General features: G+C 39.4%; 5 protein-coding genes across 7 annotated transcripts in view; 4 read left to right on the top strand and 1 right to left on the bottom strand.

The window, feature by feature from the left end:
• pag1 (phosphoprotein membrane anchor with glycosphingolipid microdomains 1) overlaps positions 1 to 13,063 on the bottom strand; it is a 58,953-nt gene extending 45,890 nt beyond the window's left edge. For both annotated transcript variants that reach the window (XM_061059138.1, XM_061059137.1), the window contains exon 1: positions 12,824 to 13,063. The gene's annotated coding sequence lies outside the window, so the exon portion shown is untranslated. The remainder of the gene's footprint in view (positions 1 to 12,823) is intronic.
• A 3,717-nt stretch (positions 13,064 to 16,780) lies between these two features.
• mrpl53 (mitochondrial ribosomal protein L53) lies at positions 16,781 to 20,084 on the top strand. Its single transcript, XM_061059155.1, has 3 exons — positions 16,781 to 16,922; positions 18,778 to 18,890; positions 19,874 to 20,084. The coding sequence occupies exons 1-3, from the start codon at positions 16,828 to 16,830 to the stop codon at positions 19,990 to 19,992; spliced, it is 327 nt and encodes a 108-aa protein (XP_060915138.1). The 5' UTR covers positions 16,781 to 16,827; the 3' UTR covers positions 19,993 to 20,084.
• Positions 20,085 to 21,512: 1,428 nt separating this feature from the next.
• fabp4a (fatty acid binding protein 4a) lies at positions 21,513 to 23,163 on the top strand. The gene is made up of 4 exons (XM_061059154.1): positions 21,513 to 21,671; positions 21,901 to 22,076; positions 22,195 to 22,296; positions 22,872 to 23,163. The coding sequence occupies exons 1-4, from the start codon at positions 21,599 to 21,601 to the stop codon at positions 22,923 to 22,925; spliced, it is 405 nt and encodes a 134-aa protein (XP_060915137.1). The 5' UTR covers positions 21,513 to 21,598; the 3' UTR covers positions 22,926 to 23,163.
• Positions 23,164 to 39,161: 15,998 nt separating this feature from the next.
• fam8a1a (family with sequence similarity 8 member A1a) lies at positions 39,162 to 43,487 on the top strand. Its single transcript, XM_061059143.1, has 5 exons — positions 39,162 to 39,752; positions 40,330 to 40,450; positions 40,637 to 40,760; positions 41,769 to 41,908; positions 42,050 to 43,487. Exons 1-5 carry the CDS (start codon positions 39,344 to 39,346, stop codon positions 42,192 to 42,194), a joined length of 939 nt encoding a protein of 312 aa, XP_060915126.1. The 5' UTR covers positions 39,162 to 39,343; the 3' UTR covers positions 42,195 to 43,487.
• Positions 43,488 to 61,920: 18,433 nt separating this feature from the next.
• Positions 61,921 to 72,089, top strand: part of atxn1a (ataxin 1a) — a 92,306-nt gene continuing 82,137 nt past the window's right edge. For both annotated transcript variants that reach the window (XM_061059128.1, XM_061059129.1), the window contains exon 1: positions 61,921 to 62,152. The gene's annotated coding sequence lies outside the window, so the exon portion shown is untranslated. The remainder of the gene's footprint in view (positions 62,153 to 72,089) is intronic.

A 72,089-nucleotide genomic window follows, 5' to 3' on the forward strand; every position in this document is an offset into this window, starting at 1 on the left:
TGATAAATACCAGTATCCAGGTTTCTTATTACTGCATATCGCAAAGGCGCATGTGATGTTTATTTTTTACAACAAAAAACGCAGCAATTTTGAAATCTGAGAAATGAGATAACTGTGGCTTATAGTGGGCTTAGCATTATTAAATGCCAACATCACATGTGGATACCACATATTGCACAGTCACCTCATTTCCAGCAACGGGAGAAGAGAGCAACCGCACATTTTGGCGTTGTGCAGCTAAGAGAATATTGAACATGTCCTCACTTCTAAATGCCTTTGGTAACATGCTTGTTTTGCTGATGAGTCACTTGGCTGAGGCGGCGCCTGCGCAGGTAGTCCGTATCTGTCAGAAACAAGGGTAAGGCGAATAAATGCCACTCTATCCCGTTTTCTTTCGGAATTCTCCAGGTAGCAAAATCTGGTTTCTCAAAATCGGGGTAAGTGCTTAGCCCAGTTTCTGAAATCATATCTGATGATGCACAACACAAAAATGAGATGCTCTAAAACCAAATCAAAACCAGGATACCAAAGTCCATGTAAACACTACTTCTGGTATAGCCAGGCTGTGCTTTAACATTATTATTAAGCATTTAAAATGTAATGCATTGAAAATATAAAGCAATCCTACACAGCCTTAAAAACATGTTTTTTTAAACATGTATATCTTTACTTATAAAGAATAATAAAACATTTACAAACCATCAATAAAGCCATTGGTTACAACATATAAACCCTTTAAATATTGTTAACCAATAACATATACATACTTCAAGGCAATATGCAGCATATCTGTACTTGATGCAACAGATGCTTGTTGCTAAAATCAGATCTCTGTTTGACAATTTCAATACTTATCAAAAGAAATAAAACTCAACATTTCCTCCTTTTCTTAACAGGCAGCATTTAGTGAATGTTCCAGCACAGTGAACCGAACTATTTACTTTTCATGAGCGAATCTTAAAAAAACATCAGCGACCAACTGTCCAGGGACTGAAAGGCCCATAACTTCAACTTCAACAATCCCCTCTTTGTTCTCCCACTTGGCTCAAACATCTTTTCTCTGATTCTATTTACTCTTTCATTCAGACCTCTCTCTGCCCAATTCCCAGCCCGTGTCACTCTCTCCGTCTCCACATCTCTCTCTCTCTCTCTTTTATTTCCCCTTCCCTCCTTTACGTTTTCACATTGCCTTTGTTGTCCCTCGGTCTGGATGGTGAAGCATATTTAACCACAGCTAGTGAAGCAAACAAGACGCCTATTCAGAGACGGAGATGAGGAAGGAGGAGGAGGATGAAGAATCAGAGAGAAACAGAGCGAGACAGAGAGTAAACTGCCTGGATGACTCGCAGATATCAGTTAATAATCTCCTTAAAAAAAAAAGGCAAACACTGCTAATGGCTATAATTACATCCTAATAAAGATTTCCCACAATTCTCGTGTTTTTAAATTGTTTCATGCAGGCACAACAACACACACTCATCTCACTCTCATAGTCCATTAACAAATCTGTCCCTGCAGTAAACAGTCATTTGCAAACAGGCTGAAGGCGACTTCTCTCTGCGGAGAAAATTTTATATAACCAGTGGCTCATTTCCTCTAAAAGCAGTCACATAATGGCTTCAAACAATCACACACACACACACAGATAAAAATCTGAAACTTCTCACTTCCTGCATTGCTAATGTCTATATGAGGGCAGAGTCATGGTTGTTGGCAGAATTGTTCATTCCTTATCAAAGAAAAAAACAGCACAACAAATCATCCAAATCGCAACTATTAGCTACTTCCTGTTTCAAAACTGTGGGGATTGAAGATTTGTTTTTAGCTAATTGGGCACAAAAACAAACAAATTAAGGATATTACCTTGGCCTCTAGGCTGAATTGTTTTTTCCATTTTCTTACAATTTATGGACTACAATTATCAAAGAAAAACTAAAACATGCTACTTTGTTGAGGTCTGATTGGCTTACAGCTGAAACAACAACTCGTCCATATGCATTCTTAGCTGGCTGTTGCTGTGTGTTGCAACTTAATAATCTAAATTAGACTCAGAACTGTGTCAGAAAATCGTGATTAAGCCGTTTGTTCCTGTCAGTGCCACACTAGTGCCTGTCTTTATCAGCCTAAATGTTGGTAGGATTTCCAGTTTTGCCTGCAGCTGCTGATGCTACATTCAAATTACTTCAAGTAGACTATACTTTCCCAGCTTCTCCCATTATGTCACGGTTGTTTTCAACAATGATTCAGCTGGATGAAGGATTTCCACTTAAGTAAGCGGCAGCTCAGCTTGCAGCCCAAAAAGCCTTCCAAAACAGCATGCAGGACAAACCTCCATCTTGAATGTGCAACTACTTAGTTGAGTGTTTGTCCCAGTTTCAATGTTTTGAAGAGGAAGAGACCTCTACAGATACATACACCTCATAAAAAATGAACACTGAAGCAGGGGCATTACCACACTTTATGACGGGGGAACTGACTGATGCAAGGATGAGCAAATACACACAAACAAACACACACACACACCGAACGAATGAGTGGCTTTCATTTACCCTTTCTATCACCACTAACCATACCAAATAACTACAAGAATTATGGTATCAAAAATATATTCAGGTGGATACTTGTTTAAATGTTTTAAGTAACAAAGTGGCCAACATAAATGTTTTAATTCTTTAAGGACTCAGAAAGAAAATTTAAAGCACAGGAAAGAGTAAATGTCCCAACAAGACAGATAGCCAATCAAAGGTTGTGATTTTGTGATAGCATCTGGGTTGGCAAAACAGATTTCAAAGAGGGACCCAGGCGACCACCTCGATCTGCCCCCAAACTGATGGAAGTTTCACCTAAAAAGAAGCTAGCAGAAGCTCAGCTAGCAGACCCCAACTGAAGTCCTGTTGCCAAGAGTAACAGAGAGGAACAGATTTTTCTCTTGCTACTAATTGATTCACTGTTTGTTTGTTTTTTTGGCATCAGTGACAACCTTCTGAACGACACTGAAGGGTCGTTTTGTTGGCTGGTTTAGCAATACTTGTGCCCTTCCTTCATTGCTTTGGTTTCAGAGACGCAGCTTAAAAAAACAAACAAATATTCAGATATTCAACTTACAAAATGCGATACAACTCATGTTCTTTTTGACCCATAATTGTGGACTTTTGGGGGGGCACTTCTACTCAAAACCGACCCTCGAAAGCTTCTTTTTTCACATAATTTCATAAAGCTTTTTTCTGTTCTTTTTTCTGTTCTCTCACTGCAATACTCTATTTAAGAGCAAATCACTAAAAGGAAAAATAGTTTGAGAGACTGGCCATGTCATTTCTTTGTCATTACTATTCACTCTGTTGCATTTTATCAGAGTGCACACACAGCAGAGCACGTACCCACACCTTGTTTGTCTACGGCTTATATTAATAAGTCGGTGCCCGTACAGATAACGGGGCCATTTCCTATTATGAGCCTGCTTGGGAAAAGGGAAGAGGGAGTATACGCTTTACTTGTAAGCAGAACAGACTGTCTTTGTGTGTGCGTGTGTTAGTGTGTATGTGCCTGCTCAAAATCGATGCTAGAGGCAAAGATTCAGGTTTTTAAAGACGGAAAACGAAAAAGAAAGGACAGCAAAAGGGTGGCAAAGGGTGCAAAAGGGAAGGAGCAGAGGAGAGATGTGAGATAAATATAAAAAAGAGGAATGGAAAGGAGACACACAAAAGGGAAATGTGAATAAGCAGAAACATAGTGGCAGGAGGTTGGAGAGGAGGAGAGTTGGAATGCCAGAGCAGATGAAGAGGAGGGACAGGTGGATACAGGAGAGCAAAGTGAACTGGTGAGAAGGTGGAGTAGCCTGAAAATGAGGAGAGAAACGGAAGCTGGGAATGGCAGTTGAGTGAAAGAGAGAAAGAGAGAAAGAGTAAAATGGTGCCAGACAGCCTGAGGTCCTTAGTGATGGATGGAAACCAATCTACGGCCCGTCGCATCCTTCATCAGCTGAGGCGAGCAAACAACCGCCCTGCAGAGCTCCAAATCTCCCCATAGTGTCACCTGATGTGTGTGTGTGTGTGTGCTGTTCAAATACAGGAAAACATGGAAAACACAGACACGCTTATTATCGGCATGCATGTTAACAAATGCTAAGTATATTCACACACACGGACGTCACAAAAGCAAAGCAACAGTCGTGTCTTTGTCTGGTCGTCGCGTCCTCAATGACCCTCATTCAGACACAGTTATAAACTCAACTGATTTTTTTTCCCCTCTCTCCAAACACATGATGTCAAACCCCTGACCCCATGAACACATGGGGACTTTACACACATGGGAAGAACACTACTTCACTCTATTGTGCATTTAAAAAAAGAAAAAATATATATACAAGAATGAACTTGTTCCTTGCTCTGTTTTTTAAAGAAAAGGTGTTGAAGAGAAATACTCGAAAAAAGTGCAAACAAAGACAAAGGTTGATCATATATCATATAGAGTCACACAGGTGAGTGAAACAGCGTGCCTGTGAGTGTGTGTGTCCGCACGCTTCACTGCTTTGCCCAGCAGAGTGTGAGATGAGGATCCTCCCCTTGGGTGACATTATAGCACCCCACCCTTGCAGTGTGTGACTGTGTGCGAACGTCTGCTGCATCAGCAGCACTTTACAGCGAGCAGAGGGAACAGTCTGCACACGCTCAGTTCACTCACCTGTGTCTATACTGCCCATCACCTCACCTCTGCCTTCCTTGCACTCTGTGTGTGTGTGCTGCTGATCATTTGGCTACCGGAGGTCGAAGATAGCTAACCATGAAACAATTGAATAACTTGTCCAACACGACTTACATGGAATTTGAATGAGCTGAACTTGATCAGATATTTCTGGACCTGGTTTTTATGATAAATCTAACCTGATAGTTCTCAATATACGGTTTAAAAAAAAAGTGAGGTGTGCAAAAAAAAAGGACGGCCCTGTGCTCAGAAATACTTTTTGGAAATGAAAATGAATACGCCATTTTTTGTTTAAGCGTTTTTCAAATCAGAAATCACAGAGACAGCTCTTACAAAACGAAACGTTAAACCCCTATAAAGGTCGTCAGCTAGCTGGTTAGCCCTTAGCAGTTGTCAAACATGCAGGGATATTTATGCGCTTGTTACACCTTGTCTGTCTCTGTGCATGCCTGTGTGTGTATGTCTAGCTTACCACGGTTTCTATACATGTCTGCTCTTACTAGCTTTATACATCATTCTATACCCATCTTCCACAGCTGAGTACTGTTTTTACTGCTGAAGAGGACCAGGTGATGAGCCGATGTGTTGGATAGAGCTGTAGTCGTTTCCATGTAAAAGGATGCAAGTTATTTCAAATTCTTCTAACGTCTCTCTTTCTCCCTCTCCCACCAAGTTACCGTGTTACCCACAATCCTTTGGAAAAGGGACTCTGATTTCCCATTAGAGCTTCCCCTGGGCAATCTTAGTTAATCGCATCCGCAGTGTTTACTTGCCTTGAACAAGCCACACTGCCTCAAAACCTCTCTCTCTCTCTCTCTCTCTCTCTCTGAGCTGAGATCTGTTCCTGCACTGGAGCAGAAAGTGAGTGAGAGAGAGAGAGAGAGAGAGAGAGAGAACACGGCATAAACACAGAGCTACAGAGGAGTCGAACAGAAAGTGAAGCACCAAGTTATCCTCGAGAAAATTGCTGAGGGCCACCCTGAGTTGTTAACAGTGTGTTAGCCTGTGTACTGTATGTATAAAAGAGGTCAACGACTGTGCAATGTGTGTGAGTGTTGGACATTGTGTATGAGTTATGAGTATGTCCATATCATAGGACTTATATTTGTAGATGTGTGGGAATAACATGTGGGTGCATGTTTGCCGCATGTCTGTTAGCAGTTTTGAGTGTGTGTGTGTGTGTGTGTGTGTGTATGTGTGTATGTGTATGTGTATGTGCGTGTGTGTGTGCGTGTGTGTGTGTGTGTGTGTGTGTGTGTGTATGTGTTTCAGGGCAGGATGCCAGCTACTGTATGTCAGGACAAACAAGTCTGACTTCAACAATGAGAGACATGTTGCTCGTAAAGACACAAACACAAACAAACACGCGCAGACAGGCACATGCACGCACGCACACACACACACACACACACACACACACACACACACACACAAGTAGAGGTTTGGCATTCCTGAGTTTGGTATGCTTACATAAACCTTCGACTCTGTTTATTATCTCAAAGGTGTTGTTTATTGCATTTATAAAGGAAGAATAAACATATACAAAGAAACTTAAACGAGCACAAACATGGTTAAAATGACACAAATAAAAACTTGTTTTAAACTGTAACTTTCTTATGAACAACGGATATGAACTCATAGGTTGATGCAACACCAGTCCCTAACCCGGAGCCTGGAATGAAATGTATTTAAAGCTCCTGTGAGGAATTTGAAGCTGGTTATGAAACAGCAGGAAATTAAAACTAATGCATGTGTATGACCCCCAAAAGCAAACAAGAGCTTCAGAGAGCAATTCAATTACTTTTATTTAGTTAATTTCACATCTGTCACCAGTACCGAGGGGCAATGTGTCAGATGAGACCATTAACAAATAGGGATGTGTGAGCGTTCTGTGCATTTGTTTTGACTGTTTTAACTTATTTTAACTGTATAGCTCTTTGTTTTTGTTTTTAAAGTGCTGAATAATTACAGTTATTAAAAGTAGTAGTACTTTTAGGGATGGGTAATGATTTGCAAATACTTGAATAGTCAATCATTTATAGTGTTCATACAACTTATAACTCATCTTAAAAATATTGTTTTCTATTATTTTACCTGTGCCAGATGTTGGCTGCAGTGTATCTGAAAGCCGTTTGCTAACCACCATGATACAACAAAAGAAGAAGAAGAAAGCATTAAACTGACTGAGCATTTCCTAACTTCAAGAGCAATCTGATTTACTTAAACATTGTTAAATTCAATAGATCATTTTAGATGAAAAAAATGGCCATGACTGGGATGCTAAATCAAATGCTAAATCAGCTTAAATGTTTTTTTTATCTATATCTGTATGGTAGAACTCATTCCGAGTTGCACGATAACATTTTAAAAAAAGGGAGGGTGAGACTTTTTTTTCAGAGATGAATCATCCCTCTTTGTCCAGAGGAGGCGCCAAAATCCACAAAAGCCACAAAAGCCACAGCTTCCTGGAGCTCTGCATAGCATGAGAAGGAAAAAGCTATAAAAATGAAGAACTACATTTTTTCCCCCCTTGATGTTAATGTTTACAACATTAACGACGCAGGTCAGTAGACGTGTCATGCCTCAATGATTGTATCTGTCATTGCCTAACTCGTTTTAATATTCAACATGTAGGTAGTTTCCCCGCACGGAATAAGCTGCCTCTTCATTTCCTGTTCTTACTAATGTGTGAAAGAAAAAGAAATCAAACTGAGTATTTCTCATCTATCTTTCCTGACATGTGCTGTTTTCACTGTGGGCATTTGGCATTCCTGAGCAGACCTCTCCTCTACAACTGGTGAAGCGCCATACGCTTGTCAATTGCACCATTATGTGGATGGTGTATGTGTATCCTTTCAGAAGAAGATGCACTTATTGTGGCCTACTAACTAGCACAAATTGGGATATCAAAAAGCCTTTGTGTCCTCTACACCATACGGGACAAATGAAAAATCTATTCTGCAGAGGTCAATAGTGTTAAGGAGAATGAGAGGAGCTACAGCTCTAACCTAAGTGATCGATATCCTCTATTTATGATTAGAATAGATGTCTCATTTTTTATTATCTGCTTCTGTCATAACCTCCATCTAATTGCTTTTTTTTTTTCATTTTCAATTCTGCAGCTTCACTTTCTCCGTCTGCTTCTCTGAACACTCTGATCTTTACAAGCTGAGGAGACGTGGCATTTTCATCAAACCCCCCAGGGTGAATAAGTGCAAAGTCAATGATCGTTTTCTCCACCAGCAGCGAGCTCCTCTGCTTCCTAAAATATCAGACCTTATAGAGTGAATTACAGTTGAAAGATAAAAGGAATCAATGGAACGAAGTGCTGAATCTAAACGATGCAAAACCCCAATAATCGCCCAAAAATATTTAATATAGAGACTTGTTGCTTTGCAGTTTGGTGAATCCTGAAAGTAACCCATTTTGAATACACAGTACAGGCTTTATGTGATGGCAGGAATTGGTTCTTAAACCATGTTGGTTCAGCCCATAAAGCTGCATATATCTAATGCTACTACTGTACATGCTACAAATACAAACATACTTGGGTGTTTCCTTGACAGTTTGCAGCAAACAGCCCTGCATGCACCATAATTTGTCAACCGCTAAATGGTGATTTCCTCTTTCTTAAAGTAGTGAACCCACATGAACATGAGAATGTGCCTTTTCTCACAGTTGACAAGTTCAAGATGAGTAATGCGCAAAGAAAGCGGAAATCAGCCCAGGCGTTTCATTTGTTCTGAATACCTTTTATCAATTTGTAGCCTATTGACATGCACCTGATAACAAAAAAAACACATCATGATGTTATAAAGCAGGTCGAGATCGTACTCTTTGTAGTCCCCAACATTAATAAAGCACATGGCAACAAAGGCAAGTGAAAACTTCCTTTTAACGGGCAGAAGCCGGCTCATTTGTAACTGCCGTCTTCCTTGACCAGTCTACAAAAAAGAGTGCATAAAGCAGGGCTTCTTCTTGTTTTGCTTCACACTTAAGACAATAATGAGCAACATAAAAACCCAGAAATGAAATCTATAAAAAAAATCCTCTCCTGGCCAACGTGGCAAGAACAGCCTCCAATAATTACATTTAGCTCCTCTGTTTTGTTCCAGATCAATGAAAGAGAAAATACTCTTCCCAAAAAAACGCACACACTGTTGCAGTATTTTCATCTCATATCAGAATCCTGCTCATTACAAAAGCAAGTTTGACATTTAACCAACATTTACAGCATCGTTCATTTCCTCCATACTCAACCCTCGGTGTGACACCCTGAGGTGTGTGTCTCAGATGGACAGGGGTGTCAAACAGGGCGTGAGGGTAATTGTAAAACCTGGGGTGCAGAGCCAAAACGCAGGGCTGTTTGCCTACCAATGATAGGACTGTGATTCCTGCTTGTTGAAGCCTAAGTGAGTGTGAAATGTGTGTAGTCTGCTAAACGACATCTTGACAGCCTATGATGACAGCCTCACTTCCACAGCAGTCGGACGAGAGTGGGATTTATACTGTAGTATCCTTTCTGCTGCAGCACCTCCAGGCCCGTTTGAGCTGCATCACCGTGTCCTGCATCAGTCCGGACCCATTATGAGCACTTTTAATGAGTGCTGAATTACAAACAGCTGTTCAGCCTCTCTCCGCCCTGAATAGAGAACAGCTCGGGTCATACTAATGATTTCTACAAAGTTATTTTACCGCAAGGTGCTACGAGTCAAAAGCCTCCGGCTCAAACTGATGAGTTGGATAGTTCTGCTGGCTAATACTGACAGGAGTGTTTTGATACTGTTGGATGAAAAACACTTTGTATCTTCTTGAGAGTTAGATGACAGGATTGAAACAAATGTCAATCAGCTACAATACAAAGCTGGAGCCAGAATGATTGTTACTAGCTTAGCATAAAGACTGGAAAACGGAGGGGAAAAGCTAGCTTGTCTTTGTCCAAGGAAATAACATAACACTCACCAGCACCTCTGAAACTGACATGGCAAATCCCCTCTGTTTATTTCTAACAAATACTTAAGTGTAAAAATGTGAAATGTGCTTTAAAGGAGGTATGTTTTGCTGGACTTTTGACCTGGAACACATGACATCTTGGCATCTCCGCTGCATGGTTTCTTAGAAAACTAGGTGAAAATTTCAAAAAGCAATTTGAGGTTTTTTATGATATATGTTGTATACGTATCAAACAAACAACATAAGTGTGGTAGAGCTCCTTAAAAGCAGATCTTTTTAACCTCTCGACCTAACCTTGCTGTTTCCTATTATCACCAGTCTTCATGCTAAAATAAGCTAGGCTAAGCTAACCAGACGCTTGCTCTGGCTTAAGCATTGTAGTAGAAAGATATAACCCTCAGTACACTAACTTCCCAGTCCTGTCATGGCTCTTTAAAATTATTATTATAATCAGTTCACTCTTAAAGAGCCCATATTCTGCCCTTTTTGGGGTTCGTATATTTAATCTATGTTCCTACTTTTGTACGTTCACAATAGATAAAGTTTGAAAAAAGTGTCTGTTTTCATGTAGTGCTCCTCCTTGCTCCCTCTACGCTCTGAGTCCGTCAGCTACGCTCTGCTGAGCCCACACTGTTAGACCCCACGTGGGTCAAGTCTGCTCTGATTGGTCTGCCGATCCGCTCTGTCGTTATTGGTCAGTTGCTCAGCACGCGTCTAGGAAATTTCAACATGAGCTGCAGGGCTTGCCACAACGAGCCAATGGACTTAGATCAGTGATCTCACACTGACAATGACGTCGGACTGACAATTTTTATCGAGGGGGGCTAGAACCGAGCGTTACATGCGGCTAATGCTACAGCTAACAGGAGGACGTAGGAGAAGCCGCGTTTCCGCGGACTTTGAATTTTTGCACATAGATGTGACTAAACATGCACAGGACACTTGGAAAACTCACTAAAGGGCATATAAAACCAGAAAAAGCAGAATATGGGACCTTTAAGAAAGAAAGGCTAAGTGCTGTTTGCTGAATAATCTGTCTCTTTTAGTAATGTGTCTACATGTAATACCTTCAGCGATAAGGCGCCCCTTGGCCCAACAAGTATGTTTTAAATCACAATATCATTTTATCAAGATTTTTTCCATTTAGCTGGATGTTGTCAGAGGCTATACTCTCCTAGCCGAGCTGGATGGTTAAATGTTTGGACGGCTTGAATGCAGTCCTTTCAATGAAGGTGTGAGTGAACAAAAGGTCAAATCAAACTCCTTCCTTGGACTTGTTGATGCAGTTTGGTAGAAACTGCTTTGTGGACTTCCTTGACCCTCTTTGCTCTTCACTCACTCGTCTCTGTTCTACATGCAACAGCTGCATGTACTAAACCTTGTCTGCATCCAAATACCGGAGTTGGCTGCATGCTATGAATACTAGTCTGATGTTAAAATTGTCACAAAGCATCTGCCATCGTTCCGTCCCTGCTGCCACATACTTACAGTGCAGTCCAACAGAGACAAAGATTTACATCCAGATCTGACCCCTTGACTCGTGAGTATTATAAGCTGCAAGACCACCCCCCCCCCCCCCCCCCTCTTCCACTTTCTTATATAACCACATAAGACAACAAAGAAGATTCAGGGATGTGTTCGCCTTGTTTACATGCTTGACTCAAGCTTGCATGCTTGATGTCAATAAATGAACACTACACTCATTACTGGTTCAGGTTTACAGATTTTGGAGCTGGTGGTTACTTATTTACTTTATTACAATTTAAAAATGTCAGGGGGAAACAGCTATTTCATTAATGTTTAGCCAAAACACGAGGAAGTGCAGTGAAAGCAAAAGGGAAGCTATAACAAAGTTCAAATTGTGTTTGCTGGATTGAATGTCAACTTCTGTGGAAGCTGCAGGGTAGATGAGGCTGCCAACAGCTCCTATTCAATAACCGAACACATCAACACAGACTGAGGGAGGGAGGGGGTCTCTATTGGTGACATTTAGCTTTGTGTGTCTGTGTGTGTGTGTGACAGAGAGAGAGAGAGAGAGAGAGAGAGAGTTTGGGGGGGAAAAGAGAAGTCTAAAAGAGCTGACAGAGTGTTAAAAAGTAGTGTTTATTTTAGTCATGTCACCAGATTTGAACTTCTCTTTACATGTACAGAGTAAGATGATTGTATCAGTGTGTGTCTACTTCACCATACAACAACATGAGTGTATTCATGGGTGAATGATTGCTGTAAGGGGGGGAAAAAAGGCCATGTACTTGTCAGAATGAATGAGGGGGACATTTCTGCTAATGCATGTGCAAGGATATCCAGAGGGCTCTGCAATATCCACAACACGACCGTCCATGCAGTCTAGTGTAATATGTGTGTGTGTGTGTGTGTGTGTGTGTGTGTGTGTGTGGCACGCGTGTGCAAGTTAAACCAGTCTATCTGTCACTGTCCCTATGGGGGAAGTTGATTTGCATCTTCAACAAGTGCAGGCCTATCTGATTGGATGTCAAGTAGATCAAATATTTTCTCATGAATGTTTTTGGTGTACCTTTAAAAAAAAAATGTTTGAGAAGAAATATAGGCTACCAAATGTTACTTTTGTTTTTGGTTTAAATAGCCTAAGTACACACTTAACAACAGAGGGCTGTATAGTCAAGAGGGAGGAGATGATACAGAAAATGAAGACTCAGTGGTCCTGGTAGCCTATGAGGTTGTTGCCATAGAAAATTGAAGGTAAGACTCAAGTTCAACAGCTGTATTTTATACACCTGGATAATATTGAGTTTCCCCCTCAATAAAAAAATAAAAAAATCAAATGCAGCAGGCTTAATGACTGAAATGCACAACAGATAACAAGTTAACGGCCATGCAAAAAGACAGACACTGTTTAATAAGCTTATTAACCGGAAACGTGAAATATATAAGTAGAAGGCAACAAGTCCCTGTTTCGGCTCCTCTGACACCGCTACTCAAATTTGGCTTCCCTGCGACCACTAAAACTGCCGCAGTCCCAAATACACACATATCTCCGTCACTGAAGTTTCCCACTGCCTCGTTACACACACACAAACAAACACACAAACACACACACACTCTCAGCCCGCTGCAGCAGTGTAACCAGAACAATAACACACATTGTACAACAAATAGGATAATTCACAGGAGGTATAAAATTAGCGCTTACCGGAGAAAGAGGACTACCCAGAAGCCAGCATTCAGTCAGTGGCTGTTTTCACTCAAACTGTTTGGGATTAGTTCAGTTTATCCTTCGTCTGCAGCTGTTAGCATGAAGCGGTGAAAGTGTCTCTAAAGGTGACTTCTTCTTCTCCAGCCTGCGCACATTTGTGGACAGCAGAGACTCGGAGCTGTTCATCTCAGTCTGCTCCTCTCTGAGCTTCTCGGCTCGGCTCAGCCAGGACGCTGCTGAAAGGAGGAGGAGGAGGAGTGCCGGAGAGCTGCTGCTGCTGCGCAATGCTTCCTGGGAAATGAAGTTCATGGTAACAAAAAAAAAAGCTTGACAGGTACTCACTGTAGTAAGTGGAGAGAAACAGCAAACCCTGCTTTGACTGGTTTATAAATGATTTCAAATATTTTTTCTTATCTCTGAAAAAAATTAAATCTAGCAGGATTGCTAGAAAGATTAGTGCTGACTTATCGAAATTCTTGTTGTTTTGATTTCTGGCCCTTGTTGATTTTTTTTGTCCTTGCTCCAGTTTGTTGTCTGCTTACATTTGCCTGATGATTTATTTTGGAAAAGTTAGATTTTTATTTATTTATTTTTTACATATAATCTCCCCTAGTCTTGAATTATGTTTGAATTGACTTGTTCCTGTGTATTTTGCTGTTGTATGTTCATCCTCTTCAAGAGTTTGTATAAAAAAATTTTGTATATGTTAAATTTGTCAATAAAGACGGTTTAAAAAAAAAAAAAGCTTGGCAGGTGCCCTTCTTGGATCAAAATAAGCAGGATTTTATTGCCTGACGAACTGAAATCGATACATTTTGCGATACCAAAGGTAAAGGGAATTGTTTTTTTGTTTTTTTTGATTATTACACAAATACAGAAAAGAAATGAGAATGTGTGTGTGAGGCTTATTCTTTGACCCTTTAAGGGAGAAGTTAGACACTTGAAGATAAAAAAAATCTACAGAATAAAATAAAAATATAATAATGAGCTCAAACCAATATAGTGATTTTATATAGGCCTATGGACTCATAATAATGTGAAATATATGAATGTGTTTTTCAGTTTTTGAACAGGAAACGTCAACAAACGACAGGCCTTTACAACAAAACTCAACTCTACACAATGTTTTGAATCATTCAAATAAAAAATAATTTCTTATTTCTTCTTCTCAGCTCGTGTTGAGCTGATTGACATTTGTTTCAATCCTGTCATCTAACGCTGCACAAGAAAATATAAAGTGTTTTCATCCAACAGTATCTTTTCCTTTCAGTATTAGCCAGTTGTGTTCAGAAAGCAGAACTATTCAAGTCTTCAGTTTGAGCCTCTTCAGCCCATAGGCTTTTTACTCAGCAAATTGTGGTAAAATAAGAAGAAGTAAGTAGTGTAGATGAACAGAATGATGAAAAAGAAAACAAAATAGAAAATCAAAGGCACCAGAAAACATTTTAAAAAACAGTAATAATGCTACCATTAAATGATTTTTGGTAACATAAACATATTTTACTATTAAGTACTGAATTTGCTAACCATGAAAACATAACTTTCTCAACATAATGAAAAAGCTTATACTGTCTACTTATACTATAGATTATACTGTAACAACACAGACAGGTTCTTAGCCGCAGCTTTAAACAGAACAGTTTGCCTTCAGGAGCAGAACAGTCCAGATTACTTTTTTTATTTTTAATGATGTTATTTATGAGACACATTTAAGGATGTATTCAGGTTAACATTTCTATCAGTCCTAGTTCACAGGGATTCTGTGAAGTTTTGCTCTCCATCCTCCTGGGCACAACCTTAGGACCCCTGAGATCTGAAAGGAAAAAACTTGAAAAGTCAATGATGTAATGAATGGAGTGGATCTTCTACATCAGTGCCATTTCCTAGCATACTGTATTCCTCTCCAGGGGAAAATACCTTAACTTTAACAGTAAAGGCAGCGGTTATTCCCAAGAAACCCATTGGGTATTCTCATGTATACATTGTTACAATCTTTCCATTCTCTATTTTCACACATAAACTGTGTCACCCAGCTTTTTTGAATAGCCTAGATGAGATCTTACACGTTATTCACCAACAATGGTGCAGTAGTGACAGCTTGTAGTACAGTTGAAAACAATGAGAATCATAACAGTACTTCTATTTTCTTTGAGGTCAACAGTCCCCCTTGAGGACTCATTGTTCCAGAGAGCCGTTTTTCCTGCTTTCTTAATGTAGAAAATAAAGTACAACTACTTATCAAGTGTGTGTGTGTGTGCGTGTGTGTGTGTGTGTGTGTGTGTGTGTGTGTGTGTGTGTGTGTGTGAGGGAAGTGTATAGGAAATGCTTCTGACTCTCAGTAGCTGTGTGACTAAATTTAGAGTCTTGTGCCTCCTCTGTCCAACCGTCATATGCAGGGCTGGACTGTCAGCCGATCAGGAAAGAGACTTGAGGCGGCTGAAGTTAACTGTAAATGATCTCTGCTGTTGGGCTGATCTGAGAATAACACATTTGTTCTTCACACGCCCCTAAAACAGGGCGGCTAAAAATACCCAGCTAATACAGAACAGAGGTCAAGGAAGTCCAAAGTTTTTTTTTTTTGTTATCATTTTGATTGATATGCTTAGATTTTGTTTTCTTTCTGGAGTCTTTTTCAAAATGAACATCTAATGAGATTAAATTTAAACTTTATAAGTATACTGAGAGAACAAATTGAGGGCATCTGCTAAACCTACTGTAAAAACCACACTCCACTGTGAACACTAACTTCCCCATCCTCCCCTGAAAAAAATGTTGATGACTCCTCCACAACATACTGACACTAATTCATTTCACCCGAACAATAAACAATGTGATCAAATTTGACAGAAGGGTTACCACAGTCAAAATTTCAATGCATTTCCATTTCCGACTTGTTTTTCGAGTCATATACCCTTACAGGCTTTTGACCCTTTTTCATCTGCTTCCTGCACTCAGCAGATGAAGCTGGGGCCCAATATCAAATCATTGTCTATTTGATTATGAGATGTGTCTGTTTGATTGTCTATTTGGAGAGCAGCACCTTCTTTATTGACTTAGTGCCTGACAGAAACCCCCCACCACACACATACACAAACACACACATTCACACTCATCCTCCCCTAAAGTAATTCTGCTCTGTGACATGGTCTGTCAGATAATTACAGGAGTGTGCTGCAGTCACTTTCCCTTTGAGTTTACTTTAATGAGCTTTGTCATGTCTTTGTGAACAAGTGGTGCTGTTAACAAACACCTTACTGGACTGAATTTTTAGATTACCCGAATAAAGGCTGTAAATCTCACTAGTGGTGTTATTAAAAATATTTTTGCATTCTCTTGATAGCAGAAAGAGCATAGATGAGCTGCAGTATCCTGAATAGTAAACCAACAAATGACATCAGCTCTCAGTGTGGACAACGCCTTCTTGCTTCCCCTTATTAGAGATGCTTTTACACATAAATTGTGCTTTTTTTTTTTACAGCCAGTTCTTCTCATGCTTTGCCTCACATACTTTCAGGGTACCACCTGTCAAAGAGTTGTACAAGATACAAATCAAATTCTGAAGAATATTGCCAGTTTACAAGAAAGATCAAACATGTTAAATATTCATCGGTCCTACCTTCGGGTGTAGGAAGAAATGGAGGCACTCTATTTAGGAATAACCAAAAACAAACTGAGCAGTTGATTAGAAATAGATTTTTTTTTTTTTTAAATGGAACTCATGAACATGCTTGATAAATGATACCTAAATTATCAGATTCATCATTATTTTCATAACAGAAAATTAAACATTTATATATATAAAAAAAGCAGGGACATGGACATAATCCAATATTTTTTATGCTCATACTTATTTAGACCTCTTTAATTATACTTAAGCACCTTATTTCAACTTCCCTGTGAATTACACAGCACACCTGAGTTTTTGTTATCCTCTGGCGCCCTCTTGCGGGCCTAACTGAGAAGTGCCAGCTTCAGTCACAGCTGAGGTCACAACAGAAAACATGGCGGCGTCCAGGAAAGCAACCGTGGTGTTGAAGACTGTGAAGAAAATAGCGATTCAGTTTTCCGCGTTTGAGTCTAATGTTCGGTCCACACGGTAAGAATAGCCCGTTAAATGTCTTGTTGTGGTGTACAGTTTATTATACGAGACTTCACAGTCGATAAAAGCTGTGACTTGAAAATGAGTCGACCATTAACCTTATCCACCAGTCACCATCAGGTGATTTACATTATCTAGACTATATCAGCTGTATGTGTTAGTGTTTACGGTGTATTTTAATAAGAAACATAACGTTCATTTTACTGCAATGATTAGACTTGAGTGCATTTGTGGAGAGGTCGGACACACACACACACACACACACACACACACACACACACACACACACACACACACACACACTCTGTAGCAGCTAGTAGTAGCGCACACACTGCAAACACATCTTGGGTCTTCTATTTTCTTCCCTGCAAGACATTTACAGTTAGCCTGCCTTCAGTTTCAGTCTAATTTCGTTCATATACCTATAACAATCTAGAACATTGATTCCCGAAGTGGGTATACCAAAGACTGTAAATAATATACAGTCATACAGTCTATGGGGGACACCCAACCACAGCTTTAAAAATATATATAATAATATATAATCATTTCAAAAAGCATATTTTACCTGTATATGTTAAAATACATTTTTATATAAGTATTCAAATTTTAAATAAAATCATAGTCATGAAGTCAAATATATGCCTTACACACACAGATGCACATATCTGTGTCTATTTATTAAGTTTTGTTTGTCCACTCAGAGCTAAAGTCTATACATGGAATAGAGTCCCCCCCCCCCCAATAAATGACTAGGCTAAGTGAATGTTATTGCTTTTAGGCTGTTGAATTATTTTGTGTTCATCTTCTGTGTTGCCAGTGCTTAGATAGGTGTATTAGTGTGTGTGCATGCACATTTTAATGCTTTGACCACCCCTAGGGGACAGTGGGGGGGTCCTCAGTCTCTGGCACCTTTTATTTTGGGGGTCGTGGGCTGAAACATTTGGGAACCCCTGATCTAGCCTACTCCATATATGAAATGATCAGTAGAGATTTTTTTCTCTCAATCTCATTATGTGATCTAGCCTGGCTATATTTTAAATAAAAAGATTGAATTTGATTTGATTTTTAAAAATGTAAATAAAGATTCAGACTCACTTACACTTAAACTGATAAAAGTACTGTTAATCAACTAAATAATCAACCGTCTCTTTTATTTTTAAAATGTATTTATGGCTGTATCTGATTAAAATGAAGTAGCTGTCATGCTCTCCGTATTTGTTCTCCGATGTGCAGACGAGGTGCGTCACTTTTTTATTTTTTTTCTCGAATGCGCCTGTTTGTAAACTGAGCACGCTTCATAATAACATAGAGCCATGATGAATGTGCTGTATTACGACGTTATGAGGCCTACAAGAGGCCCGGTTTGTGGGGCGGCGGGGGGCAATCATGCTTCAGCACTGTACGGTACGTATAGCCAGTGTGACCGCGCCCTAAACCCCTCTATTTCAACCCTATTCAGAACAGGCTGTTTTTGTGTCTGTAGCTTTAAATGTCAGTGACCACGCCCCTCTTGATGGGCTTGGGTGACTCGGGCTTTCTCTGTCCATGCCCAATTGTTTACGGTGAGAAGGCAGACTCAGAGGGCAGAACAAACCTAGCTGTGACACCCAACTGGGGCAGGGGTTACCTCCCTTTATGAGGTCACAAAGGGAAAATCTCGAAAACGACCTGTTTGAGAACACATTTTCTGAAAAAGTGGAGCAGGCAAAAAACTGAGAGGATGGACTTTTCTCATCATTTGAGGGTTTGTAGAAAGACTAGAGACACAGACATGTTAGTGTTAAAAAAACATGGTAAAGTGTATTTATTATAAAATGTGACCTTTAACCTCCTCTTTTTGGCCCCACAGGGAGTTTCTCGCCAAGGTGGGATCAGAAAAAGCCAGAGCTACTAACATAAACTGTGAGGTGATATCCACAGTGAAACACGACAAGTCTGAACCTGTAGTGGACATAACCTATGGCAAGTATTAGCTGACTTTATCCAAATGTATAGGATATGATATTTTATTACTAGTGGGACTTTTCTAAAGATTGCTTAATCCAGTAAACATGTGTACAGCTGTTATCAGTCAGTGTTATTTTTAGTCTCCCTTATCCTGGTTATTTTTTTATCCAAATAGGGACAACATGTGTTGTTAATGTTTACTCAACTGTGTGAACCTCTCAATCCTCATGGCTAGTTTTCACTTTTTCATGGTATAATTTCACAATTATACCATGTCAAATTTAAATGTCTTACTAAATATGGTTAGTTTTTATCAAAGGAAGAATGTTGAATATTTCTCCTGGAAACATCTCAAGAAGATGAAATGAAAGGAAATGTTTTCACAGTGACACAATCAGGAAGTTGTGATGGACAAACAGAGTTATAAGTAACTAAAAGTAACAACTGAAGGCAACAAAATGAGTGTGAAGAACACATTAACATTATTGTGACCCTTTGTCTTGAGCAAGTGCTTGCAGACAACATTCTGACCTCTTTTTAAAAAAATATTGCAGTAGGTCTAAGTTGGCTCTGTCTCTTAAAAATCCAATGAGATATTTTTGTTCATAAACGGATGATACTGAGTAAGAGGTATTTGACCCAGTGAAACCACTGTGGTGTACTGGTGGGTGGAATTGGGAAAGAGCAAGTTGCACTGTAAGTCCAGCATCAGGTTTTTCTTGGATATAGAGACAAGTTTCCCTTTGGCCCAGAAAGACTGCCAGTATGTACGACTCATAAGTTTTGTAATCCTATGCTGATGTTGTTACTGGATGATGATAATGCACCTAAAGTCACACCCAATGACTCAAGTGGTTAACAAAAGTGAAAATGTCTGCCATAGGTCAGCAGATGTTCTCCATTGTGTGCGTCCTCACTTTTGCTCAGAGTAACTTTTCACCTTCTTGTAGGCATTGTGTCGTCATGAGATTGTGTCTTTGTTTTTTTCTCTACTACAGTAGATGGAGAGAGGCTGCTGATGAAGGGAGCTAAGCTGACCAGCAGTGAGATGCTTAACACGTTTCAGTCCCTGTGCACAGCCAAGGATCCACAGGCCAAAACTGCAGCGAAAAAATAACGTTAATCTAACCCCAAATATGTCTGTGTTGAATTTCTCTGAACGTTTAAAGTATTTTGTTTGAGGTTTATAATAAAAGTATTTCACATGAATGCGATGGTTCTGGTGTAAATTGCCCTTTGAATTCTGCATTGATTGTGGTTTGACGTAATTGGGACAGGGATGGCTGAAACTCCTCTTAGATTCCTGATTCTAAATTCATCATCCATGTCATGATTCAATCTCAGCAGATGTTCCTGGCTGTCAACACACCTTTCTACCATCAAACTGTAAAAAAAAATCACACCCTCTTGTTAAGTCGAATTAATTTAAAAAAAGACGTTACCCCCATCAGCTGGGATCAGTGCAGAGCCATGATGTGTTCTTTCATAATGTACCTTTTTTCCCCTGATAACAGAGAGCATCCAGTGTTTGAGAGGACATTATGCAAGCTCCAACCTTTGACACAGCGGCCTCAGATGTAATTTGGCACAGAGTTTTAGATGTAGCTCCACTTAAAAAAAAAAGAAGAAAAAAAAAAAGCCCTTTACAACCAGTCACACTTAACTGAATTCCTGTTTCCTCTATTAGCAACACTCTGTACATAAGCATCTGGAACTTAAATGATTTTCTCCATAGACACTGTGTTCCTGATGTTTTTTTTAAAACCTTTACTTACGTCACTTGCATGTCTTTACTGCTTACAACTAATTGATTCTTTATAAATCTGGTAATAGCTAAATAGCTGTAAATAATTTCATACCACTGATAATCAGGTCGTTCATTTTCTTAATCCGTTATTTCAGCCTATCTTGCTTCTTACATCCTAACAAGCCATTAAGTCTGTACAAGTAATCTTGAAATCATCAAAAGAGATTTAAAAGTGATTTTATGAACTAGACAGAAGTTGAAAATGACAATTAATGGCACATTTATTTTTTAATCTAGCCTGCCTGCAGCTCATATGGAGAGAAAACAGAAGTTAAAACCATCTTATTCTTTACCTACTGGGCAACCCAAATGTCTCTTGGCTTGTATTTTTTTTAAATTTTTTTTTTACATTTAGCACTGGCATTGTTAACTAAAGCAGGGGAATATGTTCAGTAAATGAAATAGGGGTAAGCGTTCACCCATCATGCCTCTGGAAGTTTTCAGCTGGCAGTAAGACTAGCCTACTGGGGTATTTTATTTGTGTAATGATAGGCATGATAACAAAATAACCATTGTCTGCCTCGGTTTACTGACCACTATTTTGAAAAATGTCCAACACATTGAAGTAATAGATACCTATAAAGCCAAAAAAAAAAAAAAAAAATACAAACAAAACAAAAAATAAATATCTTGCAATTTTATAGACAAAAGAAAAACGTTTGGAAAGCACTTTTTATGAGCAACAAAAAATTTAGTTAGGCTACAGATAGTAGCTATAGGGAGGCTGGAGGCGGGACTTCAATGAGCTGTTGTGTGACGCAGCTGTCTGTGATTGGCTCCTGCTGCGTTGCTGGATGTCGCGGTGACCCTTTAAAAACGCTCCGACGATGTTCCCACACTCTAGGCGGGTTTGAGTCCAGAGTCTGTCCACAGGTCGTTGTTGAGGATATCACGTCTAAAAAAAACAACTGCAAAAATGGTTGAGAAGTTTGTCGGGACGTGGAAGATGGTTGCCAGCGAGAACTTTGACGAATACATGAAAGCAATTGGTAGGCAAATTATTCTTTATTATTAAATATTGTTATGTTGATTAAACTGATGTTTACGTATACTAATGTTTTTGAAGACACTAATAGTGTGTTCTAGTTATTTATAGCGTTTTTGAATTGTACAGTGTCTAGTGGAAATATTTAATATAAATGGTGATTTGATCATATTCGTGTAATTGGTCTAAACGTTTTTTATATAACATTTTGATGACGTTTCTGCACTGCACAGGTGTGGGATTTGCGACCCGGCAGGTGGGAAACAGGACCAAACCCAATTTGATAGTGACCGTGGACGATGATGGGACGGTTTGCATTAAGTCTCAGAGCACCTTCAAAACGACCGAAATCAGGTTTAAGCTGAACGAGCCGTTTGAGGAGACTACTGCTGACGACAGGAAGACGAAGGTAAGTTAAAGTTCTCTGATGAGAGAAACCCCCCCCCCCCCACACACACAAATTTAATCTTCTCTCTTAACATTTCTGTGCTGGAGTTAAAAGCTGGTCTGTGTTGTGTGCATTGCAGACCGTGGTGACTCTGGACAATGGTAAGCTGGTGCAGAAACAATGCTGGGATGGCAAAGAAACGAATATCGAGAGAGAGATCACAGACGGGAAATTAATAGCGGTAAGAAAATTATGTCTGACTTTTCTTTTTTAAATGAGGAAGATAGCATGCTGACTTGGTATTAACTAAGCAACTCTGGTCAGAAACCTATAACTAGTTTATACAATTATTAATATAGACACTTCATCACTCCTTGTATCCTTGCATCTTGCACGGGGAATTGTAATCAAGTTTTAATAAATGTAATATGTAGGCCTACACAATGGATACATTTCAAAATATTTTTTGTAAACATTTAAACCCACATTCTGTTTGAGAAACTTGCATCTAGTGGTAAATAAATGTTATACAAAAGGTGGAGACTATATAATTCAGCACTATAAATACAAAGCATCCCCCTAATGTGTTCTTCCAAAGAGTGCAGATATGTTTTAAACGATTATAAAAGTCCAATAGATGATAATCCACTCAGATCTTTGCAGACACACCTACAAGTGAATGGGATTTTACTACAGATTAACTATAGGAAGAGTAGGTAAAAGAGAGATAAGTAAACAAAAGGCAGAATTCTTCAATAACATATTTCGATCTATTTTAACCTTATGTTTGCACTTCCTGTCCTTCTTGCTCCACAGAAATGCGTCATGGGAGACGTGGTGGCAGTGAGGACGTACGTCAAGGAGGCATGATGTGCGCCCCTACAGCCCTCTCTTTAGATGCATTGCTGGATGACAGGCTCAGTTCAATGAGCGTTTAATATCAAGCTAAGAGTCAAGGCGTGTTCTGCTCTTTTTTTTTTTTTCTTTCTTTATCTTCCCCGTGTTGCCAAAATTTAAATTTTTTGTGCCCTTGTTTCTCCAACATGACACATTCGGGTTCATTTGGAATTGTTGTGGTTGATTTGAATAAAATTGAACTTTGTCAAAATGGTGTCTCTGAGACTTTTTGTTGTACATCTTGTCAGGCATTCTCGAAAGCATTACTTTTACTAGGGCATGCCGAGGTATGCTATTTAAGGAAAAGTGCTCTAATGGGAACATACCAGCCAATCTGACAAGCTAATTTCCTGGTTTTAATGTTTTTTTCCCCCCTTCCTTAGTGGATATCTCAGCAATCACTTTTTACAGCTTTTGCTTGTACACTTCTTTCAGCCTTCCTTATTTTGGCCAGAAAACAAAATCTTCCAACAAGGGTCAAAAGGTCACCTCTCAGCCGTTGTGATGATGTATGATGTGTGTTGGCAGGGGCTCCTTGAGGAATGTGAACTCTTTTTAGAAGTATAAAGAGCATCATGTAGGGAGGTCAGCGAGCAAATGTTCCCCCCTTGAACATTTCCCATTGCTGCGTGCACTGGCCCTCTGTACGTACATGGAGACACAAAAAGCATTATGGGTAGTCCCCACCCTTTGGCTGCTGATCAAGTGTTTGTGTGCTCCTCTGTGTTATGGTGGTAGGATTGTTCCAGAGGCATCGTCTGCTTTCTCATGACAGGAAAAAGGAGATGACAGCACTGATTGGAGGTAATAGTTTGAACAGGTGACAACAATGAGTGAAATAAATTATGTTCCTTTCTGTGTGGACAATGGTCCGGCAAAAGTCAAGGACGTACAGTACTTCAACTTATGGAGGGTCGCCAAGGGGATGAGAACACAATGGACAGCTAGGAAAGGTCACTAAAGTGTAGAGTTGTGTCATTGGACATGTTAATGCTTTTTTTAAATGGAGGTACCATTTCCTTAACATCTAACATTTAACCCAATCACGTCCAAGACAAAGAAAACAACTGATAATATATAGCCTTTAACTGCTCCAAAAACACCGGCCCTCCTCCAGGGTCCCCTGAATCCAGTAGTGTAGTGAAGGGTATAAGCACTTATTCTTCAGTCTCCATGGGGTATACCCTTCTGAATCTCCTCTGATTCCCACCATTGATTGACTGACCATATTCAAGTATGCTGCCTTTTTTTCCCTTGTATGGTGAAGGGATGACCCTCCCTACTCGGCCTCCAATTGGCTAGTACGCACTGACTGAATATGCAAGAGTACTCACTGTTTATACTCCACTTTAAAAATATATTTGGGGAAAAAAATCAAGAGTTGAACAACTTCTTTAGGCACCACTACAGTACTATCTGAACCCCTTTGAAAAACATCTAAAGGGTGTTTTATAATTCTGTCTGGTAGAGGGTTCAAAGGTATTTGTAACTTATTTATATCATGTTGTGGACACTATAAAAGGTTTGGTGTATGATACATTATAATGTAACTTTTATTGATGTAACAATATTATATTTACAATTAATATTTTTATTACAAGTACATTTAAATGTGTCTGCATTCATGTAGCCTATCTTTTTACTCTTTCTTGCTTTTAAATTGGTCGTAAAAAGCATATAATGGAACAAATATATATATTACACGGATCGCAATTGACTTGCAGAATAAGTGATCTTCAAATGAAAGTTATTTCACTTCACTTTTAAAACAACATATTTAATGTGTTGTGTTGTGCTGCACTGTTTCTAGGACACCCAAAGATAACAGGATACCCCAAAAGGTTCATCCGGTCATGCCAAAAAATCTTCACTTGTGCCAAAAATTGTATCAACTTTTGCTTATGTTTGACTTTACAATGAAACACAAAGGAATAGAGACTTTGCACAACTGTATTTTGAAAATATCTTGCAAGGCTTCAATGTAATACGTCAACTTGAATACTCTGTTTGGCCAGGCTTTTGTACATGAAGGAAACTAAGATAATAAAAACTGAGGGGTAGGGCTGTTTACATGTTTGATCCTAAAAGTAAAACCTAAGTCTTCATCAATGTCATCAGAAGGTCTCCTGCTTTTATTCCTGATTTTTTACGTCTGTGAGAATACTGTTCAAACGCTGGGTATTCCACGAGCACAAAGTCTGATCATTTTCTCACAGTCAGAGAGAAAAGATCACATCTGCTCCGGATTGTCTTACAGGTGCAGTGCTTGTGATCCACAGGCGTCTCCGTCACATTGTTTAGATAACTGCGGGGAATCGGGGCAGCTCTACACCTCCCTGTCTTATCTCAGACATTCTTGATTTGATGGCGCACACTTAGTGTTTTCACATTTATTAAAATAGGACGAGGGAACATGAAAACTTCATGACATCTTAAGAAAATTCAGGCTGTATTATGCAGTTTCTTTCACACATATTTCAATGGGGATCCTGCACATGTATTAAGAACAAACAGCCATAAACATGAACAGTGTGCATGAGGCTGACCATCTGAAATAATACTCTGATAGCTTTCGGCCAAACAGGATAGAAATGAGAGGAAAGGTCCTGCTCCTCCTCTCTTGCCAACATTGGACAGAGACAAACATTACATCAGCAGAGCTGTTTCAGAGGGAGGCTTAGGAAGCTGTACAGGAAAGAAAATGATAGTGAGAAGCTCGCTGAGAGTTAACTGGCAGATGTGAAAACTCACAGATAAATCAACATTGTAGTCAGCCTTGTCCTCCTTAAGGTTTGTGTGAATCCATGTACAAAATCAGTGTAAAACATCATGAAATATAAACAGTATTTGCATATGCTGCTTATTTTCCTGCTAAAAGTGACTCCTTCACTTCTTAAACAATGAAAAGTTCTGATTGTTTACCCCACCGTGTTCTGTTTGTATGTGCTTCATTGTGTATGTTTTCTCCTGCCTGATCGATAGACAAAGATATCTTGTTAGCACAGAGACTATCTCAGACTTCAAAAAAATGAACTAACATCCTTTGCAAAACATCTGGAAAACTCCACTTGAACTTCAGAAATGTTGACACCCTTCCTCTGCTTGTCCTAAACTCTGTCGGACACAAACAGCTTTCATGTTAAAGTGCATCAGCAAGGCTAAGGACAAAGGATGGATTAGAAGAAGAAGAAGATGTACTTTATTTTAATATATAGGGGAAATTCAATTTTACACTCTGTTACTGAGACATACTGCACACACAGCGAGCGCTCCTGAGCTGGTGGGAGGGTCGGTGCCTCGCTCAAGGGCACCTCAGCAGTGCTCAAGAAGTGAACTGGCATCTCTCCAGCTACCAGACCAATTCCCAGACATAGTCCGCACCGGGACTTGAACCGGCAACCCTCCGGTTTCCAACCCAAGTCCCGCCTACAGACCTGAGCTTCTAAACTTAATTTTAACTTCCAATGAAGTTGCAATAAAACTGATGGAGGCCGGGCTTCCGTAAGTTGAGGAGAAGCTTGTGCAGAGCGCCTAAAAGTTTCAGTCAAAACAACGTAATCAGTAATGCAGAGAACAGAGATTTGACTTTCCAACAAGGAACACAGGATATATAAACTTGAGTAATGAAGAAACTCAGGGAGAAAATATATCCAGCTCAGAGTAGTGAAGATACAGTAAGGTGTTCTAAGAAGTACGTTTATTTCCTTCAGGGAGACAGCTGTGGAGACAAGCTGGGATGTTTGAATGAAGGCGATGTACAGAAAAGTGTATTTTTTTAATATTCAGTCATAAACTTAAACTGGACAATTTAAATCTTCAACTAATCTGTATAATTAGACTTTATTATCCAGGAACAAAGACACGTTTTCAGCCCTAACTCTGTGGTAAAACAGTCAAATCTGAATCTGTTTGTGTCAGCATTTCACAATGACACATACACACACAAAAAGAAAACAGTCTGGACTTTGGCTTAACCTCATCTGGATTTCAGCCCTCTTACTATGTCCTAATGTTGTGTCTGACACACTGGTTTCAGGGACTTTGAAGGAAAACAGATGACAGCACAAATCCTCCCCCAACGGTAGTTTTTTTTCTTTAACAAAGATTTTTGTTAAAGGGTGGGACGACCTTCGGATCAACCTCTGCCGGAATACATCTCACTGACTCTAGGAGGATTTCTGGGAAGTTAAAACGGCTTCAAATTCACTCGAATCGTTAAACACACATCTCCCCAGGACCTACCTTAACCTCTTCTGACCCAGGATAAGTGTCCAAGGGTTACCACACATCTGAGCAGCAACTATGTTAGCCACACAGATCTGTAGGGGGAGTCTAGCTGCCATGCCACAAGCTGCCTTTACTCTAAACCTCACAGTTATACTTCAGAGTGAAATCTGATTTATCAACAAGTCTGTGAATGTTATGCAAGCTGTGCTCAGTCTGGTGGCACAGAGGCTGCCCCATTTGTCTGTGTTGTCTCGCCAAAACACTCCAAAAATTACAGGAATTTAACTAACCCTTTTGGTATGTTCACTTTTTTGGACCCTTTGGTACTATTCGGGTCAAATTGACCTGGGACATTATTGGGGTTATAAAAGTTCTACAGAAATACTGTAAGAAATACAGAACAATCCTTTACATATATTTTCTTTATCCCAATTCCAATCAATATAGATAACATTTGTGGTAATGTTTGTAATTTCAGATCACATTTAACAATGACAAATGGGCTGTGGCTCAGTTGGTAGAGTCGTCGCCTCTCAACCGGAGAGGGTTCGATCCCCACCTGGGCAACATGTCCAATGTGTCCTTGGGCAAGACACTTAACCCTGAATTGCTCCCCCTGCTTCAGTGGTGGTGTATGAATGGGATTAGTTACTTCTGATGGATGATACTACATAGTGATCACTACCACCAGTGTGTGAAAGTGTAGGTGTGACATGTGGTGTAAAAGTGCTTTGAGTAGTTGGAAGACTAGAAAAGCGCTTTACAAGCTCAAGTCCATTTTCCATACCGTTTTTGAATGATAACATGATATTACGGCCAGAATTGTATCAATTGAATTGTAAAGAATGATGACATGATACCATGAACATGAGTCAAAGCCATTCATGTTACAGGGATACTGGTACCATCCCCAGCGGTTATCAGTTGAGCAGGGGGGGGGGGGGGGGGGGGGGGTGAGTCATTGGAGCTGAAAACCATACAATCTGTTTATTCTGTTATATCTGGAAATATATGTGTTTCGGGGCTCTACCTGGATTCAAACCAACTTCAGCTCTTGTTTTAAATATTTGGCTTCCAAAAGAAAGAGGTCAGAGACTGACTATAGCGACTAGCGGCTCATCTAAAGACTGGGGACAGAGAGTCAAGACCCCAGAAGTAGATATGAAATGAAATTCTTGATCAGAACAATGAAGATGTCCTTAAATTACACTTTTAATCAAAGCTTTTCAAATGGTTCGGAGCCTGCTGAAAACACAACTTCTGAAGGTATCAGTACTGTATATGAGGAAGTGTATTTTGCCTTTGAGGACAGCACAAAGAATCACTGTTGTTCAGCTCATCCCAGCAGGAGTTCCTGTCGAGGCTAAGCTTAGCGCAAGAGAAACCCCTGTGAGTTATTGTAAAGCTCCGAGGAAGGATGGTGGAAGTCTTTAAAGTGAGACTACACAAACCACCCCCCCCCCCAACACAATGGCTTTTACCCCCAGAGAGCACTGAAACCTAAAGAACAGCTTCTATGCATAGAAGGAGTGTGTTTATCTGCCTGTTCTTCTGTCCATTTGAAAAAAAACAGACGACAGACTTTCCTGGACATTAAAAAGTCAGGAAGTCGTCACAGTCTTGAGCCAATCCGCTTCTTCTTCTACCGAGCTGTTTGACAGGACATGTGATCTATAAGCCGGAGGGGATGAAGGTGAGGAAGGTTATGAGTCCCTGTGTGAATGTACAGTGTGTGTAAGTGTTATTAAACCAGAGGAGAAATAACATACATTAGATCTCTGTTTGTTCATATCAAGCATTCTTTGTGCTCAACCCACAGAAGAACTCAGTGACTTTGTAACAGAAATTTCTGTAAGGGGGATTAAACTTCAAACCCCACAATTTTACACAATTAAATCATTGAAAAAAAATGCTTTTTTTGATTCCTCAACCCCAAGAAGGCTGCAGACGTATTAACTTAAACATTAAGATATAATATCGAAGCCTTAATGTAGGCTATAAAAATCAGACAAAATCAACCCCCTCTCATGAAATTGGTCATCGGATGTTTGTCATATGAGACTGGCAGCAGACATCACAGTCTGAGACCGACTGTCTTGTAAGAAAGAAAAACATCCACTTGCTTGTGCCAGACAACACAGGAGTCTGGTTGTTTCTCTTCAGCTCAAAAAAAAAAAAAATCAAGATTTAAACTCATTCAAGAGAAAAAAGTAATGAAAAATGTGTGCTTTATATACCATAAGTATGCACCTAAACACACACTGACCTTCTAGTGCAGGTAGAATGGCTGAATAGTGGGGATACTTTTAAGGTCGTTTAAGGTGGTTTCTATAGTTTACACTACTTTATCAGGTCACGTAGCTGCAGACAGAGGCAGGGGATTAGAAAACACAAAGCCAAACTTAATACATCTCATTTATCCCTTTGTGTTCAGTACAGAGTGTGTATATTTGTCTGTTCTTGAGGAGACTTAGTCAGAGTTCGAATAAGGTGAATAATGTTTAAACGGGGTCAAATCAACAAAAACAGAGAGCACAGAACAGATTGGTCCTGAAGCCCATGTGTTAGAAATATTGGAATCAAATTCAAGGTCAGTTAAACTGTTTAGATACATAATGATATGCTACATATTGTCTATCACAGTTTGGATGTTGCCTCGGAAACTTTTAGTTAAAACATCAAAAGACATCAGGGAAGTTGGCCTGATGGACACTTTGAGACGTGCTGAAGGCAACAGACATTTCCCAACAATACACTGCAGAGATAACCTCATCCTGTGATAGGGGACAGGAAGCTTTTAGTCACAGAATGACCTTTCTCCAAGTGGCTTTTGAGACCCAAATAATAAACCTCAGTAAACTCACTGAGATTTATTAAACCACCACAAGTTTTCTTTGAATACATTTACTTTAATATACATATTTCAAAGGTGCATATATAGTTTTGTTTAGGACTGCATTATATTATTAAGATAAGCTGTATCACTATTATTCTTAGGTCTGTGGGTTTACAGCTGTTTGTGTCGCTGCCCGTGTGAAACTCACCGGGACACGACTCAGCTGACTTCCCCACAATGCACAGCTGCACGTTAAACACACAAGCACCTTCTGTGGGCTGAATCTTTTGTCGGCTCCTTTGCTCTTGTCAGGCACTCTTGAAGGAGGAAAAAAGCAGAAGGGAGAGTAGAGCATGTGACTAAACAGTCAAGATCCTGACACAAAGTGAAATGGAATAAGAGACGGTGGAGATGAGGGGTTAAAGTGAGACATTGTGAAACATTCAGAGAAAGATATAAGACATCAGAATAACTCTTCGGGCTCACTGGTTTTCTGAGTTGTTTTTTTTTTTTGCCAGAATAAGAACTGATATATTCAAAAGAAGGCTGAACATTCATGATATTTTCTCCTGGACAGCCTGAAATGCACTGGGATGCTTTTTGCGTTTTGGACGAACTGCCAGAAAATGTTTGCGGTCAAAACATAAACCATACAACCTGAAATGGTGGAATTGGTACTCTAGTAAAAATATATTCAAAAAAATGCAAAATCAAAGCACTTGTACTTTTCTTTTCTTTTTTTGTGGCTTTGCTGTACATCTTCTCTTTTAGCCTGCACACAGTTGATCAAACTTTAAAGCTTATGATTGATTTTGTTTGGCAGATACATTTGGTCCCCCCCCCTTCTGTCCAGGCATATTCCCATCCTGCTTTATTCAGGTCTTCAGATCTAATATGTTTAAGAAACAACAAGGCATTTGTAACCAACTAAAATTGCTGCTGATGTGGTCTGAATCTGCTTTGGAACAGTACTAGTGAAACTGAGCCGTAACAAACATGAAGTGAAGTGGGTAAAGCGTTGGCCACCATAAAGCTTTCTGGTGTTAGAAGATAATGAAGAAAGAAGGAGGTTAGTACTTGAACTGTAACAAACAACTCACTTTGTCTACATGGTATGCCAACAGCATGCATGGTTAAAGAAAAAACAAGTACCTAGGCGTTAACACAACAGGAAATGAAAAGAATAAGTTGGAGGATAAAGAAAGGAGGGGAGTTTTCTTGAAGCGGGAGCCGGTGGGGGAGCTGCTGTACTCCTACTTTCCCCTTGGGTGTTCCTGTCAGGGCGTCAGGGAAGCAGACATAATTCACTTAATTGGTTCTCACTGTTACACCTAAGTCAGAGCACAATCTCAGAGGGATTTTTCTCCTCTCTGGGCCAAAGGTAGCAATGGCTTTCCTCTGCTGTCTCAGCAAGTGAAACAGTTTCTCCATTCAGTGCTTTGCTCCAGTCACATATTCTGTCTTATCTGACCGCTCAAAAGAGCATGCATCATCATTACCTTGTTAATTTGATGAACGAAGCTGATTTACAAGAGAAAATCAGAGTGCATGATTGACTTTAAAGACATTATAGAGTCTTTGATCTCTGCATGAAATCAGTGAATTAAATAGATGAATCATTTTACGACTGTAAAGAAGTACTTGAAACATGACATGCCAAGAATCCTCTTGAATGATTTCTCATTATACTGTAGTGTGTTCTAGTCTGTTGATGGATTTAAAGCATCACATAAACAGTCTCAGTGATTCATACATTAATCATATGACTGCACCCCTCCCCACCCTAAAATATGGGACCTCAGTGACCCCTTTCCCCACATTCCTTGGATGACTGACCAACGCTTTGTTCATTTTTGTTAACCTGCGACCCAGAGACACATTGTGATGGGGCCAAACCAGTGTGCTTTAACCTTTGGTCACACTATGAGCCCTAAACCAGTGCGTGGTCGTACGAGACACCTCATGAGAGTAGAAAAAAGCGAAATCTGCAGAAACTCAAATCTGGACTTCCTCATGGGCTTTCTGACAAATTTATCTAAATGATAAATTGAAGAGCACCAAAGTCTCTGCTTAATGTGTAGACATCCAATCACTGTTGGCTTAGACCTCCAAGCTTATCTATGGGCGCTCTATGTCAAAAGGCTAAATTCCACAAAACTGTAGGAGTCATTTAACTTCAATTAATGAACTCGTTTAATCCACTATGAATAGTTAACACTGACAGGAAGCCTGCTGAAAGGCAAAACCAACTTTTTGGACATTTCATGTATGTAAGTCAAGACAGTTTATAGGTAATAAAGTTTTCTCATAAGAACTCTGTTTTTTATTTCTTTAAACTACTTAGATTGTTAAGGACTAAGGCACTGATTTTCTAATCATGTACGGCAAACACATTGAGAACGGAACAGTTTGACATTTTGGGAACTATGCATATTTGCTCTTTTGCTTAATCAGATGGGAAGATTGATACTACACTCCTGTATGTCAGTTATATATTGGGATACAGCGAAAAGCTGGTAAGCTCTTTGTAAAGGTAGAGTCAGTAGAAATGTTCGTTGCAGCTTGTAAACACAACATTCAAAATGGGCCGCTCATCGACCCGCAGTAGTGTCCACTCACTGCAGGACGTAGTGTGTATGTTTACTACTTGTACCTACATTGCAAGATACTGCATGCCAATCAATCAATCAATCAATCAACTTTTATTTGTATAGCGTCAACTCATAACAAGTGTTATCTCGAGACACTTTACAAGAAGCAGGTAAAAGACCTTACTCATTGTTATGTTACAAAGATCCGGCCTATCCATCATGAGCACTTTAGCAAAGCAGCAAAAGTTACAGTGGTAAGAAAAAACTGCCTTATTAAAAGGTAGAAATCTTCGGCCGGATCCCTGGCTCATGATGAAACAGTCTTCACAGGCCTAGACTGCACCGGGCTTGGAAAGGGATAGGGGGAGAGATGGGATAAGATGCAGGAAGAGGGATAGAGAGCAAGGGGGTGGGGGGAGGTAGACCGTCCATCAGCAATCCGGTGGGGAGGGGAGGGGGTGTGGAGGGGTTGTTCTGGCAAGCCGTCAACCCACGATGCGGTGGGGAGGGGGTAGGGGTGGGGTAGGGGTTGTTCTGGCAAGCTGTCAACCGACGATCTTGAGGAGCCTAGGAGAGCTCAAGAGCTCCCAGGAAAGTAGGTGGTTAGTGACTGAGATTTATAGATAGATACATGCAGTAATATGATGTACTGTATATGCAACACAAGCTAACCACCGGCGCTTGGCACCTGCCTTTCCAACGGAAAACGCAGGTACGTGTCTTGTCATATTCTCCAGTTTGAATAACATCCAATTGCTGAATTGTAAACTCACCTCCGCGCTGTCATTGGCTGGAGGAAATACACAACAGCGCCCCGCCCAGAAACGCCCCATATCAACCAAATCAAACCAAACATGAAAATGGAGGCAAAGGACATGGTCTCTGCAAAAACACAATCACCACCACTATATTGTAATTTTTAGGAAAAAGCTACTGACCCTATCTTTAACATTCAGTCAAGTAACAATTGGAAACAGCTAGAATACACATTCTGCCAACCAGCACTTCTAAAACTCCAGCAGTTTTGTTGTAACCCTGAATTTGTCAGGCAGCCAGCAAAACTGCTCTCACTTGTTTCCTGCCTTTATGCCAAGCTAGGCTAGCTGCCGCTTGGCTGTAGCTACATCTTCAAGGTACATAAAAGGATATGAAAGTCATGTTGTTTACCATGTTTAATTCCTGTTGCCTTTTAACTTTAGAATACAATAGGATTTTTGATTGAAGCTCAATGCATTAATTGGTGGCTGTTAGCCTCTGCAACAGGAAAGTTAACGATGCCTGTAGCCATGTAATGCAGCCCTGACAAAGCATTTTCTGTTCAAGGTCTAAAAAATGTCAGTTGAGACCATATAAATACAACATATTTAGAGCAAATGCGAGAAAAAAAAGAGTTCCTAAAGTACTTTACTGAATGCTATTTGGTGACCTTGTCCCCTTAGTCTATGTCCAAAAGCTAAGAAACATCCAGTACACAGCAACCTTTTTGAAAGGAACCGTATGAACTATGTGAACCATCAGGTCAGTGAACACGTCGCTCACCCTCCTGTCTGTTTCACACTCAGTTGTCTGCATGGACTCTCTGAGGGGCAGTGGTCTGTTTGCATTGCATCCTGTTTGCACGCATACAGCGTATGTAGGCACTATTACAGTAATCATGTTGCAGTCATGGTATGTAACACATTTTCCCTGTGACATGAGTCAAAATGAACCGTTCATATCTCCCATCATGCAACTGCTACAGATGAAAAAAAGCATGACAGTCGCATGCCAATGGAGTGGCTCTTGTGTATGGTTAGAGTTAAAAAGAAACAATTTGTACCTTAAGGGATTAAACATCCCTCAAATGTTTTAAAGTTTCACTCAGTACAATGCAACTTTCTACACTGTATCCAAGTTGCTCATGTCCCGGCATTAATTGTGGTATAAACCTGTGTTGACTCAAGAGTAAAGGGAGATTAGTTTTGATTTCAGCCAATAAGGTACACAGAGAGTTCTGTGGAAGAGGCATTATGGCCAATATTTGCTGAAGATATCCTTGTCTCATGCTGATTTGGTCCATGCTATTTTCCTAGAACTGTATTTTACTTCAAACAGGTCAGCACACTTTTTTTGTTTTGGAACAATTCAAATTACTTTATTTACAGTAAATCTATTAAATCCAGTGGTGCCATGAAGCAAACAGCAGACATAATTTTATTTATTGTTTTTACTGCCATTAGAATAATGCTCTTTCACGTCGGATTATCTGGTTTGAACAGTTACTATGGATCTCATTTAATTAATTCATTTTACATTTTATATAGAAAGATATTCCACAAAGTTTCTACAGCTGTCGTGAGTAATAGACATACCAAATAAAGAGAAGGAAAAAGGCAAAAGTAATGTGTCACTCATAGGAGAAGTACTGACTGATTCAATGAGACAACAGAACCTGAAGAAACTGGTACATGCATTTTTGTTCACATGTTAAATATGATCTATTTTCACAATTTTAAAGTGTGGAGGGATATGTTTGCAGCAAATTTTCCTATTGAGAATAAAGGGTTGTGTACCATATCGTATGGTATGGAATGGTATAGCCTGGTATACTATGGTATGGTATGATATGGTATGGTATGGTATGATATAGTGTGGTATGGTATTGTATGGTATGATATGTATGGTATGGTATGGTATGATATGGCATGATATGGTATGGTATGGTATGTTATGATATGGTATGATATAATATGGTATGGTATTGTATGGTATGATATGGTATGGTATGGTATGGTATGATATAGTATGGAATGGTATTGTATGATATGGTATGGTATGGTATGATATGGTATGGTATGGTATGGTATGGTATGGTATATTATGGTATGGTATGGTATGATATTGTATGGTATTGTATGATATGGTATGGTATGGTATGATATGGTATGGTATGGTATGGTATGATATAGTATGGCATGGTATGGTATGATATTGTATGGTATTGTATGATATGGTATGATATAGTATGGTATGGTATGATATAGTATGGTATGGTATGATATAGCATGGTATGGTATTGTATGGTATGTTATGATATGGTATTGTATGGTATGTTATGATATGTTATGATATAGTATGGTATGGTATTGTATGGTATGATGTGGTATGGTATGGTATGGTATGGTATGATATGGTATTGTATGGTATGTTATGATATGTTATGATATAGTATGGTATGGTATTGTATGGTATGATGTGGTATGGTATTGTATGGTATTATATGGTATGGTATGGTATGGTATGGTATGATATAGTATGGTATGGTATGGTATGATATGGTATGGTATGGTATGGTATGGTATGATATGGTATGGTATGGTATGGTATGATATAGTATGGTATGGTATGGTATGGTATGATATGGTATGGTATGGTATGGTATGATATAGTATGGTATGGTATGGTATTGTATGATATAGTATGGTATGATATGGTATGGTATGGTATGGTATGGTATGATATAGTATGGTATGGTATGGTATGGTATGGTATGATATAGTATGGCATGGTATGGTATGATATAGTATGGTATTGTATGATATGGTATGATATAGTATGGTATGGTATGATATAGTATGGTATTATATGGTATGGTATGGCATGGCATGGCATGGTATGGTATGGTATGATATGGTATGATATAGTATCATATGGTATTGTATGATATGGTATGGTATGATATGATATGGTATGGTATGGTATTATATAGTATGGTATGATATGCTATGGTATGGTATGGTATGGTATGGTATGGTATGGTATGGTATGATATGATATGGTATGGTATGATATAGTATGGTATTGTATGATATGGTATGATATAGTATGGTATGGTATGATATAGTATGGTATTATATGGTATGGTATGGTATGGCATGGCATGGCATGGTATGGTATGGTATGGTATGGTATGGTATGATATGGTATGATATAGTATCATATGGTATTGTATGATATAGTATGGTATGATATGCTATGGTATGGTATGGTATGGTATGGTATGATATGATATAGTATAGTATGGTATGATATGATATGGTATGGTATGATATAGTATGATATGATATGGTATGGTATGATATAGTATAGTATGGTATGATATGAAATGGTATGGTATGATATAGTATGATATGATATGGTATGGTATGGTATGGTATGGTATGATATGGTATGGTATGGTATGATATAGTATGGTATGATATGGTATGGTATGGTATGGTATGATATGGTATGGTATGGCATGGCATGGCATGGTATGGTATGGTATGGTATGGTATGATATAATATGGTATGATATGATATGATATGGTATGGTATGGTATGGTATGGTATGGTATGGTATGATATGGTATGGTATGGTATGATATAGTATGGTATGATATGGTATGGTATGGTATGATATTGTATGGTATGGTATGGTATGGTATGGCATGGAATGGCTTGGTATGGTAAGGAAGCATACTGTCCCATACCTAACTAAACCATACCATACATCGTATCATATCATATCGTCTCGTATCCATTCAGATACGAGACGTATTGTATTGTTTCATACAGTACCGTGCCGTATTGTACAGTAATGTAACTGTTACTCAACATACTGTACCATATTGTTCCATATTGTATTGTTTCAGAAATAATTGCACTCACTTACTTTCCACAATAACAGTAACAAGCTCACCCAAACGCCCCTCTCCCGGCAGACACACTCACTCTTACAGAAACACACACACCACTCCACAGCATTAATCCCGGCAGGTTGTCGGGTTCTATGGGGGTCAGCTTTTGCCGGACACAGCTTTTATTTGGGCCTGATTACTTTTGGGCACAGTCATCGTATGGCCTCTGTCGGTGGGGATAACGTTCATTGGGGTCGGATTGGTGTCCGCCTCACTGGCTCCATTCACTGGTTCAGGCACAATCATTTAGAATTGGCAGACCTAACACCTAACCCACAGAGCCGGGCCAGCCCAGTCAGCAAATACAAACCCCACCTCCCCCCCCCCCCCCCCCCCCCCCCCACTACATCACCCCTTTAGTAATTAGAGGGGTGGGGGAGTGAAAAGTGAGAAAATGGTAGAGAAAATAAAGAAAGATGTAAGTATAAGCAGAGATGGAATGGAGAAGAGAGAAGAGACAAGAATAGGTAACTTCTGCATGTTGGGGTCATTAGGAAAAGGGCACTTGGAAAAACATAGTCAGACTCTGTGTGTGTTTGTATGTGTATACGAGAGTGTAAGAGAGGGAGAACATAGAAAACATAGCCTTTCAGCACCTGACTAGCTGGCAGGTCTTTTGAATCAAAACTGTTTCGGCTGCAGCTCTTCAGAGTTTTGAGTTTTGACCCTGGTGGCCTCTGTGGCAGACTACTGATTTTTCACTGAGCTTAATAACCATTATTATGACTGCAGACCAAAAACTATGACCCCCTGACCTCTGAGATATACATTTAATTTGTCAAAATTAGAGAAAAAACACAAAACAGATTTTGCATGTGTAAAAAGCCATAAGGCAAAAGAACAAAACAAAGCAAAGACATTTTTCAGCATACATCATGTTGTACAATATAACACAATATAAGTTACAACATAAAAACATATAAATCTTGTATGAAAATGATTCTGGTGGTTTCTTTTGATGAATTTTATCATATCAATTGTCCTCTGCTGCTCTCTTGTGGTGCAACAGAAAGCTTAATTCTTTGGGTTCAGACCAAGAGGAAGGAAGTCATTTATCATTCCTTAAAAAAAAAAAAAAAAAAAGAATCTTACTTATTTCACAGATATGTTGAGAGTTTATTTCAACATTAAAATCACAACATGTTGAAATGCAACAAATGGAATACCCATATGACAAATGCAATGGCTGTTCAATTTTCTTTTGGTGACACCTTTATTTTATTTTGCTAAAGTAAACAGGCTCTACTTACTAACTGTATCCATGTGAAACTTGATGACCTAGTTTAATCTTTGACAGCTGTTATAATTCTGCTCTGCAATAATGTTACAAGTAGGTTAACTAAAAAGTGTTCAAGGTACATTTATTAATTTTGATCTGACAAGATACACACAGGCCACAGTAAAATGAATAAACATGCATCATAAAGTACTTATTAAAAGACTAAAAGGAAATGACCAGATACATAGGCTATACAAATTAAAACATACAGTATATTTGACATTAAAATGTAAGAATATATATGATTTTGTAGATATGAATCATGCAGTTAATAGTTTTACCAGTTAAGATATGTCAATTATGAAGCGTAAATGTGTGTCTCTTCATTTTTGACTGTAAATATTATATACAGCCTCATACTATGCTCTTAATGGAGCTTTTACTGAACGTTAGCAAAATACACAGTATGCTCCTTTAAATGGTGCATACCATTATTGACGGAAGGGGAGAAGTTATTAGTATTTCACACAACATGGTTTTATGTCGTTTATATTTGCAGCACAGGTGAAATAGAAAAATTATTTGTATTTCGTATTACTGCATAGCTCAAATTTTTATAGACCAACACCGACCCGGAGAGTAACGATAGTCGTTGTTCGGTAGCGGAAACCCCTGTATTTACAAACACACTGCTTGTAACCGGTGGAGTCAGAGAGCTAATGAACGGTTCAGAGGAATTACTGAAGACGCGCAAAGGATTGTTTACGTCAATTAAGGAAAGACTGTCAATTTAGCCAGACATGTTTTCGGGTACAACGACACACTTCCGCCGTAGCGGTGCTGAAGGAGATGAAAAACTGCCTGAAGACACCGCAACAACGGAATACTGCGCAAAGTTGCAGCAGTGGATGTGGCAGTATTACTGGGGTTATGCTAACTGGCAGAGCTGGCTGTCTCTGACAGCTCTCCCCTTTCCTCCGCCGGGGACAGGTGCTCAGACTCCGGGACCATTAACAGCACCTTCCTCCACCTCGGGGCAGCAGACTTACGACCCTGCAAACTGGTACAGCTACCCTTATCCCTTCAGTTTCCCTGCATCCTCTCCTCATCTTAGTGGCACCCAGGTCGGACATAGCTCCACCACGACCCCGGCTGCAGCTGCTGATGGTCGGACAGCCCAACAGCAGAATGGGAACCCACCTCAGGCAGGTAAGGCTAATGGCTCTATTTGGAAGTGAGTCGTTTTAATGTTCAATGGCCTACTTTGTTTAATATAGCTTATTGTGTGGGCTTTATTCTGTTTAAGCTAGGTCATGAGTCTGCTAGGAAGCAGGCTTAAGTAAACGGCCTTGTGAAAACAAGCTTAAATGCTTAGAGTCATGTTTGCTTGAGTGTTGTGTTACCTCTGCTGAGTTTCAGTAAAGCAGTAACTAATCAGCAGTAGTGGAAGAAGCTGCTTTGTATTCATAATAATAAAATGAAATAATAACAGCTAAAACTGTAAAAAAACCAACAACAACTCGGTAGCCTACTCATGCACTAATGTTGAAGTGGAATTGAAGTGCTTAAGTTGATTGAGTTAAAGGTCATTGTATTCTATTTGCTATAGGCAAATTAAGTGTTTACATTGTTATTGTAGTGGATTAGAAGAAAGTAACATCCTGTCTCTGCTTCTCTGTGATTCGAGGTCGTTTTTTTTTGAGTGACACAAGGTAATGAGAAAATTATTGAAATATAAAAAAAAGGAGCTTTTTCACTTCCCTGTGTTTATTCATCTGCTGTATAGGACGGGAGTACACCATCCCTTCTCCTCTCCAGAGGTTCCTCGCTGAGACGGTGGACTTCTTCATCTTGTTCTGTGTGAAGGCCACCATCGTGCTGTGGATCATGCATCTGAGTGGAATGAAGTGAGTGAAAAATCAGACAGTGGTGAGAGGAAACAGGAGTGGATAAATCACTGAAGCCTAAGAAAGCTGTACTACTATCAGTATTAAAAGAAAAAAAAAACAGTTGTACAAAATGCAGGATTTGAATGGTCGAAGAGTTATCATCATTACTTTAACAGCATCCTACACTGTATCTCCTCTTTAAAGGGACATTGCCAAATTTATCACCCACTTCATTGTGGAGGAGATAGACGAGAACACATCGATGGAGGACCTGCAGAAGATGATGGCTGTAGCTCTGGTTTACAGGGTGTTGGTGTGTATCTTTGAGGTGAGTCATTCTTTACACTTCCTTGCTAAAGTCAGCTGCCTAAGTGATTTCAAATTCAACTTTCTTAATATCAAAATGACATTCCAAGATAAGTCGTTTATGTTAATTGACTCAAAATGCATGTTCACTTTCATGGTGCTTCACGCTTGAACAAAACTCCTGCTGCACATGTGAACACAAACAGCCATATATTTATGTAGACTGTTTGCGAGCAGCCACTGCAATCATTATGTTTCATTATGTTTTCTGTTCACCAGTATGTTGACCTCTGCTCTTTTGTTGACATTGTGTTGTACTACTACACAAGAATTGATATAAAGGCAAAACTTGTCATTAGAGCGCCAGACTCGGTTGCTTCTGCCGCCACTTCTGCATCCTACTTTTTACGCCATGTCTTGCCTCCACCTCCAGTTTGACATGGATAGTCTCCTGCTGTGCGGGGGCGTCCAGAAAATGCACATGTGTAAACGGCTTTAGCTGGGGTATCTCCATAATACTGCTTTTACTCGATTATTTGAAACTAATGTTTTCTTAATACAAAGCTACGTTCATTATTTTCCATTTTTCTAAGAAACAAGTTCCCCACTTTGTCCTCTTGTGTTCAGTAGGAGCTACAGCCTCCCTGCAGCATGCTCCTATTTAATGAAAAGAGTCAGACTTCTTGTTCAACACAACACTGCTGCCCACAGAGGACAGTGATGCAACGTTGTGTGCATAGTTGCCTGGTATGAAGTCATGTATCGCAGCTCTTGTTCTACGTGTGTGTCAGTGCCCTTGTTTCCCCCCAGGTGGGAAATGCTCCTGAGACATTCAGACTCACACTTAATACCATCTGGCATGTTTCATTCAGTTCTGGCACGGTGTGACCTTGTTGGTACATTAGAGTGAATGTCATGCCTTTTCTCTACTGTGTGTGACTACAGTAGTATCATGACGTGTTGTAAAATGCTTTCTTGTGTTTTAAACATTTGCATGAATGTGTGAAATGTGGTCCTTCTTCTTCTCCAGGTGATATGTATTTGGGGAGCTGGTGGTGCCACACCAGGGAAGTTCCTGCTTGGTCTGCGGGTTGTGACATGTGACACATCCACTCTGGTCCGTCCAAACCGAGTGCTTGTTGTCCCTGCGTCTAATGTGTCCCTCTCTGCGTGAGTGATCACATAATAAATAGTAACTTTTTTTTTAAATTGGGAGAAGAATCTAGATTTGACTATAAATGAGCATATTTATTTTTAATTCACTAACCAATGTCTCAAGTAGTTTCTGTAATTTCTTTTGTTTTTCCCCAGCTCTACCGTGCGGTCTCTCAATAAGAACTTCTCCATTGCCTTCCTCTTCCCCGTCTTTATCACTCTCCTGTTCTTCCAGCACAACAGGACTGTGTATGACATCGTGGCCGGGACTATCGTTGTCCAGCGTAGAGGGGGCAGATAGCCTCTCCTCCTGCAGCAGACTTTTTGAATACTTGGCAGTGGCAATGACATGGTGCTTGAAAAATGTAAATCAGGTCACAGATCTCTTCTTGGACTTAACCTGCACTGTCAAACTGGATGCAAACAGGTTGAAGGCTTGGCACATTGAAGACAAAAAGATCCAGCCCTACAACTTTTAGTTGAAGCTTCTTCCTTTTTTTTTTTTTGGACAACTGGATCATCAAATCAGCTGTCAGGAAGCCTTCAGAAGGTTTTTGATCATTTTGAAGTAGGTTAAGCTTGAAATGGTGCTGTCAAATGTTTCCAAAAACTTTTCATCATTTAATTCAGACCTGAACGTGTCCTACGCCATAATACTATATCGGTAATTGATTTTTATAATACAAGAATCCCTCATGTGTAGGATCAAGAACATTTAACTTTAGCGACTGTGAGTGTCTACCACAGTAGGCCATATATTCTCTGTGCAGTTGTCTGAGTTTAGATGACTGTCTCTTGGAAACGTATAGTTCCGGATGAATTGGGCACACACCATTAAGAGATAAGAGTTCTGAACATGGGGTCTTGAAAGCAGAATTTACATAATTAGATTCTCAACTTTGCAGCTTATTCTTAAACAAATTGTTTCTTATTTTTAAGTTATTAAAAATGACTCAAATGTTTGTTTGCTGATGATATTTTATCTTACTTTTGTGATTCTTCTTAAGCAAACAAATCGAAGAACAAAAAAAGTCCAAGGCTTGTTGGTGTCTGTTCTCTGTGCCTACAAAGTTGGAGAAGTATTGTTTTGCCACCTTTGGGCCTCGGTGAATTGAAACAAAGACTTAACTTTCTGGTTTAAAAGGTAAATGAAAAGTTAACTGAAGCGATATAGCTCTTATTTATTCTTCTTCATAAAGTGTTTATGTCACATGTACTGATGTCAGCGGCTGCTTTGACTATCTACCCATCAGGATCTAACTGATCACATTGACACATGTCCACAAACCCATGGCTTTTTGGAGCTATTTTAGGTTCAGTGTCTTTCCTAAGGACATGAAATGCTATTCTTTCTGTGTTGGGGGGGGGGGGGGTGGCTTGTAATAGTTGTGACTCAGGGCGACAAATCAAAGACCCACTGATTGTCTGAATGGCATTTTTAATTGCACTGGCTCATGTCAGATTTTAAATGTGAGGCACAATGTGATAATATTCTTGTATTGAAGACAACACTAAATTATTTACATATTTTGTATCATTCTGCATTAGCTTGAAAACTTGAATTATTAATAAATATAGTCAAATACTTCAAAAAGAGTGATGATTTGTCCACTATGTTGTTGCTGCAATCATATTTGATAAATGGTCTCAAATAAACTAGTGTTTACATTTGAACTAAAAAAAAAAGACTTTGATGAACCTAATGTAAATAAAGTTGCCGACTTAGCATTTTACAAAATTACACGGATCCTTAAGGAGATCGCTGTAGAAGATTAAAGAAAATATTCCATATGTGCTTCTTCTTTCAGATTCTCATTTAAAGCCTTGGTTTCACTGCTGGTCCAAAGGGGACGGAGGTGCTGCTTATCAACAGACATGGCAGACAATTGTGTGGGACCCCAGACCAGTAGGGGGCTCCTGAGGACTCACAAACTTAACCCAAAGCAGTGTCCCAAAATGTGCAAATTTTGCAATAACAGTAGGAAACCTCCCTAAGGGGGCCCCCTCTAACAGCACTCGCTCTTTTTGCCCTGCTAAGCGTTGCATGCATTGTTCCTGTGAAATCTGAAGTTTGTCATAGTAAGTCAACAGGAAGAGGAATTAACCGTCTATAGGAGAGAAAAAAGAAACGGGAAAAAAGAGGATGAGGAGTAAGTGTTGGGACTCTGGCAGTGATAATGGTGATGAACACTGGTTGGAGTGCCCCCCAATTGATTTTTGCCCAGGGCCCCCACAGACTCTAGAATTGCTATGAAAGGGGTAAAACATGTTTCTTAACGACCTTCTTCTGACGACAGCTGTGCAGAGAGGAAATATTTGAATGTTGTATGGAAGTAACAAGAGGACAAATGAGTGTGACGTGTGTATTGAGTTAAATTAAAACATTAAAAGCAGTATAATGAAGGTCCATTGTAACTGTTGGGACAGAGTTAAAGCTGTTTCAAAGTTCAGGCATTAAAAAGTGCTGACTAGTAAAAAAAAAAAAGTGAGCATAATTGACATGATTTTTAGAATGAATTAAGAAATAAATTTTCTTTGTGTCATGGCTGAGACTGTGGGTGGCTGAGCTGCAATGAATACAGGATTAAAAGGATTAATTTGAACTTAAAGAACTGTAAAGGGCTTTACACACTCTGATGCAACACACGCTAATGCACACCTTCATGTCAATATTTGACTTTCGCCCTGCAGGCACTGTTACGACCAGAACAACTGACAACTTTCACTTACAAATTATGACAAGAAAACGTCTAAACTCCACTTTCAGGATGTCATTGAATCTAACGTTTGCTACTGATTTATTTCATGTACACTTGTAAATTCATTTTTTGCTTTACAAGTATTAATAGTGGTTCATATGGATGACACATCTTCTGGCAAAATTGTTTCCAATACTTGCTTTAAGTGCTTTACCAGTAGTTGCCACACGGGGGCGACATTGGACAATACTGATTCAAACATGTTGTGGCCAAGCTACAGTAAATGGAAATGGGCTGAAGCTGTTATGTGTATTTCCAGCAGTGTTTAAGAACATCACTTTAATTAAAACACAATAACAAATTTGTAGTTGCTTTTACTTGTATCTCAAAAATGAATCTAGAGCAGCTAATGACATATATACATTGTACACACATTACTAAAAGACTTCTCTTTTCATCCTCAGACAGCATCTACTGTCCATGGCTCCATCTCCCGTCAATACTGGGTTGTTGACACTGACAAAATGAAGCATGAATCCCAGTGTGTAGGAGAACTCATTAGGGCCAAAGGTCATGGGAGGTAATCAAACTTAAAGATAAACAATGATGCAACTTTTTAATGATGCTTATACTATTGTGAGTACTTTGCTTTATCAGCTCAATGTCACACAGGTATTAGAGGCTTCAGCTTGTTACAGGCTTACAGTGAGGTCAGGTGTACAAAAGAACCAGACACTCCAGTGTGTGATATCACATCTTTCCTGCTGAGACCTGTGAGAAGAGATGAGAGAAAAAAAAGAATGACATACACAAATATCTTTACTGAGGTAAAAAAAATATCTGTATACTTTGATAGTTAACTGTATTTTTGACCCCATCAGTTGTAGTAAAATGCTGTGGAGAACATCTATAGGGCCTTTTAGACTTATGGATATTGTACACATGCTACAGTATGGCAACGTGCTATGCTATTTATCTCATGTTGATTACCTCCTGGTTATGGGAAGTTGTTTACTAAAGCTGTATGCTCTGGGTTTATGTGGTTAAGATTCAGATAATTTTTTTTTTATTGTCCCACAAGGGGAAATTTGCATTGCAACAGGAGCACACAGAAGACAGGAAACACAAGGACAACATCACCATAAAACATGGACCAAAATGAATTAAAAAAATTAATAAATCAGACAACACAGCAAAATATAAAACCAAATAAAAACAGTGCAATAAAATCAGCCAAGAGCCCATACCAGAAAGGAAATTCAAGTTATTAAAGTGCAAAGTGGAGGTGTGCAAATGTGCAATTCAAGTGTAAAAAGAGCAACAAATAGTTGATTGTTGTTTAACATATTAATTGCACTTGGTAAAAATGAGACCTGGAGTCTTTTAAGCCGTAGAAACAAAGGTATTAGGCAACAGGAACATGGACGCCAACGACTTGATTGACCAGGTAAATTAATTTGAGGAAAAGTATTAAAAATTATGGAATTAACATTGTCTTCAGGTAATTATAAAAATACAAAATAACCCTCAATACATCTAAATATAAACTAAATAAACCAAAGCTTCCAGAAGGGTTCCACCTAAAGCTTGTTGATACGACTGATGATGACTGAAGGTCTAATAGGGTCACTCATATTATAAGCCAGTTGTGTTACTCAGGGACAAAATACTGAACTAAAACATAACTTAAGTTACACACATCTTTAGATTCTGGAGTGCCAAAGTGCTGTGGAGCTGAATTTTTATGAGCCGTGTTCATGTAAGATTAGCCAGGGGCCTATTTTGTCTTGAAGTCCCAGCAGGAAGACTCAACGTTCGGTCTGCTCTCCCAAGAATGGTGGGTTTTTAAATAGCAACCATTAATCCTTATGAATTAGTAATCGTCACCGGTGTCTTGCCAACTTTCTCACCCGGACACGCTCAGATGATACAAAAGGCTCTAATCACAGCCAAACTTTAACCTTTTTAATTTGCTTATTCAGCTATTTGTGGATAATGTTGCCATGTTTGACATTTTCTCTTATGTTTGAGTCTCCCATTTTGATATTTCCCTCTTACTTCTGCTCTTTGAGGATCGGTCGATCATCCTGGAGCTTGCACCTATACGCCCACATGTGCCCTGATACAAACCAGGAGTGGTAGAACTTATGTTAATATAGTGTCTGAATTATAAATGTGTTACATCTTCCATAAATTTCCAGTTTGTAGAACTACGATATGAGTTAAAAAAAAAAAAAAAAAAAGAAAAGTACAAAACCCTTTGAATGGCTTTGGGGCAGAGAGAAAATTAGCTTTCTGTTGTATAATCTCTGTGCATGGAGATAAAAAAAAAACTATCCAAACATTTTGTCAGCCATTGTGCATGATTTTAAAAGTTTATCACAGCATTTTTGTCCTTCAGTAGCAAGTTTTTTTTGTGCTGAGAGTCATGAGTTGTTCTCTGTGCCAGGGAACTGAGAGAGGCTTAGCAATAATTACGCCTCGAGTGGCTCTGATACAAATTTCACAGGGAGACAGAGTGGAGAGAGAAAGCGACAGAGAGTGTGAGACACAGAGAGAGGGATTAAGAGAGAGACAAAAGCCCGAGAGGGAAGGAAAGGATTGGAGAGAAGGGAGTTTGAAATGAGAAGAAGAGAGAGGGAGTGCGTAACGTGAAGAGGAGAGGAGGAGAAAAAGAGGAGGACGAGAGGGAGAGAGTGAGTGTAAAAGAGGCTGAGGGACACCATGCTTTAAAATTCTCTCTGATCTTTGAGCCGTGGGACCAGAGGCAATGGAATACCCTGCAGAACTCTATTAAAATTCACCCAGCTCTCACTAAAGCTCTCAGTTATTATACAAGAGATGCCCTGCACAGCTCAGCTTTCTCTATTTGCTCTCTGTCACATATACACACACACACACACACACACACACACAAACACACGCACACACTGAACAAGTGTGCGACACGCATGCAAAAGACAGACCCTTGCAGTACACATACACATCCTTCCTCAAACATATAGCCAAAGTTGTCCTTACTTGTAGACAAGAGAAGAGACTTTAGGACATCTTCACATAGTACAGGCTATACTTAAGAAAGAAAAATCTATCAGAACTGGAGGAGTGAATGTAGGAAGGATTTAAAGTAAGATTTCAGGTTTTTTTTTTCAATATTAAAAGTAATACATACAGTAGATAAGAGTCCACACTGTCCATGTTTGAAGTTGCTGGCCGGAGTTTAAAGTATGTATGCAAGCCAGTCTATGTCCATGGAAAAATGAGCTTTTGCCAGTTCAAAAAGTCCTACACATAAAAAAACATGCACCATCCTTTCAACATGCAAAAAACTTCTCATTTAGAATCTTTGCTGTGGAAAATGTAAAAGAAGGCTGTTCCAGCAGCGTGCTGTAACATACTCTTCCTGACACTTACCCATGTGGCAGCGGTTACCCACATTAGACAGACATATAAAGAAATGATCAGTCTTGTCTATGATGGTCTTGTTTTCTTTTGTTTGTCACATAAGAGGCAAGAACATTAAGTTCAGTCTGTTTAAAATCCGGCTCAAACTCCTCACAAGGAGCTTTATGTGTGATCTGTAACTTTGGATAATTTCACAGCTTCCCCTTGATGTCAGAGGACATCCCCCTGAGGAAACAAGAAAAATAAATTAATGAATGAGAAAATACATTGGCCTGCATCAATCAACAAATAATACATATAAAACTGTTAACATTCATAATAATATCTCCACATGCATAGTTTGACAGTTTCTTTGATCACTTCAGATGAAAATCTATGAAATTATTTCTATGTTGTAGAGCACTTAAACTAATTTTTCCTGCATTGTGTTACTACAATTCTACAATTCACTTAGCAGACGCTTTTATACATCAGATAGTAAGTACAACACAAGCAAGGATCTAGAAAAAATGGAACAATGTCAGTAAGAGCAAATGATCAGCTTTGAGTGTGATTGGACACACAGGTGCTGACAGGAAGTGACCAGAGGCAAAGCACATCTTATAAGTCGTGGTTCTCAAACAAAAAGCATCGTCATTACCATCATCATCATCGTCTGTTACTGTGGGGGCTGTGCCACTGCTTCATTTGATTTATACTAAAAATAAACTGACAGTGTTTCATGAATGCCTACACACACCCAGATACCCATATGTGACTCACCTTTTACAAATCTATTACAGCTGGACTTGAATCAGTCAGCTGACATTTCTCTGACATGCTACACCCTCATTCCAAGTCTCTGAATGTTACCCAAGCCTGCAACGGGTTACAGTAAGCCGCCTGCCCTGGCCAGCTCTTTTTTGGTGCATCTACATATCAGTTCTGATAATGAGAAGCTGTTATCTGTCAATCAATAAAAAAACATTAGTGTGTACATGTATACATTTAGATATTACTCAGGCAAGAGCTGCTCTCTGACTGACATGTAGTCAGACAATGAGGTATAACAGAGCTACTGATTTTGAGAGCAAATGTTAGGACATGTCTGTAACCTCCTTTGTAACAGTGAGTGAGTATACATTTACATCACATTAACAGACAGTTGTGTGTCTGTGTCTGCACCAGCTGTTCTCTGCATCACCCAGCAGAGGGGGTTTTCCTTTTTGAGTCTATACTGTCAGCTGATTGGTTCTCCACAGCCCCAGCGTCGGAGGCAGCTCAGCCAATCGGCACTCTCCTGGGCCACAAACATCTGAAGTAGTAATAATGTGGAATGTGCTGGCTCGGCGTGAGCTGTCAACTAGAGCATGTAGTACTATACTATATGAGGAGAGAGGGAGGGGACGAGCGGCGGTGAGGAGGAGGAGGAAGTGGTGCGATGACAGAGCAGAAGTCTCATTGTGCTGAGTGTTAATATGTGTCTGTGCGTGTGTGTACAAAGCACTGCTGTCAGCTGTTCCATGTTGCTTAACATCCATAAATGTGCCCCACCCCTCTGTGCCTCTCCCTCTTCTGAACTCACACTCACAACACTTTGTTTTCTCACATGTTCACTCTTGCACAACTTGTTTCCACATACACACTTGTGAAAACTTTAAGAAAACGTTTTTCTTAATTTTAAGTGCTTTTGAATTGACTGTAAAGACAGACATTCCTCTAGGGTCTGCAGCAGTGTGTGTGTGTGTGTCTAAGATGAATATCAGTGTACTGAACATGCAGTTATGAGATGTGCATTTAATCCCTCAGTGAACTATACAGGGCATGTGCATACTCTGTGGCCCTGACACACCAAGCTCAAAGAACTGGCGCCTGTGACGTCGGCGCACAACGCTTTTTGTCTTGGCCAAAAACATGCACTGTTCTGTTCATATCCTACATACTGGTGTCTGTTACATGAAAAGAAGGAGAGTAGATGAGTTGATCATACATTTTTTATCTGAAGCATCTAATATATTCTAAACAAGTAATATACAGTACTTAGAGTGTGTCTGTTTGTGTGCATGTGTGTGTCCGGGGGGATTTGAGCAATCCAATCCCAGATGGCAGGGTAACAATCTGATGGGTCATAATCTTGTCTGCTGACTGCCAACATGTGTCAATGCAGGGTTAACTACTATGAGGTTTGCTATTAATAGAATTACATGTAAGCACACACACAAACACGGACACACTATTCAACATAACACATGCATAACTGCAGACTACAGAGTTGTTGCCATCAAACATGTAGTTTTAAAAAAAGAGGCCAGAGTACAGAACATACATTTGACAAATCATTTACATATTGAAGGTCAAAACAGAATAAAAACTAAGGACTTGAGCTGCCAATGAAGCCATATGAAACATATTAATTTGCATACTCGCATATTAATCCTCAAGAGATGTCCCCACACTCGTGAGCTGATGGGGGTTCAGTGCCTTGCTCAAGGGCATATTGGCGCTGGAAATGACCTGGCACCTCTTCAGCACCCAGACCAATGTCTATACTGTGATCCGCACCGGGACTTGAAAAGGCAGCTGTCTTGTTCTCAGTACGTTTCCCTCCATGAAATATATCCATGAAGGTTTTTAAGTTTTTTTTTGTGGTCCTTTATTAATAAACTTTTTCAGTGAGAATGTGTCCAAACATCATCTTCTCCACTAACGTTGCTCTGTATTAAAGCTGTCAGGTTGGTTTCCTTTCTGGCCCATTATGACTAAGCACCTTTTTTCTCAGCAGCCAATCTGAGCAATCCTGCAATCTGAATGTCCCATTAAGTTTCAATTTGTTCTGTTTGCACTTTGCACATCTATACTTTCCTAATTTCTACACAGATTAACTTTAGTTTGTTTATAAAGATCAGCCTCCTGTCCTCCATCAACAACATCAGTCTTATCAGGACTAATCTTAAAGGTATAAAATTTCAACTTTCGATCACGTAGATGTTGCACTTTAGCACCAGGCTCTCAGTCTAAAACAACACTCCCTCAACACACCGCCTCCTCTCCTCCCTTGTCCCTCCCTTGGTGTTCTAGTTCTAGTTCTAACCGTGTGTAGGACTAATCTGCCTTCTGATATGTAGCCCAAAGACGATACAATTTGTATTTAATTTAGGAATTTTTGACCAGATAAAGTATTTTCTTTGTTTCAGAAAGCCCAATGGTTCTCCTTCAGTTGTACTCATGTGATGACACTCCACCATTGGGCCTCTACAAACAGCAGCCCTGAGTGGGTGGGGCTGTCTCTCTTTCCCCACGGGATGGCAGGGCTAACAGTGAGACAGGTAGGGGTTAATGTGGAAAAAAAAAACATGTATAAAAGATGGTTGAGCCTCTCAGTGACACATAAACAAGCTGAAGGAAGTGCAGTTCCACCAGTGTGAACACAGAGCCGAGAACAACAACGAGGGAGTTTGACTTCATTCTGTTTTTTGGAAGTCATTACTCAACGATATAGAATTTAGTTAGGATATATTTGGTATCTGCTGTGTTAATGTCGAAAATGTCACATCCTTTTAACCACACAGAGAATAGTTTTAACTACAGTATACATAGCTTGGTTCATCATTCATCATGATCAGCTTGTGTATACGGAGGATGTCCAGAATAACTGCCGACGTGTGGTGAATTGTGTCTCTGTCCCGGTCGTGTACATGCAATAATTCAGCTGTGTTTGGAGTACACTGCCAAAGATATTTATAGCATTTTGGAAAACCCTTTCTTTTCCACTGTAAATGAGTCATGAAGCACGCCCCAGCACACTCAAACACACACACAGACTCACATGCACAGGAGGAAAGCCTCAGCTGCAGTACATGACTCTAACACGCAGCAGGCTATTTGTAAAGCCAGTGAGTGTACGCTTGTGTCAAGTTGCTGAGGCATTTGTCGGAGAAAACATGCCCCATATTTTGTACTTTCAGCTCTAGATCAAATGTTGATACTGAAAAGAAGCTAATGATGCACGGTCAGGCCTTAACAGTGTTGTGCAGTTCCAGCTAGTGAACTTAAAAGAGACTGCATAATTGAAAATCCTGAGAACTAAGAAAGTGAAGATGAAGCGGTCTTAAAATAGAGACTGAAGGTTGTTTGCAAAGAAAAAAAAGCAGACAGAAAACACTGTCTGAACACGAGTTAGTAATAAGAATCCTTGAATTTATCTGGAACTTATTTTAATATCTCTAGGACATTACTCATTACTTATCCACAAATGCTACATGTGTGCCATTATTCCTTGAGGACATCCTGTCAGTTGTCAATTATTTCACAACTACTGTCCTCAGAATGACTTTCTTGCCATTTTTAAATCACATTTGAAGGCTATCATAAGCTAAGGTCCTTCAGGAGGTCACAGGGAAGCCTGCCAATAAAAAAAACCCATTGAAGTCTAATGTGGTTTATTTCATAATGAGAGAATGACTGAATGCTTGTTTGACATGGAAACAGAAAAATAATACAGCAAACAAGGTGCTGATGTGTGTTATATTGTCTTCAGATTTTAATTCACAATGGCTTTAGTCTGGAACATCTCAGCTACTTTTAAGGAAGTTATGAGTGGTGAATTGTTTGATACTGAAATAATAAGCAGACCATTGGAAAAGGCGTTTGGACGCAACAACCACTTGTAGCATGCTAGGCTGCTTAGCTACGTATAGAGCTAGTCTCAATATTGGATTCTCATGGCTTCAATTATCCAACAATGTTCGGCATTTCAAGATTTCATGGCCAACACTGAATATAGAACATCACACTGATGTAAAAACCAGACTATTTTACACAGAGAAAAAGGCCTCTGAACGCCACAACCATTCACAGCATGTAGAGCTATACTGCCTTAAATTGGCTATAAAGACAAACTGTTTTGATTTACCCCACCTGAATAAAGCCAGATAGATCCTGGAAGAAAGGGTATACAACATTTTTTTGGTTCCCAGGCTAGTGCAGACTTACACAAATCTCAAGATGTACATAAATTGTAAATCTTTGCAAATAATCACCATACCACAAAAAGTCGGCACAGGGTTTTCAAAGAGTGTGTACCCTCATGTTATCTTCAACTTTGCACTTATATGAACAATAGTAACAATGGTCATTTTCAAACTTGAGAAAAGATAACCACACCAAACGTAAGCGAAAAGATTTTCCCACAATTACAGTAAGACATAAATCCACACTTCCCCATATACAGATAACACTTAAGCACACATAATCATATGCAAACATGCAGGCTCACAGGCATCCAGCATAAACAAACAGAGCTGACACACTCAGCAACCTTACACAAAGACTCTCCCTCACAGAGAGAGCTCTTCTTTACTCATGACAAAGACTTCTCATGCAGAGAGATAACGATTAATTGATGGTTTGTGCGAGCACAACGTTATCAGGCCTCTTGTGGCCAAGCTTAGCGGAGTGTTGATGAGACAGCAAATTGCTCAATTGATACAAGTTTTTAAAAGGCTTTTGAATTGGAGCGTCTAGACGATCTAGCGTGGTGGATGTTCTTGCCCAAGAGCACTTGAAGAGCATGACAGTCAGATAAGTATGAATGTAGAAGTGCAAGGTGAGTTAGACTTAATAACAGATGAGTGGTTTATTTTACAGGATGAATCCCAGTGTCCTGCACTTTTGAAAGCAGGACATTGAGTGTATAAACCTGAAAATAGGTTGATATTGTGGGACCTATGCTCAATTAACCTTCATGCAGAGAAATAGACTTTTAGTAAATATAGCTTAAGCTGGTTAGCTTAGCTCTATAAGACAGGTACAAACAATACTGCTGGTGTGAATCTGTCAATGCTAACCTACTTTAAATAAAGGGAACATTATCGTCCTCCTGGCCATATTTCCCAGCCAAGAAGCAGTCAAGCAAGAAACCCGCTTCAAACATAAGATTGATGCTTTTTTTCTTTGTTGACACAAACATAAAATAATTTTCTAACAAGTGACATATAGAAGAATATAGGGGTTGATTTTGTTACTGGACATAGCCCAGAGCCCTTTTAACCCCCTGTTTCTGGTCTTTATGCTAAACTAAAGCTAATCACCTTCTTGACCAAGAGTGGTATCAACATTCTCATATAACTTTTAGCAAGTGCTATCAATACAACATGAAACTGCATGAAATGTCAACTAAACTTAAGATTCTGCAATTTCATCAAGATTTCATTGTCTTCATCATTACTTTTTTTTCACACTTTAGCAGGGTTCTAATCTCTAGCAATGACACACAGAGTATAGAGAAAACGATTTGGCAGGACTGGTTATACACACAGAGGTGGAACACAGTGGACAGGGCTAGTGATGGCGGTCAGAGGGTGAAGCAACAGAAGCAGCATTGATCAATGACTAAGACGCATTGTAATCAATGCATGTGGTGAGACAGGTCATTTGCACCACAGTCTGCTGTCCTCAGCTACACCTGTCCTCTAATAACTTTTGCAGGAATACAGGAATCCAAATAATGATTGTTTTTTTCCCAATTATTCTGTTATTTGTTTACAGTTTGACTCTGTACTGTCTGAAATTGTGAACAATTACCCTGCTATTAGAGAAATAGGGTAAAATCTGTAATTTAAGTATTTTGTCAAACCAACAGCCAAAAAACAAAAGATATTCAATTTATAGTTAAATAAATTATAGAAAAAATACAAAATCCTCAATTTTAAGTTGAGGGACCCAATAAATTATGACATTTTTCATTTATAATTACATAAAAATGTCACATAGTCCAACATTTTGAAAACATTTGACACCTTTTTCATTAGGCATAATAGAGACAAATAATGCTGCTGTCTGTCTCAAAGATACCCCTTTAACTCCAAAACATATCTTTATTGATACAGTACAAATATGGACATTTTTAAAATACAATTCATGGCAGGGAAATGTGCAAAAATTCCCAACTATAAATGAATTATACACTTTGATGTTGCTTCATTTTCTGTTAACTTTAGATCAATAATAATCCTTGAACATCCAGTCCCACTTTTCATTCTAGCTTTTATATAAAGTTTGAAACCATTAGGAATATTCTATGCAATATATGCTCAGCTAAAATTAAGCAGACTGCACAATATTATAAAGGATTATACTTCTCTACTGTACATATCCGATATTTGTTCCTTTACCGTTGTCCCTGTCATTCTCCCCTCCCCCCGTTGAAGAAAGTGGCACCTTGAACTGACAGTTTCTCTCTCTGTTCCTCTAACACAGTCACACACTGAAAGGAGAATCAGGCACCAAGTCAGACGGGGAGGGTGTAAGGCGAGTGCTATAGATTTGTCTGCTGCCTCTTTCCAGCTCATCTATAATCCAGCTGACTCCTCACTGACCCCCAAGTTGGCGACTGTGCACTGAGAAAGCCGGCGCTGATATCACTCACCAGTGTTTGTATGCATGTGTGTGTGTACGCTTGGGTGATAATGTGTGTACAAAAGTGCGATGGTGAGCCTCCCTCGCCTGGTCAATAATTAAAGTAACTGGTTAGAAGGAGGAGAGTGGCACAAGCATAACACTCTTTTTCCTACCCTTATTAAACAAGAAAAGATGACTGAGGAACCATCCTCATTCATGATACATGAGGGGCGGTTGGTTGTTTTGGGGTATTGAACACAGGGTTGAATGCAAACATCACATCAAGGTTACACCCTATGCAGAGGGGATTAAAACAAAGATGATGGTTGAAGTAAATATTACAACTAAAATGTCAAAAAGGGAGTATAAGTGGTAGAACAACAGTTTAAAAGCTGTATAATAAGTAGAAAAACATGCCGCGTCCCTGAAATATTGCAGTCTCATCCACAAAGGAAGCAGGCTAATAATAAGTATCTAGGTCCAGAACAAAGTGCCAATTATTTTTTCATACTGAGAGAGCTTGGCTACTGTTATAAGCACACACACACACACACACACACACACACACACACACACACACACACACTTTTATTTGTGTACCTTCGTTTCCACCATTCTTCATTTTTTATCAGAAGCAAAGATATGTGAGGTATGTGCATGCTATAAAAGTGTGATAATAAAACACTATGTCTGAAAAACACAAACTCCAGTCTGAAGTAGGCTACATGTTTCTTTATTCCAATTAATTCTGGACTTTTTACCCTGGTCACATTAAGGCAATCCAGATTACTTCCCAAAATCTTCCTGTCCAAGACAGCCTGATTCAATTGGTTGCTGTTAATACACAGATTAGGGAACTCTCTTTGCATTCTAATCCTTCTCTCTTTTCGCAAAATGGGGAAGGTGTGTGAGAACAGGTTAGCCGATAGCAGGCATTCACTACAGGATTACACTTGCAAGGGCAACTTTAAGCCTGTGTAATTTGGTTGTTAGAGAGGTTGTGTGAAAAAATGGTGACTAGTGAGCTTGTGACTGCAGAAGCTGGATTTGAGTTTTTTCATCTTTACACTTCAATTAGCATTGAATGTGTTAGCTGCATAATCAAAAACAATATACAGTATGAAAAAATGGGGGAATGATAAGAGTTGGCTCCAAAGTTTATGTTCATCCAGCAAAATATTACACAGCAAATGCATGCATGCAGAAATGTTTGCTTGTTTGCATTTAAAATGATCTGAGTTTCCTAGAGCTTGGAGTAAATACCCAAGGGCATCTGTTGCTTAGAGGTAATGTATTTTATGGCTGAGCAGACAAACCCAACAAAAGGAAAGGAAAAGAAAAAGAAAAAAGTAAATTCATATTTGAATAATATCCATAGGCCTATATGATGTAAGCTAACAACTAAACACATCATGTTGAATGTGAAAACTAGCAAGCCAGTAGACATGCTAAAACTCATGGATAATTAGCTTAACTGAGCAGTAAAAATTTAAGACAAATGGTTTGTTTAGATAACTTAATTAATTAATTGTTAATATAAAGCTAAACGTAGCCTATCCAAACTTAACATTGCTTCATAAAGCTAGCTAGCTATACACAATTAGCTAGTTGTTTAAAATGAAACTAAGCTAGTAGCAATAGATACAAGCATAAAACAGAGCAACAAGAAGCCTAGTTGATAAAATTGATCAACTAGGCTGATTAAGCTGGCTGGATAGGTTAATGTCAAAGCAGACTGGAGTTTTAAAGAAGATAACAGTAGCTAACAGATAATGGCTGAAATGATAAATTAAGATACATAATTGATTAAACAGTTAGCCTGAATCAGTAAGTAGGCCTACGAAATAGCTTGAATTTCTGTATAATGCTTCAAATATAGCTATTCTTAATGAGGTAACAGACAAAAGTTCAAGTAGATAGGCCTAGCTAACGCTAGGGCAAGCAGTCAATTTAGATACTTTGAATAATTGAATAAGTACACAACTGCAAACTTTTTGAACCCTTATCATAAGGGTTAAAATAGTTTGCCAACAGTTGTGGATATAGGATTGAAATATATGGTTGAGTTAATGAAGGGGTAGTGGATTTTTTTAGACAGGGCTGAACCTTTATGCCAAACAATTGGGATCTGGTGTTATTTTACCTACTTTACCTATTTAATATTCCAACTGAGGGTACAAGCAAAGTATAAAGTTACGCTTTTCCCTCTTCTTGGATATGATGCTGTCTAATATATGGCCTCAAAACTTGTCACCACTTCCACATTTGAGCAAAAGGGGGAGCAGTGAGCAGCTATAAGACACAACATCCCCTGTTCACAGCCTTGGAATCTGAAGTGACAGCTGCTTTCAAAGCATACAGGATGATTGTGTGTGTTCTGCTGGGAGAGTATTCACTATATTTTGCAGGGAATGTGAAGCAATGACATCTCGATCCAGTGGTCTACTCTTTTTCCTGCTTATATTTTTGTACTGGATGACGGGAGAATGTTAAAATTCACATCAAAATGAATAAAACACTAGACATTCAGTGCTGGACGAGCCAGGACACTCAATAGATAAGTGTACTAGGTTAAGTGGCATGCACTTCAGACACTGTGTTACTCTCCTGTCCAATAAAGCAGAAATGTCCATGACCATTAAAATCTCTGAAAATCCCCTATAGCTTCTAAAGGCTGCTGATGATTAATTATTCATCTAGTTAGTGCATGCGTTAAGTTCAGTGTGTTATTTATTCATACGCAAGGTGAAGTGTCAAATCCCTTGTTTGTGTGTACTTGTCTGTTAAGTGGATGTGTCTTATTTTGTTTAATGTCTTTTGCTGGGTAAAGTTACAGACAGCACGGGTTAAAAAATGAAAAAAAGTTTCAGCACATTTTTTGCAAGGTATCTCTCCATACATCCTTTTTCCTACATTCTAAGGTTATACGATTGCCTTGACATTTAAGATATGAGTCATGTAATCTCAGAAAATAGCCATACAGGTATGCAGGTTTAAACAGACAGCCTCCATTTCTCAGGGCTCTACCTTTAAAAGGCCACACCTGGTGCACTTTATTTTCGCTGAGTGTGTATACTGTTCACACCTCTTACAAAGAGTACAGGCATCTCTGGGGAGTAACCCAACCCTTTAAAAATCTGCTCCTCCTTTGGGAGCAGTGCTTTATTATTCTTTAAGCATGCTACGGCCCTGCATTAAACACACTCACATACATAAACACAGCTATGTATTCTTATTATACTGGTATATTATATATTATATTATAATGGTGCAAGTCATTCAAGTTGAGGCTTTGGCACATGGGCGAGTCACTTCCTCCAGTCCTTTACAAGTGCTGAGCTTTCCATATGTAGAGTCCTACATCATCTGGCTGTAAGCTTGAGGAGGTGTATACTGTACCTGTAGGCACATGCAGAGACAAAAGAGGGAGCGAGTGAAGAATGGAGCGAGTACATGCTTGTGTGTATTGAAATTATGCATGCTTTTCTAAGAAAGCTAGACAATAAACATCCCTATAATTATACTACAAAAAATCAATGGAGAGAGGCCATGCTTAATATCAGCATGGCTGTGATTCGGCTTTAGTCAGGCGCAGGTCAAACAGTGCAAAACATAATCACAGCCGTACTGATTTTCAGGATAATTTCTCAGCCTAAGTGATATCGCTTTTATACAACAGGCTGGCTTTATATAATTCAAATCTTGTATTCACTTAAAATGTGGCATTGATGATGTCTTATTTGTTTTTTGTTTAATTGAGAATCTGAAATTATCCCCATATTCTTCTGTTCAATTTTTAATTTTAACATTTAGCGGTTCTGTTGCAGGTTACTTTTTACCAGAACCAGATTGACTTAGTTGTTTTGTTGTTAAGTGTCAAACAAGAGGCATCGACACAACCTGATACTTTTCCCTAGTTTGTGGTAAGTTTATCTGCAACAGTACCACAGGTTTTATCTGATACATAGACAATGGTGTCGTCATTGTACATCTGAAGACCTATACCAGGGCATATAATTGGCTAAATGGTTTATATACAGACTGAAAAGAGTGGGCCCCAGGACAGTTCCTTGGGGGATTCCTGTTTAAATTTTGTAAGAAGTGTTGTGGAGCAAAAGACTTGATGTTATTTATCAAGATGGATTGTTCATGACACTTTAGACACGAGTCAAACCATGACAAAGACAGTTTTGAAAAAAATGAACCCAGAGAGTTTTGAAAGTAAAATGTTGTTATTTACAATGTCAATTGCCTTTTTAGATCCAGGAACATTGCACCTTACACATGTCCTGTATGTTTTTTAATAGTAAACAAGTAGCTGACTCTGTAGAATGGTCTGGTGACGTCTGAAAACAAACTGTGGGTTTAAAAATGTTGTGTTTTTTCCAAGTAATGTAGCAATTATTTAGAGACAACCCTCTCCAGCACTTTAGACAGGACTGGGAGGAGACAAATTGGTCATTTATTTTCAAATTCAGTCAGGTTTTTAGCAAGGGATTTTTAGTTTAACTGCTTTGGGATTTTTATTGTAATATCCAGCTAAATGTTTCTTGCTGAGTTTTCTAGCAATTAATATCATGTTTTGGTCAAACAAACCACTGGCTAGATTATACTCGCCACTCTTTTACTCCAGTTTACTATTTCTATGTATCCAGGCCATGAATGTAACATTAGCCTCCTGGCACACGGGCCTGGCTACCTCGCCGACTCTTTGTTTGGCATACATGTGACACGGGCACAATAGAGTGGCAGACAATAGGCCACTTATTGAGTGACTGGCAGGGAATGGGATTCATCCCAGATCGTCTGTCACTCTGCAGCCTCGTGCACTCTACGCCTCATGGTCAGTGTCTGGTTTCACTGTCCTGTGACGAAAGATTCTGGCTGCCATATTGGAAATCTGGGAAGGGTCACAGAGGTCAAGTTGAAAAACAGACAAACAAACAACGAGAGCCACATTGAAAACAACCTGTAACTGTAGGTGAGGAGTACACTGGGGACTTCATCAGTTGATTTGAAAGTTTATTGTCTGGTTTTGGGTTCGTACATCATGACAAAAAACTCTTCTCACGCTTTTAAAAGGGTCATATAAGCCTCAGAGTGAGACATGCTATCTACCAGCTCAAAATGAATAAGCTGCAACGTGACATCATCATGAATACACTTCTTTCATTAACATGTGTTCTTGTACATTGAGTTAATGTTCAGGGTTGAGTTTGTGTGTGTCAACACTTTCTTTCAGCAGCTGAGATGTTTCACCTTGTCACTGTCAGCTGACTATCAGTCATTGCCTTCAGCTGAGCTGATTCCCTCTAAGATCTCAAGCTCTCTACGTCAAATGCCTGCCATGAACTTCTGGCCTGCTCACAGCAGCTTTCTGAGAGAGGTCAGGGGTTTAATGTGCAATAAACGTGCTATGTTATATCAAATGCAGGGTTGAACTCATAGATAGATAGATAGCGACCACCAGTCTAAAGAAACACATTGTCAATTACATCTTATTGCTTTGACTGAATGACTTCACTGAGAGAGCTTTTTCCTCACAGTCCTGAATAACTGTGTTTTTGATAGCACAGAGTACAAATAATACTTGTGCTTGACAGTGTATATGATAGATGATTGTAATAGTTTTTTACTTTTCTAAGGTAAGCCATCAATATTACACATCTTTCCCATTATTTTGTTGTTGTGACACATGAATCTATGTGCAGGAGTCCTTCATCTGTTACTATTATGGAATATTCTGATTTAATTCTTGAGTAAAGAAGAAGTAAAGACGGGAATTTAAAAAACACTCAATTACCAGGAACAGTCATGCGTTCAAAGCTTCCAGCTGTAAAACCTACACAGGCTAATAGTATTTAAAGTTTGAGTATTTATTATGCAGCAGAATGGCCCCTGTCATTTTCTTTATAATAGGATTATCAGAACAGCTCAATTAACATACAGCATTTTTATTTTATCACTGAGGAGCCTTTTCTAATATTCTTTATATTCTGTTTTTGCTTAATATATACTATTGCATCACATTTAAGAAACTAATCATATGATTCATGTCTGAAAAAACAACAACTACATCTGCAATGTTGGAATAAAATACACAAAATGTACCTCTGACTTGTACTGTTACAGCACTGGAAGATGGAAATACAATAATCTAGCAAGGTTCAAATGCCACAAAGCTGCTAAAAAGACCTATCTGTGTTGGGTTTTTAAATATTCATCAACACTGCTACTTACATTTTGATTTAATATACGATTCCAAGCATTAAAGAATATTAATTACCAATGTGTCTTTATTGAGGCACATGTTTCCTTTCTATTTACACAAGTTTCAGACATATAGACATAGCCCTATAGCCTACTCGACTCCAGACTTTACTTTAAAGAATGCAGACTATGCTATGAATCCTACACTTGAATGTTCATTCTCACGCCCCCATCACTGTCAGTGAACTCACCATGTAGTTCTCTGTGCCTCATATTTTTCCACGAGTATCTTACAAACTGCTCCATTTCTGAACTCTCTCTCTCTCTCTCTCTCTCTCTCTCGCTCGCTCTCTCCCTCTCTCTCTCTCTCTCTCTCTCTCTCCCTCTCTCGCTCTCTCTGTCTCTCTCTCCCTCTCTCTCTGGAGGTGGGGGCAGAGAGCTATTAGCTGTGCGCTGCAAACATCATTAGGAGGGGAGACGCTTTCCACCGTCAGCGCCTGCCGGAGCAGAGCAGGGGAGCCCTGGCAACAAGGAGAGACACAAACTCAGCAGCCCGTTACACCCAACAGTAAGTCACACAAAACTGCTCATTCAGTACCCTTTTCACCGACCTGTCATTGCTTTCACCATGTCACTTTTCAGTTTTGGAGCTGTGGTGGGGGGAAAAATGGCAGGATGAACTGGGCAGGGTGGCGCTGAAGCTCTGGTTTACTTCAAAGCCTTGGGAAATGTTTACCTCGCCCTCTGACCTATTTATTAAGTGGCCAAACAGTGCGGGGGAATCCGTGGTTTGTGTGTATGTACTTGTCATTTCGGAACGTATTTGCAAAGTAGTGTTTAAGTTGGGCGAAAGAGAGCGGAGGTTTGGCTGGATTGTGACCGAGCCAGGAGCGCGTCCGCCCGGCGGGCTGGTGTCGGGCAACCGCTGTACTTCCACTAACTGCGCCACTCGACCTCGACTCAAACATTTGCTCTTTGCAGACTGTTTCTAAGCGCTTTTCACTGATATGCGCCGCTTAATAATGTTCCTTTGGGTCGTGTTCGCCTTCTTTTGAACTCTTTTCTTGCTGACATTGACTGTCGTTTCATTTTTATCTACGTTTCACCATCGCGGAAGTGTTTTCTCTACTCGAAAAGAGACGAAGACCAACTAACCACAGCCCACTAAATGAGTCCAGTGTTTACCAAGACATAGTTCTATCTATTTTGCATACTCTCGTTTTATACACAGTTACTGTTGCGTATTATGTTACTACACTGTGTTTTACATTGCCAGCTGGTTGTAAAGGACATAGGGTTTGTGATTGCTGGACTACCCGTGATGTCATTCATCCTAGCTTGGACCATTATATAACGGGACTGTAGGGAAGCCTGTGATAGCAGGCTATTTTTACTCTGTTTACACCTCGGAGTTGCACTCTCAGGGTAGGGTATGCGTCCCAAGTGGTAGCCTATGCGTTCACCAACATTATGAATTTAAAATGGCACTCAAATGAGACCAAGTGGATGGAAATATAACTGCTAAAAGATGAGAAACTGCACTTCTCCCCACCAGCTACATTTGCAATTTTGAAGTGTAACTCGTTTTTTTTTTTTATGTCATCTGTGAAATTATGTGAGAAAAAAGTCAGCTAGCCCTACTTGTTGATTATGTCTCTTGTTGTTTGCAGCATGTACTTAAGTATATTGAGCTGCATTCCCTTAAGCAATGAATGAACTAGTTATCCTAAAGAGGGCTGACTGTTCATATCTAAATAAAAGCTATACTTGCACTTGACCCATACCCACCCACTTGAAACCAAGTCATAGTAGGCTAAAAACAGAGATAAAGAAAAGTAAAATACATTATATTTTAGAATTGCAAACAGACAGTAGTCAGTAGATAACCCGTATATAGAAATATGAAAATGCTGAATTAGGGAAGATTTAGACAAAAAAAAAAAAATTTCAATCAACATTTTTGGTGTCATCTCCTTACCCCATTCTCTCTCCATGTTTGTGCTCAATGCACATTGGTCTCTAGACAAGTGATTTCCAACCTTTTTTCCTTCGAGACCCCCCCCCCACTTGTATCTAAGATTCAATTCTCTTTTGTGTATGTGTGTGTGTGTGTGTGTGTGTGTGTGTGTGTGTGTGTGTGTGTGTGTGTGTGTGTGTGTGTGTGTGTGTGTGTGTGTGTGTGTGTGTGTGTGTATGTGTGTGTGTGGGTGTACATATGGTAGTATACTCTTAGTGGGTGTGAAGGGAGTGGTGTGAGTGTGGTCATTTTTACATGTTAGAGAATGTGGCTGTGATGTTATCCGTGTTTATTATCTCTAAATCATATTTTGTATACTATTTGTATATTTTATTTTGTATCATTTGTATCTCCACCTGCCCAGGATAATGAGCTAACTTTGGCCCAATGCATCTCCTGTCATTAATTGAGATTAATGCATGTTGTACATGGTTCCTGAGAAACTAAACAATAACCTAAACAAAACTAAACTGAGAAAAGCTGAGTCCCCCCATAGGACCCCCACAAAAAATTGATAATATTGCTTTCAAAGTTTAACATACCTGGGGTCCAGGCCCCTCAGGTTTGAAACCAATGCTTTTGACAACTGCTGCAGTTTTGAACATGCATTGGAAAGCTTTTTATACTGTAGGCACTATACTGCAAAAAAAAAAAAAAGTGACAGACTTTAAAATTGGTTTTAAGGTGATGTTTTGGAAATCACAATTTTTGCAGTTTTTGCTTCCAGTCTCTGGTCTATTTCATCATAACAGAAATATATTTTACTTTGTTGAAGTGCTGTTCTCTGTGAAAGATAAAAGTACAAACTTTGAGGCTTTACTTACTTAGGGTAATGACTTGGTTGTTTGGTTTAGCTTTCTTACTTAAACTGCAATGGTGCGCTTCACCAGAAGAGACTTTGCAGGTTGGAGAATAGAAAGAGGTAGACCAATGGGTTAGAAGGAAATGTAAAACAGAGCATTAACCCCTTAACAGAAAATACATCAAAGGATAATAAAGGTAAGGGGACCCAGATTGAATCCCTGTGGAATACTGGAGTTCTTCGGGATATTGATCTTAATGCAGTGAAACTGTTCGTCTTAGAGATTCTCCATTGCAATGTTCTCATAAAATAGATTCTATGAGACACTTGTCAAAGGGAGTTGGTATTAAGAGGATGCAAGCACTTAAATATGACAAGTTTGGTGCTGTCACACAGTACAGATGGATGAAGAAAAGATGGAACTGCCACCAGGTCTTTCAAAAAAAGGAGTGGACAGGTAACGCCTGCAAGTCTTGAGGGGTGATGACTGCATGAAGTTGTTTATAGAAAAAGTGTAGAGTGAAGCTACCATGCCTGTAGACTGAAGGGATTCAGGTAGGGGGTCAGGGTAAACCAGGTGCTGAGTTTATACCTATAAAGTATGAAACTTGTTTTAGGCGTACCAAGGAGTTAAAAGGGAAAAAACATGAAAATAAAACTTCATATAGAAAACAGTAGAGGGAGTAGTTGTAGTTGGTAGCAGGAATGGTTTAATCTGATAAATAGCAGGTTCAGTTTTTTAAAATTATTTTTGTATCAAGCTTAAAAAAATGCTTTCTTGTGGTTCTGAATGTGAAAGTAAAGGCTCTGTGATAGGCTACAACAAACTGTATAGCGCTCTATTATGCGGTCATGCCAATGTTAATCAGGCGTACAGTTCCACCCAGTAACTACACACAGATATGTACACTCTAAAACACACACACACACTTTGAACACACTTACTACTGCCACCGTAGCCTTTGATTCCAGCCGCCACTCACTTTCAAATGGTAATGAGAGGCAATTAGAAGCCAATGTGTCCTAATCACAAGCCATTTAACTGAGCTTGGCTTTGTCTGAGCCATATGTGCACACACAGCGACCCACACACTCAAACAAACACACATGAACGCACACATGTTAGATCATGCTGGAGCCTTTTCTTTGTCTCAGGGATTTGCTGCCTGTGTAAGGCAAAAAAAAGGAAAATTATATAAGTGAGTGTGTATGTGTGTGTGTGGTTAAGACTGAGTGATTTCCAGTTAGTAATTGGGCTGAGGTTTCGCAGCTGAATGAATAAGTGACAGATATGGCTTTATGCTCCAACCTGCAAGTACAGTCGTGAATGATCAGTAGGTGTAGATTTCATTGGTCTACTGCTGAAACAGGTGTTTTTGTGTTTCTGTGTATGTTTGTAGAGGAATTAGTTGGAACAACAGTACTTGCTCACAGAAAAGACAGCGGTTAAGTAAAGGGCTACCATAAATAAGCCAATTATACCCACCTTTCCAAATCCAATATAACATTTACTTTTATACTCTGAGATGTATGTGGTACACATTTATGCCTAACTCTCTCACGCTGTATTCCTGTTAATTTTTGTAGGTTGACATCTTCTGCCAAATCAAAGTGTCCTCATGGAGCACAGTTTAAACAAACCAATAGTGCTCTGAAAAAATCTGCAACATGTTTGAGTTGGTGTCGGGGCAACTGCACCCACCTGTATGTAAAGTGAATCAAACATTGATCAGTTGACAACAATGCCTCTTTATGTGCAGCCAAAGTTTTCTTCAGGCACCGTTTTAGTTGCCCCCTTTTGCCCCGACTGCAATCTCATTTGCTCCCAGTTCAAGTGTGCTTTTGACGAGCTGTTATAAACATAGACACTTGTTAAAATGATGTTAACATACAGTACATAGAGTTATATGTAGCTGCTCTGATGTTGTCGCCAAACATAGCTGCAGACAGAAAAAGACTAAACACAGAATCTGTACCAAAATGATGGACATATTATCAGAACAGACTGCTGTGTTTTTTCCAGTCTTCCTTTTCACACAAGCACATACACACAGAAATAGCATTGTAGGTAGTACTGAATTGAAACGGGACAAAAACAGAGTATGAGAGAAAAATGATTTTTTTAAAAAGAGTGGTGGGTGGGTGGGAGTGAGGGAAGATCAAGAGATTGAACTGTCTCGTTGAACCACGCAGCGCTCAGACCTTTTCAGCTTTTTCCTTTCATCCTCCTCTATTCATGAATGCCCCGAGTGCACGTGCATGCACACAAGAGAGAGAAAGCACACAGTTACACACAGAATAGTGCTTTAAATGGGGATCAATGAGAGTTTTTTGTATTTTGTGTGAAAGAACATTCCACTGCGTGTGATCCTGGGTGCTTTTTTATTGCTTATAGCACAGTCTTCTTAAACTGCTGTATGAGAGGGGGACAGCAATAGCAATTCAATTAATTCAACTGAGATTAAATGGGCGGCACTTTCAATCTACACTTCGTCTGTAAAGAGTGAAAACACTGCATTGGCAATATGTGGGTCAATGAGTTCAGCTTTTTATGGTCTTGTGAATCATTGAATTTCACTAATGCACTTGTTGACGTCCCATTAGTCTTTTTTTGTAATGTGTAGTTCAAATTCAATATTTGTAGCTCTGTTAAGTGTTTACCACTTTTACAGTATTGTAGATCCATATCTTGAGTGTTTGTGTATGCATGAGGGATTGGCATTTTCAGTCATTTCCAAATACTAGTATCCAAGTACTCTCAGGCTTTACCTCATGAACAGATACTAGTTTAATGGAAAATTTCTACATTTTTTAACTGTGAATATAGGTTGGACTTTGATGTGTGGTGCTCACTACTGCAGTGTCTGTAGGAGGGCATTTCATCATATCCCACTTCTAAATGAAATGGCGCGTTTTTGTATGGCGCCGTGGTGAGAGCTGCCCACAAGTTTTTTTTGCAGCTACTTTGTCGACAAGTTGCAAATCAGCACTCTACTCTGCTGGCTTTACCTCATTCATTTTGTCCACTCTTGTAGTTGTTATTCGCAGTGATGGTGGCAAAAGTTGCATTCTTTCTCATGGCCAGCAGGGGGAAACTCCACCGGTTGGAAAAAGAAATCTGAGGCTGTGTCCATTTTTTTCAATATACAGTCTACGGTGAAAACGTAAAAATGCATTTATAATTTTACAGCCTTTGAGCCTCTTTTATGCTTAATTTCGAAGGAGCATTCCAATTAATACCAATCTTCTCAATGAGCGAAAAAGGGTCAGCATCTGAATAAGACTGAAAGGGAGAGTGAGAGAGAGAGAGAGAGAGAGAGAGACAGAGCGAGAGGACTAAAGCCATCTCACAAACTTGTGTTACACTGTCCGGTCGATAAGCCACTGCATGGCTCAATAACCATGTGAAAAAGGGAAGCTGGCCTTGGGACTTACGTCTGCTGTGACTCTATTGGCTTTGTATACAGCTGACATGCTATACAGTTGTCTATATATCCTGCACAGGTTTCTTTGCAAGCCTAAACTAGACTGAACCTCTGGGTGTCTAATTGATGACATAAGTTCTCAGCTCTTAGGCTGCAAATTTGAGTTCCTGCATCAAGCGACTCATCAAATGTGTTAAAATGACGAGAGCTATTTCATCAACACTCTCTAGGAAGAGAGTTCCTGCTGCTTCTTGCATGTAAGAAATCATGCAATAGTTAATACAGTGTGCTGCTCCTTTGATCCATCTGCCTTGATTTATATTTGATCATACTCCAAGCAAAGCCTGGGTGAGACGTGAGAGGAAGCGGTTTTTAAGTATTGGCCTTCTGAGGGCTAAATGATAAAGTTAAAGATAAATGAGGGAAAGTCTGACTGATAAAAGCTCACTCTGGTAAGGACATTCAAATGTGATTATTTTATCAAGGTTTAAATGTGTGTTGCAATATTTTTTAAACCTGGGCTCTCTTCTTGCACATTTTGTTGGGTGTCGTTTGGGAATTTATTAGTACAAAAAGTTTCAGAAATGCTGCAGTTGACAACCTCAGCTGATAGCAGAAAACATGGTCTTTAACTTGGTTTTTGACAGCATAACAGAAAAGGTTCCTACCTCTTCTTTTATAACTTGAAACCTGTTTTCAACCATGTACCAAGGCATAGATCCTTTACATAATGTTGCTCAACATTAAGAATAACAATTTGAGCTTTTCAGTTGCAAGGACAGGGCTTGTAGTGGACTTACTTTAATCTGATGCAGGTTCCCACAAGGATGAAGCTTCCGCCATTGCAGCCCGTTTGGCAGCTTCCAGCTACCTATTAGTCATTCAGACCCCAAAATATGTTGGCTAAATAGGGCCATGGATTAAAAATACCATATTCCCCTTTAATAGTGTTATATTGTGCGACAGCAGCTCATTTAACTACAGCTCACTCACCGACAAAGCCAAATAACTATTTAGGAAAGATCCTAATCTGGTTTCTTAAATTGTTATTTACTTTTTGACCCTTCTCTTAATGAAACGTTTCAAACATAGTTTTGCTTTTGCATCTTTCTGCTCTCTTCTTTCCTGCTACCCCCCAGTCTTCTCTGCCTTATCCTTATCAGAGGCAGTAGAGGATTACAGTGGGGAGTTGACACTGACTGGCAGTCAGACAGCTCCTGCAGACTCCTCTCTTCCCTGTAGAGCTCCAGGCCTGGGACAGGGATAAGCTGACAACCTGGGACACAGCCAGATAGATAGTGATGAGGACGAGAGATGAAAGAAGAAACTAGGAATTGGGGTCATGTACAAATTTCAAAACACAGATATAATTATCTCTATTACCCGGACATTAGCTGAAGTTTCACAGGTGTTGTGTGTGTTAAGATTGGGGATGTTCCTAGCGACTAATTTGCACGTTAGTTAAATTTCAATTCAGACTAACTGGCTGGTCTTGATGTAAGAAAACCCTCGGGAAAACATACAAAAATTAGCACAATTTATTAAGAATTGTCTACGGGTAAACACTGCAATATTGTTTGCAGAGTTTGGCTAACATTAGCATTGCTAGCATGTCTATGTGGTCACACATTGCTCTTGTTAACATGCCAACATACATTTTATTCTCAATGTTCTCGATCAAAATACTGCCAGGCTGCACTGCTCCTACGAGTTGTTATCCGTTCATAGCGCTTGTTTACCTAAGATTTGTTTGTGTTTTTTTTTTTTACACTTGAATTGCATCGGAAAAATACTAATCTTAAAAAGATTTCGGTAGAAATAACTTTTTATAAACTTACTTTTTTCCTGGTATGACTACCTCCCTTTTTTGGCAGTAAACCTTCCAGCCTCAGCTGCAGGGTGTGTGTGTGTGGGTATCAACTGTTTGAAGTGCCTGGAGGATATGCATTGAAAGAGAGGAATTCAATAACAGGAAAATGGCCAGTGATAGAAACAATTCCTGGAATACCAAAACCCACCCTTCACTAGCGTTTTTCTTGGCACAAGCGTGCTGTTCATTACTACTGTTTACTTCATAGGAAGTCGAGACACAGCCCATAAATGCCTCCCTTAAATAGCCCATTTCATTGATGGTTCTGGGCTTGGCATGGGCAGTAAAGTCCCAACTTCCAGCTCGTATGTAACCCCTCGTACCTGACCATGCATCTGTGCCAGATTCATTGGTGTTGTTGGGTCACTATATGGTCAGATGGGTAGTTACTGAAGAACAGGTTGAGACAAGCCTGTAAAAGTAAACCACAGTCATTATTTAAATCAGTGTACATAAGCCTAAAAGTATGTCCTCTCTGTCAGAGTTGTGGTGTGGTTTGAACAAAGCTGAATACGTTGCTGGGTTGACTTTCTCCGTCTCTCTGTCTAGCTGGCTGGCTGGTAGTTGCATCTTGGCCGGTTTTTCATTTCATACTGGCTCACTGGATGACCGCAGATCAGACTCATCTGGCTGGACATCTGACTGGATGCTTGGCTGCATGCAAGCTAGCTGACAAGCTATCCGGACGCTTCTTTGGCTGACCGAGTCACTGGCTGCCTCGCCGACTGGCTATTATTTCTGGCCCTTCCATTAGCGGCGTAGTAAGCTCATGACATTGGAACAGGGACTTTTGGCTTTGACAGTCAGGGAGGTGTGCTAAAACAGCGCTGACTGAGATAAGACCTGAGTCAGGATGTTCCCTCCTGGCCTCCATGAGTCCATCACTAATTACAGCATCAGAACCTGTAGTGAGCACGTCTTTCTTTTTACCAAACATTATAAGATTCTCTAATATACTGTATTTTTTTATAAAGTATTCAAAGTGGTCCACCTATGTTTGCCTTAAACAGGATAATATGCATTTTTGTCTGAGAAGATACAACTTAATTGGAGCCATAAATTACAAAGACATGTTCCAAGATGGTGGCATTAATCCTGCTTTGACAAAATAAAGTGCAAGACAAATATGGGAAAACATACCTAATGGAATTTCTGTGCATTGTCCTTCACTGAAAAATAAAGAATATTCAATAACTTGCTGCTTCGTTTAAAGAAATGACACTGTTAGTGCACCTCATTTTAGTTCAGAGTTCTCTGTTTTTATCCACTCTGTTAGGTTGAGTCCAACAACTCTTAATTTTTTTAATTGGATTGGCCTGGCATTTGTCTTTATGAGCAATTTCACACCTTTTTGGCTGCATTTGCTTGTTGCCAAGTGAAAGGTTTGTCAATGTATGTGCAGCATGTTTTGGTTTTTGCATGTTTCCACCAGTTTGACTGAATGTTGATGTGTATTATTTTTTGGCATTTTAGTGTGTTTGCATGATTTATTTTCTGCTACTTCTCAGGCTTGTCTTTTTTTTCTAATGTACTCATTAGAGATGGAATGTTTGGCAGGAACATTTGCTGATCTATGACAGATAAATTAGGTTAATGTGAGGTTTCATTGTAGCCGGGCCAGGTCTGCTTTTCTGACAAAGCCATCGTCTTTCAACTGCCACAACAAGGGGAAATAACTTGGGTGTAAAATGACTATGTGATCTCGGTTTCACACATTTCTAAACAATAATGGTCACAAACTCGTGATGTAAAGCACGACTCATGCACATACCACAGCAGTCATTTAAGAAACTAATGTGTCCATGTACAATCTCACATTTCCATATCATTCTCACACACACTGACAGGCCCATACACCACTTCTACAATATGCAGCCATTAGCAGATATTGCTTCTGCTAGTGTACACACCCATTATAGGGGCTTGCCCAGGGAAAATACCTGTGGTAGAGTACGAAGGTTGACCTAATGGGAAATTACTAGGCATCTGCATCAGACCAAAACAATTTCTACATTCCATAACATTAATAGCCCTTTTGGGAACTTTTAAACTTCCCAGAAATCAGATCTCTCTGTAAGCCTCATATAGAGTATCAGGTGCTTTTTCAATCATCATCATTATGGAACAAGTAGGCGTCTATTATGTCTGCTGTTTGATGGTCTAACAGTCTACTAGAGTCGTGTTTCTCAAGGAGTTCTAAGGCTACACTGGAGAGTGCAGTGGAACTTAGGATTTAAATGTGAATTTGAACAGAGTTTAAAAAATACAAGTCTGAAAACACACTTCATATTTACTGTCAACAGAAATGCAGTAATTACCTACCATGCATGCTCATTTGTTAAATTGTTTAATGTTGGTTTATAAGCATAGCCTTTTTGATACTGAATGACA

This window comes from Labrus mixtus, chromosome 16 (genome assembly GCF_963584025.1).
Source record: "Labrus mixtus chromosome 16, fLabMix1.1, whole genome shotgun sequence".
NCBI lineage: Eukaryota > Metazoa > Chordata > Actinopteri > Labriformes > Labridae > Labrus > Labrus mixtus.

Bases quoted from the DNA above. Each gene is read 5' to 3' on its own strand.
- mrpl53 (XM_061059155.1), top strand. From the start codon at position 16,828: ATGGCGGCGTCCAGGAAAGCAACCGTGGTGTTGAAGACTGTGAAGAAA. The intron at 16,923-18,777 runs GTAAGAATAGCC...TTGGCCCCACAG, and splicing joins TCTAATGTTCGGTCCACACG to GGAGTTTCTCGCCAAGGTGG. The intron at 18,891-19,873 runs GCAAGTATTAGC...TCTCTACTACAG, and splicing joins TGTAGTGGACATAACCTATG to TAGATGGAGAGAGGCTGCTG.
- fam8a1a (XM_061059143.1), top strand. From the start codon at position 39,344: ATGTTTTCGGGTACAACGACACACTTCCGCCGTAGCGGTGCTGAAGGA. The intron at 39,753-40,329 runs GTAAGGCTAATG...TCTGCTGTATAG, and splicing joins TGGGAACCCACCTCAGGCAG to GACGGGAGTACACCATCCCT. The intron at 40,451-40,636 runs GTGAGTGAAAAA...TCCTCTTTAAAG, and splicing joins ATGCATCTGAGTGGAATGAA to GGACATTGCCAAATTTATCA.
- fabp4a (XM_061059154.1), top strand. From the start codon at position 21,599: ATGGTTGAGAAGTTTGTCGGGACGTGGAAGATGGTTGCCAGCGAGAAC. The intron at 21,672-21,900 runs GTAGGCAAATTA...TGCACTGCACAG, and splicing joins CGAATACATGAAAGCAATTG to GTGTGGGATTTGCGACCCGG. The intron at 22,297-22,871 runs GTAAGAAAATTA...CTTGCTCCACAG, and splicing joins CAGACGGGAAATTAATAGCG to AAATGCGTCATGGGAGACGT.